Below are 72,089 nucleotides of genomic sequence, written 5' to 3' on the forward strand. Positions count from 1 at the left end.
TACAACCGCTGGGCCTGAAGTAACAGTGGATGAGCAACTGGTTTCATTCAGAGGTACATTTTTATTATCATATCTGTAACGTAAGTGATTTTCACTGTTAATTGTATAATGTATTGCTGTAATATCATTGATTTATGTGATTTGTTTTCTGTGACACTGATACTAATAACTGATAGTAATTTCTTTTGTCAAAAGGTCACTGTCCTTTCCGGCAGTATATGCCAAGCAAGCCAGCAAAGTATGGCATCAAGATATGGGTGGCCTGTGACGCACAGTCCAGCTACACAGGGAAGATGACCAGTGGAGGCCAGGAGAAGAACCATGGGATGTGGGTTGTGCTTGATGTGACAGATGGACTGAGGGGGCAAACTGTCATATCTGATCATTTCTTCACCTCTTATGAACTCAGTCAGCAGCACCTGAAGAGGAAGATCACCATGGTTGGCACAGTTAGAAAGAACAAGCCTGAGCTCCCCCCTGCACTCCTCGCTACAAGGGTGAGAGAGGCTCACTGCACAAAACGGCTGAGATCAGTGAACGTGAGGACAGGAAGCCAGCCATCATCCTACAACCACAGCAAAGGAGGCGTGGACAACCTGGACAAGGTGATTTGAACTTACAGCTGCAGGAGGATGATTGCCCGCTGGCCCCTGGTCATCTTCCATAACATCGTTCATGTGTCCTCATACAATGCCTTTGTGATATGGAACAAGATCAACCCTACCTGGATGCCTGATAAGAGGAACAAGAAGAGGGTGTTCCTGGAGCAGCTGGGAAAGGAACTTGTAACCCCACACATTCAAGGAAGGGACCCCCCCTTCGGCACAGCAGCCTTTGCAGCGCTTGTGAAAGCTGTTCAGGGGGCTGAATCTTGTCCTGATCCTGCAGCAAGGGCAGGCAAGAGGAGGAGATGCCAATTCTGCCCCCCAAAGAAAGACTGTAAAACAAATACTATGTGCTGTACATGTGAGAAATACATCTGCAAAGTCCATGCACACAACACTTGCATTCTGTACTACATGTGCTAATTAGAGTTGATTGATTTATGTTCTTCACATTTTTGTTTTTTATCTATTATCTTATTTTATTCTTATTTATTGTTGATGTTTATACACCTTGTGGTTGGGGGCAATGGTTCATAAAATGGGAGAAGACTAGTATTTTGTAGTTGAATTCCTCATTGTAGAAGAATATATCACTATGTTGCCAAAAAAGTTCAAGACTGTTATTGTTTCCCTTCAATAAAATGCATTCAAAACTACTTTCTGCACATTTCTGCTACTTTCTTAGGCTGTACAAGTTCTATCTCTTACTTAAAAAATGTATGCTTACAACTATGCAGTACCTTTAGCAATAACAATAATAATAATAAACCTTTACTTTAGTAAAGAAAACAATTATTACAGGTGTGTTGTAATATAAATAAGGGGTGTCCACTGATTAAATGCAGTTTTCTGTATTTTGAAGAGGGAAAACCCAGATATTCACAAAGTTTGTGATGAATGACAGGTTGTTCTTCGTGCAAAAAAGATTTGGGGTTTAAAATTCAATTAAGTTGCTTAATTTTAGGGGTTTAGTGAAGGCGGTTCATTTTTTACCCTTAGGACAAGGGGAGTATACAGAATGTTTAGACTACACAAGGGTTAATACGTGATGACATAAGCAGACTTAAGACGTGATGACATAAGCAGACTTAAAACGTGATCACATACCCAGACTTAGAACGTGTTCACATAACCACTTAAAACGTGAGTCAACGTGAGTCAAATTGCTGTAGGTATCTCTTCTCTACTCATCTAAAATGGTACTGTGTTAAAGACACAATTCTCATCTCACAGCCAAAGATGTGTGAGCACCAATGACTGTATGTATGACTGGACAAACCCATTGATCACGTGACACCATTCATTCTTATGTGAAGACTCAATAGCGCCTTGAAGCCAAATGAAGTCTTTTTTAATTTTATTTAACCTTTATTTAACTAGGCAAGTCAATTAAGAACAAATTCTTATTTTAAAATGACGGCCTACTCCGGCCAAACCCTATCCCAAACGACGCTTGGCCAATTGTGCGCCGCTCTATGGGACTCCCGATCCCGACCGGTTTTCGATACAGCCCAGGATCGAACCACGGTCTGTAGTGACGCCTCTAGCACTGAGATGCAGTGCCTTAGACCACTGCGCCACTAGCGAGCCCAAATATGGCGTCTCATGGAGACAGACCGGGCTCCATGATAAAGTGACAAAGGGAGCAGTTGAAAACGGCGAGGGGGCTTACCTTTTAATTATATTGAATTCTGCTTATATCACGCTATACTACAAAACATAAAGTGCCAGTTTGTGGTGGAAAATAGACAACTACGAAAAATAAAGATCAAAACTCTCTAGGTAGATAGTGTGGTGTACAGCTTATCATGAGATACTCTACCTCAGGCGAGCAAAACCTCGAGACTTCCTTAATATTTGATTTCACGCACCAGCTGTTAAATGACAAATAGACACAAATCGCAACCCCTTGTCTTACCAGAGGCAGCTGTTCTATCTTGCCGAAAACCAGCTGACTGTTTATTATCCATGTTGTCGTTCAGCCATGACTCGGTGAAACATAAGTTAACACAGTTCTAATGTCCCGTTGGTAGGATAGTCTTGAACAGAGCTCATCCAGTTTAATCTCCAACGGTTGCACTTTGGCCAATAGGACGGATGGTAGAGGCAGGTTACCAAATCGCCAACGAATGCTCACAAGGCACCCGGGGCCTGCATCCCCTGTGTCGGCGTCTTTTCTTCATGCGAATGACGGGAATTTGGCCTGGTCGGTAATCTGGAGAAAATCCTTTGCGTCCGACTCGTTAAAGAAAAAAATCTTTGTGAAGTTCGAAGTGAGTAATCGCTGCTTTGATATCCAGCAGCTCTTCTCGGTCATAAGAGACTGTGGCAGAAACATTATGTGCAAAATAAGTTACAAACAACAATAAAACACCAATAATAGCAAAATTAGTACGGGGCCCATAAAACGGCGGTAATATGTTGGGAATAACAGCAATTTCACGCAATTGCACAAAACATTAGGAACACCTTCCTAATACAGAGTTTGCACCCCCTCAGAAAAGCCTCAATTCATTGTGAGAAAGGACTCTATAGGCTGCCGAAGGTATTCCACAGGAACGTTATCATTATACTGACGGTACAATGATTTTACACCGTCATTACACTGCCATTACACTGTCATTACGCTATCATTACACTGTCATTACACTATTATTACATCATCATTACACAGTCATTACACCGTCATTACACTATTATTACATCATCATTACACTGTCATTACACTATCATTACACTGTCATTACACCATCATTACACTATCATTACACTATCATTACACTGTCATTACACTATCATTACACTATTATTAAACTATCATTACACTGTCATTACACTATCATTACACTATTATTAAACTATCATTACACTGTCATTACACTGTCATTACACCATCATTACACCATCATTACACTGTCATTACACTGTCATTACACTGTCATTACACTATCATTACACTGTCATTACACTATCATTACACTGTCATTACACTGTCATTACACTGTCATTACACTGTCATTACACTATCATTACACTGTCATTACACTGTCATTACACCATCATTACACCATCATTACACTGACATTACACTGACATTACACTGTCATTACACTGTCATTACACTGTCATTACACTGTCATTACTCTGTCATTACACTATCATTACACTGTCATTACACTGTCATTACACTGTCATTACACCATCATTACACTGACATTACACTGTCATTACACTGTCATTACACTATCATTACACTGACATTACACTGTCATTACACTATCATTACACTGTCATTACACTGTCATTACTCTATAATTACACCGTCATTACACTGCTATTACACTGTCATTACACCATCATTAAACTGTCATTACACTGTCATTACACCGTCATTACACTGTCATTACAACCGTCATTACACTGTCATTACACTGTCATTACACCATCATTACACTGACATTACACTGTCATTACACTGTCATTACACTGACATTACATTGACGTTACACTACCATTACACTGCCATGGCCGTAGGAAATATAAGTGGTGACATAAGATTTAAAGCTAAGTGGACAAGGTGCTGAGGAGGCTGAACACACACACACACCAGTAGAAACAACTAGGGCCATGTTGACAGCAGCTAAAATGGGGAGAGGTCACCAAAAAACTTTGCATTACCATTTTTTTTTATCTCAGTCAATGCAATTCACCTTCCTCTTCATCCCTCCTCCTCTTTCCTCTTCCATCCCTTTCTCCTCCTCCTCCTCCTCCTCCTCCTCCTCCTCCTCCTCCTCCTCCTCCTCCTCCTCCTCCTCCTCCCTCTTCAATCCCTCTTCCTCCTCATCCTCCTCCTCCTCCTCACTTCCATCCCTCTCTCCTTATCCTCCTCCTCCTCCTCCCTCTTCAATCCCTCTTCCTCCTCCTCCTCCTCCTCCTCCTCATCCTCCTCCTCCTCCTCCTCCTCCTCCTCATCCTCCTCCTCTTCTTCCTCCTCCTCCTCACTTCCATCCCTCTCTCCTCATCCTCCTCCTCCTCCCTCTTCAATCCCTCTTCCTCCTCCTCCTCCTCCTCCTCCTCCTCATCCTCCTCCTCACTTCCATCCCTCTTTCTCCTCCTCCACCTCCTCCCTCTTCAATCCCTCTTTCTCTTCCTCCTCCTCATCCTCCTCCTCCTCACTTCCATCCCTCTCTCCTCATCCTCCTCCTCCTCACTTCCATCCCTCTCTCCTCCTCCTCCTCACTTCCATCCCTCTCTCCTCATCCTCCTCCTCCTCACTTCCATCCCTCTCTCCTCATCCTCCTCCTCCTCACTTCCATCCCTCTCTCCTCATCCTCCTCCTCCTCACTTCCATCCCTCTCTCCTCATCCTCCTCCTCCTCACTTCCATCCCTCTCTCCTCATCCTCCTCCTCCTCACTTCCATCCCTCTCTCCTTATCCTCCTCCTCACTTCCATCCCTCTCTCCTCATCCTCCTCCTCCTCACTTCCATCCCTCTCTCCTTATCCTCCTCCTCCTCACTTCCATCCCTCTCTCCTCATCCTCCTCCTCCTTCTCCACCTAAAATGAGGAGAGGTCACCAAAAACATTTTATTACCCTTTTTTATCTCAGTCAATGAAATCCATCTCCCTCTTCCATCCCTCTCTCTTCCTCCTCTCTCTTCCATCCCTTTCTCCTCCTCCTCCCTCTTCCATTCCTCCTCCTCCCTCTTCCATCCCTCTCTCCTCCTTCTTCTCCTCCTCCCCCTCCTTCCTCTTCAATCCCTCTCTTCTTCTCCTCCTCCCCCTCCCTCTTCAATCACTCTCTTCTTCTCCTCCTCCCCCTCCTTCCTCTTCAATCCCTCTCTTCTCCTCCTCCTCCTCTTCTCTCTTCCCCCCTTCGCTTCTCGTCAAAATGACCAGTTCTGATCCCCTGTCCACTGGGTGAGTTGTAACAGTATTAAGATGATAAACCCATGTTCTTACAGCTGCTACATGTCTCTGTATTACTTATCAATCTGTGTCTAGTATGCGTGTGTACGTGTGTACGTGTGTGTGTGTGTGTGTGTGTGTGTGTGCAGTATGCGTGTGTGTTCTTCTGTTTTATCCTAATCTCTTTACAGAGCCATATTCATACCAACAGATTATAAGGCCTCCCAGCCAGCCTACTGCAGTTATGAAAACAGAATAAGGCCTAGATTCAATTCAGAGCGCTGAAGATCCGTGCTGTACCCCGGCAGAAATGTAAAGGGTCATTTATGATGAAGCCGACGTATGCAATTGTGAATTCAGCTTCAGCGAAACACGGACGTTGCCTTTAAATTTAAATCTGCACAGCAGAGCGCATCTTCAGATTGAATCAAGAGATAAAACATTTACAGAACCCTCATCGACCACTAAAGAGATACATTAACAGACATCGTAGAAGAAACAAGGTTATATTTGTATTTTTGTTTGCAAATTATTCATTCTGGAAGAAGGGGGATTTTTGTATAAATACTATAAAATGTATAAATCATTTTTTATAAATACCTCAGTACAGTTTATTGCATGCATTGATGCTTTGGCAATATTTACGAATGGTTCTCACACCAATAAAGTTATTTTGAATTTGACATAGAGGTATCATATAAATAAATAACAATAAACTGTACAATGTAATACATTGTTAAATAAAATAAAGATTATGAGGTATTTTTATTTATTTGTATCATAGAAATATCAACAATAGAGTGGTAACAGAGAATAGTTACAGAAAACCCAAATAAATAATAGGGAAAATAATACTCCAAAAATGGAAAATGATCATGCTACTATTATTAACACCAATACTACAACTATCCCTACTACTACAATTGCCTCTAGGAGCATTTACACCTCTATTATCTCTACTACTACCATTACCACTAGTAGCATTTATACCTCTAATATCCCTACTACTACAATTACCTGTAGTAGCATTTATACCTATTATATCTCTACTACTACCATTACCACTAGTAGTATTTACACCTCTAATATCTCTACTACCATTACCACTAGTAGCATTTATACCTCTAATATCCCTACTACTACAATTACCTCTAGTAGCATTTATACCTCTAATATCTCTACTACTACCATTACCACTAGTAGTATTTACACCTCTAATATCTCTACTACCATTACCACTAGTAGCACTTACACCTCTAATATCTCTACTACTACCACTACCACTAGTAGCATTTATACCTCTAATATCCCTACTACTACAATTACCTCTAGTAGCATTTATACCTCTAATATCTCTACTACTACCATTACCACTAGTAGTATTTACACCTCTAATATCTCTACTACCATTACCACTAGTAGCACATACACCTCTAATATCTCTACTACTACCACTACCACTAGTAGCATTTATACCTCTAATATCTCTACTCCCATTACCACTAGTAGCATTTACACCTCTAATATCTCTACTACTACCACTACCACCAGTAGCATTTATACCTCTAATATCTATACTACCATTACCACTAATAGCATTTATACCTCTAATATCTCTACTACTACCATTACCACTAGTAGCATTTACACCTCTAATATCTCTACCATTACCACTAGTAGCATGTATACCTCTAATATCTCTACTACCATTACCACTAGTAGCATTTATACCTCTAATATCCCTACTACCACTACCACTAGTAGCATTTATACCTCTAATATCCCTACTACTACAATTACCTCTAGTAGCATTTATACCTCTAATATCTCTACTACTACCATTACCACTAGTAGTATTTACACCTCTAATATCTCTACTACCATTACCACTAGTAGCACTTACACCTCTAATATCTCTACTACTACCATTACCACTAGTAGTATTTACACCTCTAATATCTCTACTACCATTACCACTAGTAGCACATACACCTCTAATATCTCTACTACTACCACTACCACTAGTAGCATTTATACCTCTAATATCTCTACTCCCATTACCACTAGTAGCATTTACACCTCTAATATCTCTACTACTACCACTACCACCAGTAGCATTTATACCTCTAATATCTATACTACCATTACCACTAATAGCATTTATACCTCTAATATATCTACTACCATTACCACTAGTAGCATTTATACCTATAATATCTCTACTACCACTACCACTTGTAGCATTTATACCTCTAATATATCTACTACCATTACCACTTGTAGCATTTATACCTCTTATATCTCTACTACTACCATTACCACTAGTAGCATTTATACCTCTAATATATCTACTACCATTACCACTAGTAGCATTTATACCTCTAATATCCCTACTACTACCATTACCACTAGTAGCATTTATACCTCTAATATCTCTACTACTACCATTACCACTAGTAGCATTTATACCTCTAATATCTCTACTATTACCATTACCACTAGTAGCATTTACACCTCTAATATCTCTACCACTGCCATCTCTACTGCTAAGACCGCACTACTAAGACCGCACTCAATTAGCTGTATTCCGCCATAAGCAAACAGGAAAACGTTCACCCAGACGAGGTGCTCCGAGTTGCCGGAGACTTTAATGAAGGGAAACTTAAATCAGTCTTACCAAATTTCTATCAGAATGTTAAATGAGCAACCAGACAGAGAAAAACTCCTGGACCACCTTTACTCCGCACACAGAGACGGATACAAAGCTCTCCTTCGTCCTCCATTTGGCCAATCTGACCATCATTTTATCCTCCTGATTCCTGCTTACAAGCCCCAAATAAATTAAGCAGGAAGCACCAGTGATTCAGTCAATGAAAAAGTGGTCAGATGAAGCAGATGCTAAGCTACAGGACTGTTTTGCTAGCACAGACAGGAATATGTTCTGGGATTCCTCTGATGGCACTGAGGAGTACACCACATCACCACATCAGTTATTGGCTTCATCAATAAGCGCATCGAGGACGTCGTGCCCACAGTGACCGTGCGTACATACCCCAACAAGAAGCCATGGATTACAGGCGACATCCGCACTGAGCTAAAGGCTAGAGCTGCCACTTTCAAGGAGCGGGACTCTAACCCGGAAGCTTAGAAGAAATCAGGCTATGCCCTCTGACGAACCATCAAACAGGCATAGATCGAATCATACTACACCGGCTCTGACGCTCGTCGGATGTGGCAGGGTTTGCAAACCATTACAGACTACAAAGGGAAACGCAGCTGAGAGCTGCCCAGTGACACGAGCCTACCACATGAGCTAAACTACTTCTACGCTCGCTGGTGTTCTATGCTCGCAGATACTCAACTAGTCTCAAGGCCAGTTTTATTGCTTCTTTAAACAGAACAACAGCTGTGCTAAGATAATTGGAAAAAGGTTTCTCTGATCAATTATGCTTTTAAAATTATAAACTTGGATTAGCTAACACAACGTGTCATTGGAACAGGAGTGATGGTTGCTGGTAACGGGCCTCCAAACCTATGTAGATATTCCATTACAAATCAGCTGTTTTCAGCTACAATAGTCATTTAAAACATTAACAATGTCTACACTGTATTTCTGATCAATTTGATGTTATTTTAATGGACTAAAAAACTTTTGAACGGTGGTGTATGTTGAAGAGGTTGGGGCTGAAGCTGCATCCCTGTCTCACCCCCCCCCCCCCCCCCCCCCCCCCCCGGCCCTGAGGAAAGACATTTTAACCGCACAATTTAAGGATTGTGGATGGATTGTATAATGTACTATGTTTTTCCCCCAACTCCACTTTCCATCAATTTGTATAGCAGACCCTCGTGCCAAATAGAGTCAAAAGCTTTTTTGAAATCAACAAAGCATGAGAAGACTGCCTTTGTTTTTGTTTTGTTTTTTGTCAATTAGGGTGGTGCAGAGTTAATACGTGGTCTGTCGTACTGTAATTTGGTAAAAAGCCAATTTGACATTTGCTCAGCACATTGTTTTTGCTGAAGAAATGCACGAGTCTGTGTCACAGCCGTTGAAAGAACTGGACCAAGGTGCAGCGTTGTGAGAGTACATTTTCTCTTTATTAGACAAGACGCCGAACAAAACGATAAACACTACAAAAACATTTACATTACATTTACATTTAAGTCATTTAGCAGACGCTCTTATCCAGAGCGACTTACAAATTGACAACAAACCGTGAAGCTAAGGGCTATGTGCCATAAACAAAGTCAACTTCCCACAAAGACAGTGGGAAAAAGGGCTACCTAAGTATGGTTCTCAATCCAATCAGAGGCAACGATAGACAGCTGTCCCTGATTGAGAACCATACCCGGCCAAAACATAGAAATACAAATAATAGAACATAGAATACCCACCCCAACTCACGCCCTGACCAAACCAAATAGAGACATAAAAAGGATCTCTAAGGTCAGGACTTGACAGTCTGCTGTTAGTGATAATGCAATGCAAATCCCCCAGTAGTTATTAAGGTCAAATGTGTCTCCACTTTTGTGGATTGGGGTAATCAGTCCTTGGTCCAAATATTGGGGAAGATGCCAGAGCTGAGGATGATGTTAAAGAGTTTAAGTATAGCCAATTGGAATTTGTGGTCTGTAAATTTTTTAATTTCATTTAGGATACCTTCAACCGCACAGGCCTTTTTGGGTTGGAGGGTTTGTATTTTGTCCTGTAGTTCATTCAATGTAATTTGAGAATCAAGTGGGTTCTGGTAGTCTTTAATAGTTGATTGTAAGATTAGTATTTGATCATGTATATGTTTTTGCTCTGTGTTCTTTGTCATAGAGCCAAAAAGATGGGAGAAGTGGTTTTTGATTTTATAGAGAAGCTGAGAGGCCAATATACTGTTTAGGTATTCTACTGCCAAGTTTACACCTTCACTACTAAAGTGGAACGTTTTACCCAGGAAATTGTCTAAAAGGGATTGAATTTGTTATTGCCTAATTGTTTTTTGGTAGATTTCCTTGCTATTTTCTTTCCATCTATAGCATTTCTTAATATTATTCAGTTCTTTGGCTTTGATGCCTCATGATTGAGAATAGCTCTGTTCAAGTAGACTGTGATTTTGCTGTGATCTGATAGTGGTGTCAGTGGGCTGACTGTGAACGCTCTAAGAGACTCTGGGTTGAGGTCAGTGATAAAGTAGTCTACAGCACTAGTGCCAAGAGATGAGCTATAGGTGTACCTACCTTAGGAGTCCCCTCGAAGCCTACTATTGACTATATCCGACAGAGCTGCAGGAGTTGTGACTCGTTTCTGTTGGTTATGTTGTCGTAGTTGTGTTTAGGGGGGCATACGTGGGAGAGAATGCTGTCACCTCCAGGAAGGTGTTTGTCCACCTGTGTGCTGAGAGTGTCAGGTTCTTGTTCAGTTCTGGCATTTAGGTCGCCACAGACGAGTACATGTCCCTGGCCCTGGAAATGATTGATCTCCCCATCTAGGATGGAGAAGCTGTCATAGTTAAAGTATGGGGATTCTATTGGGGGGATATAGGTAACACACAGGGACATTTTTCTCTGTTGAGATAATTTCCTTATTAATTTCTAGCCAAATGTGAAATGTTCCTGTTTTTACTAATTTAATAGAGTGAGTTAGGTCTGCTCTATACCAAATTAGCATACCCCCTGAGTCTCTTCCCTGTTTCACACCTGGTAGTTTGGTTGGATGGGACTACCAGCTCTCTGTAACCTAGAGGGCAACCAGTGGGTCTGTCTCCGTTATACCATGTTTCTTGTAGGATGACAATGTCTGTATTTCTAATTTCTTTGATGAAGTCCATGTTCCTGCTCTCTAGGCCAAAGTCAGGTGACCTCAGACCTTGTATATTCCAGGATGAGATAGTAAAAGCTTTGTGTTCCATAGTGTCTAGTGTAGGGTCTGGGCGACGTGTCCGTTGCGCTTTTGCTCTCTCGCTCTCTGTGTGTCGCTCTCTCTCTCTTCATCAGTATCTGTCCTCTGGCTGTTAAACACAGTAACATCAGCAGCATTTAGACCCCCATCACATAGCATCAACCCTAGTGATAGTGTCTAGTGTTGTTTTTGTGGACACAGCAGTTCTGTGCAGATTTATTTTTTCTTCTTCATTTAAGCATCAGGCCTGATTTCACAAAAGTGTGTGTGTGTGTGTGTGTGTGTGTGTGTGTGTGTGTGTGTGTGTGTGTGTGTGTGTGTGTGTGTGTGTGTGTGTGTGTGCGTGCGTGCGTGCGTGCGTGCGTGCGTGCGTGCGTGCGTGCGTGTGTGTCTTTTTAAATATTTAGTCTAATAATGATTTAGTCGAGTTATTGTCAAAATAACGAAAACAGTGAACTATTTTAGTCAACTTAAATGCCCTTTCATTTTAGTCACATTTTAGTCACGTCATATTTCTATTGCCTCATTAACCTATAGTAAACATAAATCCCTTACTTCCATGGCCTTGTCTTACCAACATATTTATCCTGTCGGATAATTCTCTTCCCTGACAGCTAAACTAACAGAAGAACACATTATTCTGCAGCAGATAACAAAATCACACCCCGTGACAGGGCTCCAGACTAACATTTTCCCCTGGTGGCACTAACCTTGTAAATTGGTGGCATTACACCATCATTACACCATCATTACACCATCATCACACCATCATCACCTGCCCATGATTTGGTCGTTTCATCTAACACGTCCCAGCAGTAATGAATGATTCAAGATATTTTGTGCAACCTAATCCAGTGCAGCGCAATTTGTTTTCAATTAAAATAGTGACGGAAATATTTGTCAAATGCCTATTTTTCATTGGCAATTGACAAGATGATAACTGACTAAATAGACCCAGAAAAAATATAACAAAATAAAATGATTTTTAATTTCAGTTGACTAAAATGAGACTAGACTAAAATATCTCTTTAAATAAACTCTGACGAGTAAGTGGACTGGACAATTGTTCTTGGAAAGAATGTGAGCTTTTCATTGTTATTTGTTTTTCCTACTCTCCCGGTGGTACAAGCTCCCTGGAGAAAAAGGGGCGAGAAGACAGCGTTTGCACTCAAGCGAGAAGACAGCGTTTGCACCCACAAGTTGACAGGAATAGTACTAGGGTCGCAATCAAAGTTGTGTCATAAATAGTTGTCACACTCATTATAAAGACCAAGGCGCAGTTTGTTTCCATCCTTTATTTTGGAATAGAAAAACTCAAAGGGAAAAACAATAAAACGAACAAACGAAACATGAAGCTCAAAATAGTGCTAACAGGCCTACCTAAACAAGATCCCACAAAGCACAATGGGGAAATGGCTACCTAAATATGATCCCCAATAAGAGACAACGATAAACAGTTGCCTCTGATTAGGAAACCATATCAGGCCAACATAGACATACAATACACCTAGATAACCCACCCTTAATCACACCCCGACCTAACCAACGTTTGGCAGGCTGACATTTTCTTGTCCCATTGCGCACTAGCAACTCCTGTGGCGGACCGGGCGCATGCATGCTGACACGGTCGCCAGGTATACTGTGTTTCCTCCAACACATTGGTGCAGCTGGCTACCGGGCATTGTGTCAAGAAGCAGTGTGGCTTGGCTGGATTGTGTTTCGGAGGATGTGCGGCTCTCGACCTTTCCTTACGGGAGTTGCAGCGATGTGACAAGACTGTAACTACCAATTGGATACCATGAAATTGTGGAGAAAAAAAGGTTGAAAAAGTTACGTTTTTATTATTATAATTTTTTTTCAATGTCTCGTGTGTCGGATTGAAGTGCCCGGCGGGCCGTACTTTGCCCCTCCCTTGCTCCACACTGTGCCTGTTTCTCTCAGCAGATTCTTCCAAAACAACAACGATGATGCTTTCCACATTGCGTTTAAATTTGAATCCACATGTTTTCTCTATAATAATATTAATCTTTCTCTTTGCAAAACACGAGTTAAGTCTTAGGAACCTGGGATGTGCCTAAAGCTAATCGCTAATGCTAATCGCTAACTAGCTAGTTGGTTAGGTAAATGCCATTTAGCTATATGCACTAGCTAGGGCAAAGCAAACGTTAGGTCTAATACAGGTTGCTACCAGTGGTGGTGTATATCAGCATGTTGTTTGTGCAATGGCATGCAACATTTATACATCTCTTCAAATGCTATTATGGTCCACTAAGAAAATACTAACCAGCACTTTGGTTCCTACCCTGTCATAACTCCTACCTGGCCCATATCACCCTGACAACCTGGTAACTTTACTATTATGCAAACATTTGGTGGCAGAGAAAGTGCGATGTGGAGGAGATATGTTTCAAAGTAAGTATGATTCATATAGACACAATGTAGGCTATATCTCAATCTGTTAAAATGTACGTTTCTGGTACTCCTACATTTTATGTGGTGCACCTAACTTCACTAACTAGGTAGGGGAGAGATAGAGGGAGTTAGGTTGTGTATCTCCAAACCTGCAGAGGGAGAAGAGGGAGTTAATGGGGTGAAGGAATGGTGAGTTAGGGTTAGTGAATGGGGTGAAGGGAGGGTGGGTTAGGGTTAGTGAATGGGGTGAAGGGATGGTGGGTTAGGGTTAGTGAATGGGGTGAAGGGATGGTGGGTTAGGGTTAGTGAATGGGGTGAAGGGATGGTGGGTTAGGGTTAGTGAATGGGGTGAAGGGATGGTGGGTTAGGGTTAGTGAATGGGGTGAAGGGATGGTGGGTTAGGGTTAGTGAATGGGGTGAAGCGACGGTGGGTTAGGGTTAGTGAATGGGGTGGAGGGATGGTGGGTTAGGGTTAGTGAATGGGGTGAAGGGATAGTGGGTTAGGGTTAGTGAATGGGGTGAAGGGATAGTGGGTTGGGGTTAGTGAATGGGGTGAAGGGATGGTGGGTTAGGGTTAGTGAATGGGGTGGAGGGATGGTGGGTTAGGGTTAGTGAATGGGGTGAAGGGTTGGTGGGTTAGGGTTAGTGAATGGGGTGAAGGAATGGTGGGTTAGGGTTAGTGAATGGGATGAAGGAATGGTGGGTTAGGGTTAGTGAATGGGGTGAAGGGACGGTGGGTTAGGGTTGCAGGGAAGGATATGAGACTTTTGAGTTTAAAATCAATCACCCATCAGACACATTGAGACAGACTACATAGGGTACCAGTTATTCTGCACAGACTGAAGCTACCTAAGTCTGGTCTGGAACATCGATGACCGTTGGTGAGCAGGCAAATCGTTGAGGCTGGAGTGGAGGCCTTTTTTCCCCAGCACCCCATTGATGGGCATAGCAGCATAGATCAGCTCCTGGGCCCCTCATCAAAGATAGTGGTCAGTCACAAACAAACACACACACACACACACAGAGCACTGATTACATTATCAACGGTGGATATGATTAGCATGGTGGAACCAACCGGATCGCTGCGTCCAGCTTTCAGTTATCGTGAGAGAAATAGAATGGTAAACGTATCGATCAGGCCGGTTCCACCATCTAGATTAGGAAGGTGAATCGGGACAAAACTCTAAACTCTTCGACCAGGTCAAATGTCACCAACCTGATTCAAGTGTCCTCCCTGTTGCCATTTATAGGAATGCTCACAGCGAGGGCATGTCTGCGTGATGCTGATGGTCCTCTTGCTAGTCTTCTCTATGTTGAATGTTTGTCGTCTGCAAACTGGACATCTCTCGATCAACTGCAGCAGGTAATCCTCCTAAACAATGTATTCCCTCATCTTTTGAGGTGCTGTTGACTGGGAAGATACGTGACAGGGTGATATAATAGACAGTCAAGTGGGAAATTGAATTTTGTTCTGAAGAAAGGAAAAAGCTTTTGGATCGTGCACTTCACAACCAAAAGGACTCTACTACTGATTCTGCTTGGCTGGGTAGTTAACATGCAGTGTCACACAGGGATGCCTTCTGGGTAAAAAAAAATATTTTAAGAAAAACTTGTGGGTTAGTAGTATGGAACTAGTGTAACGGATGTAAAATGGCTAGCTAGTTAGCGGGTACGCGCTAGTAGCATTTCAATCAGTTACGTCACTTGCTCTGAGACTTTAAGTAGGGTTGCCCCTTGCTCTGCAAGGGCCGCGGCTTTTGTGGAGCGATGGTTAACGCTGCTTCGTGGGTGACAGTTGTTGATGTGTGCAGAGGGTCCCTGTTCGCGCCCGTGTCGGGGCGAGGGGACGAAGTAAAGTTATACTGTTACACTAGCTAATAATAGCATGTTTCTTCATCAAGATGGCCAAGCGTTGTGTGGTAGCATGTGAATATGCCTCTATGGCCACAAAAATGAAACACTTGGTAAAAAAAAATAGGATATATTTGTGAGAATGAGTCGGGCGAATTGGGCATCTACTTGCCAATCTGTGGGGCACATTTCATCCTTGAGAATTTCCATGGCTATCAACAATGGAAGGGAGGGCTTCAGCAAAGCGTTGCTTTTCAAAGTGGATTCTGTCCCTACCAACAACGTGGTTATAAAGTATCACAAACAGCCAGCAGAAGCAGCAGAGACAGAGCATGAACAGGGCTTCACCGGGTGAGTTAAAGAGCTAGTTTAATACCTCTATGCATGAACAGGGCTTCACCGGGTAAGTTAAAGAGCTAGTTTAATACCTCTATGCATGAACAGGGCTTCACCGGGTAAGTTAAAGAGCTAGCTTACTACCTCTATGCATGAACAGGGCTTCACCGGATAAGTTAAAGAGCTAGTTTAATACCTCTATGCTTGAACAGGGCTTCACCGGGTAAGTTAAAGAGCTAGTTTACTGCCTCTATGCATGAACAGGGCTTCACCGGGTGAGTTAAAGAGCTAGTTTAATACCTCTATGCATGAACAGGGCTTCACCGGATAAGTTAAAGAGCTAGCTTACTACCTCTATGCATGAACAGGGCTTCACCGGATAAGTTAAAGAGCTAGTTTAATACCTCTATGCATGAACAGGGCTTCACCAGGTAAGTTAAAGAGCTAGTTTACTACCTCTATGCATGAACAGGGCTTCACCGAGTGAGTTAAAGAGCTAGTTTAATACCTCTATGCATGAACAGGGCTTCACCAGGTGAGTTAAAGAGCTAGTTTAATACCTCTATGCATGAACAGGGCTTCACCGGGTGAGTTAAAGAGCTAGTTTAATACCTCTATGCATGAACAGGGCTTCACCGGGTAAGTTAAAGAGCTAGTTTAATACCTCTATGCTTGAACAGGGCTTCACCAGGTAAGTTAAAGAGCTAGTTTACTACCTCTATGCATGAACAGGGCTTCACCGAGTAGGTGAAAGAGCTAGTTTACTACCTCTATGCATGAACAGGGCTTCACCGGATAAGTTAAAGAGCTAGTTTACTACCTCTATGCTTGAACAGGGCTTCACCGGGTAAGTTAAAGAGCTAGTTTACTACCTCTATGCATGAACAGGGCTTCACCAGGTAGGTGAAAGAGCTAGCTTACTACCTCTATGCTTGAACAGGGCTTCACCAGGTAAGTTAAAGAGCTAGTTTACTACCTCTATGCATGAACAGGGCTTCACCGGGTAAGTTAAAGAGCTAGTTTACTACCTCTAGGCATGAACAGGGCTTCACCGGATAAGTTAAAGAGCTAGTTTAATACCTCTATGCTTGAACAGGGCTTCACCGGGTAAGTTAAAGAGCTAGTTTACTACCTCTATGCATGAACAGGGCTTCACCGGGTAGGTGAAAGAGCTAGTTTGCTACCTAGATCCTAACTTTAGCTAGCTATAGAGGTACCGTATTTAGCTCACATCTTCCATCCAAATAACACTGATTAACTCTAAGGTAACCAGCTGTTGGTAGCTAACTGCTGGTGCTATCATACTATAGATTGTACAGTACAAGACTATGGGAAAAGAGCAGTTTTGGTCGTGATGGACTTCAATGTTTCTATATAAAGCCTTGTGGCTGGGACTGAAACTGTGTTTACAGTATGTGAGTGGATGGTGGGATAAGCCACGTATTCGATCGTGGATCTGGTGGCATTTTGGAGAAAAGACCCAGGTTTTCTTCAGAGGGGTAGATTTGGAATTTTGTTCAGGGGGAAAGTAAATGTTTTGATCTTAGGATCAATGTTGTCACAGTTGCTTCTTGTTGAAGATGCATCTGTTAACGTTTGCTTGCTGTAGGTAGTTATCCTCTTCCTCCGTTTCTGAATTAATTTGTGGCTGTTTCTTTCTAGCTGGCAAAATAAGTGAACTAGATTTCATTTGTGTACTGCCATATGTCGTTAACATAGCCAAGTTTGTCAATGGTATGGACTAGTAAATATCCTAAAGCTAGCCAGATAGACAGTGAGAGCCGCAAGCTAAAACCGGGGAGAGATGGAGGAGCGTATTCACTTTCTGTTTCATCTGCTGCTTTCTTGATAATGTTCATTCAAATATGTTTTCCCACATGTAATTGATGAAATTTGTGTCAATATGTTGTGAATATTGTAGAATATTCCTCAGAAACATTTTCCATACTAAAATGTGAAGTACAACTTGGCAACAGTAGGCTCACCGTGTGAGTCAAATTATGATCTTTCAATCGGGCCCTTCGAGCAGTCTCCGTGGTTTTTATACGCAGGGAGCATACATGGTACAATTGTAAACTAACTAACAAAGAATTGTTCAAGTTAGAACCCATGCATATTAGTTAATGAATTAGTAAGAAATTAATAGTTAATTTGTTATTTGTTGATATAAAGCACCTACTACATAAATATCTGATAGGATCCTTTATCTGCTACCTGGACTTTAGGGTCTTGATTTTCTAGAAAGAGGCAGATTTTAGGATCTCACGCAGTGAAGAGAGAAGAGACACACTCCAACACACACACACATATTCTTCCTATCCATCCACATAAATAGCCAAAGACACACACACATTGTATTTTTTATCCAGATTTTTTGGGCAAGGGTGCAGTGACCATTTTAGCTCCGCACTAACATTCTGATGTTGTTTCCAGAGGAAGTGGAAAGGTGTAACAGGAAGTGGAAAGATGTAGCAGTGTGTTCTGCACCCTTGGCCAATCCTGTCAAAACCAGAGGTGAGGACCGATGCGAGGCCAGTGACGTAAGACGCTACTTCAGTGAAAGAAGAATACACATCCAAAAAAGCTTGTCGATTTGTAGTTTGTTCAATTCAGCATTCAAATGTTGAGTGTTTTGTCATTTTAGTCTTAGACTTAAATGTCTTATGATTTCATTCACAGCTATTAAACCGTGAACCACATCTTGTGGTTCATTTACTTTGCCTTGATCTCATTCTACTTTTGTTACTCCACATGGCACTGTTGAACTTAGTTTGAACAATAGACGTCCTATTAAATGACTAGATGGGAAATGTCACAAACCCTCAAAGTTCCAGAACGGGTTTGAAAATGGCAGCCATCTTGGTCAGGGAGAAATCCGAACCAGTCCAATTGGAATAAATGGCAGTAGAGGCATAACACATTTTACTTAAGCTGGAAAAAATAAACGTAAGGCATGTGATATATCAGAAATAATCAACTGGGTGTTTCGAGGCCTGAATGCTGATTGGCCAACAGCCGTTGTATAGCACGGGTATGACAAAAACATTTATTTTTACTGCTCTAATTACGTTGGTAACCAGTTTATAATCGCTTCGTCCATAAGAACAGCTCTTAGCCGTGTTATATTGGCCATATAAATCTCCCCCTCGGACCTTTCCTCAACCTAAAATATTATCACATAGTTAAAAACACAGGTAATACAGAAATTTTTTACATCTTTATAAATAGTCTCACAAATATATGTAAACAGACCAGGAATGTCTGAATGTTTGGTTTCTTGGAAAGCTGTCAGTGACATTATATACACTACCAGTACGCCAACACATATACTACCCATACTTCCCTGGGAGCTGCCCGTCTCTGATTGGTCAGAAAACTCTTCAGAGGGTATGTATACTTCCTGTCAGCTGTCCCGAGAGTATCGCAGCAGAACAGCAGGAAGTGTAAATCTGTGAGTATTATTCTAACACCAACACACAGCGACATGCAACACGTGCTATAAAATAACACACATAACACACACACACACACCTATGTCAGTGAGCAACAAGGTTCGATCCTGTGTCGTCTGTTAGAGATCTTTTATTAACGAGAGATCGTAAGCCCAGGTTTGTAGGACTTAAACAGGTTGAAATACATTCACTTTGCTTTTGTCTGTTTTTCCACTGTTTCGTTACCTGTCACAATGAGTGACTGACATTTTTGGTATTTCCTTGCTCTCGTCTGAATAACTTTGGCTTTATTTTTCATGCGTGTGTGACACACAGACGAGCAATCCTCTCTCTCCCACTGACTCCCACTACGATTACACTACCATCAGGCCAACCATTAGTGTTCGGTCACACACACACACACACACACACCATGTGTGCCATTGATTGAGCTGACTGGATACACACCCGGATAGAGCCAGCTATGAGCGGGGAGGAGAGGGCCTGTGGCAAGGTGACTCTGAGAACACACACAGAGAGAGAGAGAGAGAGAGAGAGAGAGAGAGAGAGAGAGAGAGAGAGAGAGAGAGAGAGAGAGAGAGAGAGAGAGAGAGAGAGAGAGAGAGAGAGAGAGAGAGAGAGAGAGAGAGAGAGAGAGAGAGAGAGAGAGAGAGATGGTCGTGTGTGTGCGTGCGTGCGTACGTGTGGAGATAATATCTGTTAACCCAGGAGTAAATTTGTTCAGTTGCGTGATTTATTTATTCTTTCATATGTGTTAGAAAAGTGAAGTCTTCACCCTGGCAAAAGGAAACTCTCAGCCAAAGCACACTCTCAATTGGCATCGAAGCACTGCCTTCACCCAATCCTGATATGTCCAAATAACTAGTGACCAAAACACACAAAACTTTTTTTTTTAATTAAGAAACGAATGCTGCTCAGATCTCACGCATCAGATCTCACGCATCAGAACTCACGCATCAGAACTCACGCATCAGATCTCACGCATCAGATCTCACGCATCAGATCTCACGCATCAGAACTCACGCATCCGAACTCACGCTTCAGAACTCACGCATCAGAACTCACGCATCAGATCTCACGCATCAGATCTCACGCATCAGATCTCACGCATCAGAACTCACGCATCAGATCTCACACATCAGATCTCACGCATCAGATCTCACGCATCAGAACTCACGCATCCGAACTCACGCTTCAGAACTCACGCATCAGAACTCACGCATCAGAACTCACGCATCAGAACTCACGCATCAGATCTCACGCATAAGGACTCACGCATCAGAACTCACGCATCAGATCTCACGCATCAGATCTCACGCATCAGATCTCACGCATCAGATCTCACACATCAGAACTCACGCATCAGATCTCACGCATCAGATCTCACGCATCAGAACTCACGCATCAGAACTCACGCTTCAGAACTCACGCATCAGATCTCACGCATAAGGACTCACGCATCAGAACTCACGCATCAGATCTCACGCATAAGATCTCACGCATCAGATCTCACGCATCAGATCTCACGCATCAGATCTCACGCATCAGAACTCATGCATCAGATCTCACGCATCAGAACTCACGCATCAGAACTCACGCTTCCGAACTCACGCATCAGAACTCACGCATCAGATCTCACGCATCAGATCTCACGCATCAGATCTCACGCATCGCATCAGATCTCACGCATCAGATCTCACGCATCAGATCTCACGCATCAGATCTCACGCATCAGATCTCCTGGCAGATTCTCTCAGCCTACATGCAGAATCTGCACACGGTGACATCTGAGAACTACTGAAGACAGGCATGAAAGGTGTTCTACCTCTCTCTTCTTCTCTTCTGTCTCTCTCTCTATTTATGTCTCTCTCTCTCTCTCTATTTCTCTCTCTCTCTTTCCCTCTCTCTCTCTATTTATGTCTCTCTCTTTATGTCTCTCTCTTTATTTATGTCTCTCTCTCTCTTTTCCTCTCTCCCTCGCTCTCTCTAGTTGTCTCTCTCTCTCTTTCCCTCTCTCTCTCCCTCGCTCTCTCTATTTGTCTCTCTCTCTCTTTCCCTCTCTCTCTCTCTCTCAGATGTGTCGGGTCCTTAATAGTGTGATCCAACAGCACCTGGCGCACAAACACGCACACACACACACACATACACACACATACACAGGGGAGGGAGTGATTAAAGGACAGAGGGAGAGAGTGAGAACACGATGGCATAATACATCGCTGGAGAAAAAAACAACAGGCCTATGATTGGCAGATCCAGATCGCTTGCCAACTTACTTTTCCTCAACAGTGCAGTCACACTAAATACACACACCAGAAAAAAGAATTACAAATGAGAATGTGTAGACTTTAAACATGTTAAAAACCAGTACCGATATCCATGGATACTGGTGATAGTTGAGGTGGCTACTGTATGCGCCAATAATCAGGGTTAAAAGTGACTGAGCGAGGAGGGAGAGTTAGAGAAAGGGAAAGACAGATATATAGAGAGTGAGTTACTGAGTTACTGAGTTACTGAGAGCGAGAGAGAGAAAGAGAGAGACTTTCACTTTGGTTTATTCTCTACTTCACTTGCTTTGGCAATGTTAACATATGTTTCCCATGCCAATACAGCCCCTTGAATTGATTTGAGAGAGAGAGAGAGAGAGAGAGAGAGAGAGAGAGAGAGAGAGAGAGAGAGAGAGAGAGAGAGAGAGAGAGAGAGAGAGAGAGAGAGAGAGAGAGAGAGAGAGGAACAGAGATACTTTTTTTGTCTTTCTTTAATGATACATCCTCATTCCATTAAAACCTCACCATCACCACCAGCAGCCTTGTGCCTTCACTCCTGTTTGGCTCCTAATGTTTTTCACCTTTATGCAGAGGTTGTAGAGGGCATTACCTCCCACCCCCTCAAACTCCCCCAGGCTCGGAGTGTTAACATCTAACAAGTCCTCCAGACCCCAATGGTGCCCCCTCCCCCTTCGGCCGCTCAAACACCCCCTTTACCGGCTCAGTGCCTCCTGGACCTCCTCCAGGAATCTCTCCAGCAGCCTAAGAGATGTTAGTCCTGTTTGTTGTGCCAGTACTTCCGAGGTTTTCCACCCCTCCGCACACAGCAGCCGCAGGTCACCTAGCCTTAGTGAACCCGCTGCCATCAGTTGCTTCTGCAGGGTGGCCGACTGAACCGATCTCAAAAGGATGGCTTGATTGTGGAAGATAGGCTCCTCCCATACCCACAGCCCAGGCTTCACACCCCCTTCTCGTGTGGGTCTTAGCAGCTGCCAAGCCCTCAGCACCGCAGAGTAAAAATCAGGGAGACCTGCTGTACTCAGCCTCTCCAGCTTCATGAGGAACAGCTGCCGGTCCAACCCTAATCCGCCAGCTCTCCTCAGCAGCGCGCATGCTGGTTCCCTCCAGCCAACATCAGTATGGTACAGCAGTCTCTGCACCGTCTTTAGTCAGAACGCAGCCACCCTGCCCTCCAGTTCCACCAGGCCCTGTACTCCTTCGTGGACGGACATGTACAACACTGACGCCCTCAGCCAGTGACGGCCCGACCAGAACAAATCCACCCGCTTGCATTGCAGGTCTGGGAGCAGACCGGTGAGAGGGTTGAGGACAGCCAGTTTATCTTAAGTTGGACTAACCAATTAGCACATTGACTCTGTACCGGTACCCCCTGTATATAGCCTCCACATTGACTCTGTACCGGTAGCCCCTGTATATAGTCTCCACATTGACTCTGTACCGGTACCCCCTGTATATAGCCTCCACATTGACTCTGTACCGTAACACCCTGTATATAGCCTCCACATTGACTCTGTACCGTAACACCCTGTATATAGCCTCCACATTGACTCTGTACTGGTACCCCCTGTATATAGTCTCCACATTGACTCTGTACCGGTACCCCCTGTATATAGCCTCCACATTGACTCTGTACCGGTACCCCCTGTATATAGCATCCACATTGACTCTGTACCGTAACACCCTGTATATAGCCTCCACATTGACTCTGTACCGTAACACCCTGTATATAGCCTCCACATTGACTCTGTACTGGTACCCCCTGTATATAGTCTCCACATTGACTCTGTACCGGTACCCCCTGTATATAGCCTCCACATTGACTCTGTACCGGTACCCCCTGTATATAGCATCCACATTGACTCTGTACCGTAACACCCTGTATATAGCCTCCACATTGACTCTGTACCGGTACCCCCTGTATATAGCCTCCACATTGACTCTGTACCGTAACACCCTGTATATAGCCTCCACATTGACTCTGTACCGGTACCCCCTGTATATAGCCTCCACATTGATTCTGTACCGTAACACCCTGTATATAGCCTCCACATTGACTCTGTACCGGTACCCCCTGTATATAGCCTCCACATTGACTCTGTACCGTAACACCCTGTATATAGCCTCCACATTGACTCTGTACTGGTACCCCCTGTATATAGTCTCCACATTGACTCTGTACCGTAACACCCTGTATATAGCCTCCACATTGACTCTGTACCGTAACACCCTGTATATAGCCTCCACATTGACTCTGTACCGTAACACCCTGTATATAGCCTTCACATTGACTCTGTACCGGTACCCCCTGTATATAGCCTCCACATTGACTCTGTACCGTAACACCCTGTATATCGCCTTCACATTGACTCTGTACCGGTACCCCCTGTATATAGCCTCCACATTGACTCTGTACCATAACACCCTGTATTTAGCCTCCACATTGACTCTGTCCCGTAACACCCTGTATATAGCCTCCACATTGACTCTGTACCGTAACACCCTGTAGATAACCTCCACATTGTTATTTTGCTGCTGTTCTTTAATGGCTTGTAAGTCAGCATTTTTCTGTAAGGTCTACACCTGTTCTATTCAGCATTTCACTGTAAGGTCTACACCTGTTGTATTCAGCATTTCGCTGTAAGGTCTACACCTGTTGTATTCAGCATATCACTGTCAGGTCTACTACACCTGTTGTATTCAGCATTTCACTGTAAGGTCTACTACACCTGTTGTATTCAGCATGTCACTGTCAGGTCTACTACACCTGTTGTATTCAGCATTTCACTGTAAGGTCTACTACACCTGTTGTATTCAGCATTTCACTGTGAGGTCTACTACACCTGTTGTATTCAGCATTTCACTGTAAGGTCTACACCTGTTGTATTCAGCATTTCACTGTAAGGTCTACACCTGTTGTATTCAGCATTTCACTGTGAGGTTTACACCTGTTGTATTCAGCATTTAACTGTGAGGTCTACACCTGTTGTATTCAGCATTTCACTGTCAGGTCTACACCTGTTGTATTCAGCATTTCACTGTCAGGTCTACACCTGTTGTATTCAGCATTTCACTGTAAGGTTTACACCTGTTGTATTCAGCATTTCACTGTCAGGTCTACTACACCTGTTGTATTCAGCATTTCACTGTCAGGTCTACTACACCTGTTGTATTCAGCATTTCACTGTCAGGTCTACACCTGTTGTATTCAGCATTTCACTGTCAGGTCTACACCTGTTGTATTCAGCATTTCACTGTCAGGTCTACTACACCTGTTGTATTCAGCATGTCACTGTCAGGTCTACACCTGTTGTATTCAGCATTTCACTGTCAGGTCTACTACACCTGTTGTATTCAGCATGTCACTGTCAGGTCTACTACACCTGTTGTATTCGGCGCATGTGACTAATAACGTTTGATTTGATTTTAACAAAACCTAAGCCCACATAGGACCACACAGTTGTGCCCTATACAACTCAGTATAAAACAGTCCACTCCCGCAACACAGAGATCACCCGCCCATCCGACAACCGCAGGCAATTTATAGCCTTGGATGAGAGAGCTGTGTACTGTTGACAGAAAAGCCGAATTTGGACTTTCACCACAACCCACCATTGACTCAGAGACTCAAACTCCTCTCTTCGCTGCCTCTATCTTTCCCAAAAAGTGGGGAAACCTGAGCAAAAAGTGGCATCTTGTAAGAGCTTTACATTAAACTTCCGATAGGATGCCTGCCGGGGTTAAATAGACAGCCGAGCCATGGTTATGTGATGATCCGAAAACCCCAACTTCCTATTGTTCTGATTCCTGGACATGTAAAAACGATCTAGTCGGGCTGCACTCAAAGACCTTCACCCATGAATACTATCTTGTGTTGGGTTGTCTAGTTCTCTGCTAGATCTAACTGCTTAACCTTTAACCTATCGAGGACACACATTCCGCTAGCGGAACCCCCCCCAACATTCCGCTGAAAAGGCAGCGCGCAAAATTCAAAAATATTTTGGGGAAATATGTAACTTTCACACATTAACAAGTAAAATACAGCAAATGTAAGATAAACATCTTGTTAATCTACCCATCGTGTCCGATTTAAAACATGTTTTACAGCGAAAACACAACATATATTTATGTTAGCTCACCACCATATCCAAAAAACACACAGCCATTTTTCCCAGCAAAGATAGTCACACAAAGCAGAAATAGAGATAAAATTAATGACTAACCTTTGATAATCTTCATCAGATGACACTCATAGGACATAATGTTACACAATACATTTATGTTTTGTTTGATAATGTGCATATTTATATGCACAAATCTCGGTTTATATTGGCGCAATGTTCAGAAATGCCTCCAAAATATCCGGAGTAATTACAGAAAGCCACTTCAAATAACAGAAATACTCATCATAAACTTTGATGAAAGATACATGTTTTAAATAGAATTAAAGATACACTTCTTCTTAAATGCTCCCGCTGTGTCAGATTTTTTTTAAACTTTAGTAAAGAGCACACCATGCAATAATCTGAGACGGCGCTCAGATTTAACAAAATTTCTCCGCCATGTTGGAGTCAACAGAAATACAAAATTACATCATAACTATTCCCTTACCTTTGATTATCTTCATCAGAATGCAATGCCAGGAATCCTAGTTCCAAAATAAATCGTTGTTTTGTTCGATAATGTTACTTATGTCGAATTAGCAACTTTAGCTAGCATGTGTAGTACACGTGTCCAAACGCTGGCGCAGATGCAGGCAAACGTCGGACGTAAACATCAAAAAATTATATTCCAGGTCGAATAAACTGGTCAAACTTAGTAGAGAATCAATCTTCAGGATGTTGTTATCATATATATTCAATAACGTTCCAACCGGAGCATTTCTTCATGTCTGTATAAGTAATGGCACACATTGCCATTTGATGACTAGCGCGCATGACCAGGAACTAGCATTCTGCCAGACCACTGACTCAAATAGCTCCCATCCGGCCCCACATCACACTAGAGGCTTCATTCCACGTTCTACTGACTGTTGACAAGTAGTGGAAGATGTAGGAAGTGCAAACAGTAACTAACCCTGAATGAGGCTACTCCCCATTTCTGTCCTTCGTAAAATCCGTTGTAGAGTTCCTGTCTAAGACACCCAAACACACGTGTTAGGCGCATACACATTTATAATGACAAAACCCCTGTTGTTAATTGCTGTTTTTACTAAAAGCAGTCTACACACCTCCATTGAGGAGCACCAGACCCGATGTACAAAGGACTGCCACCCCTGCACTAACATTGGTTCCACGGCTCAGCTGCAGGGCTGATGATGATGACACTGTCCCAAATACAACCACTGGAGCTAACTACAGGAAAACACGAAAAGACCAATCTCTCCTCATATCAACTCTGCTTAACACAATTTCCTCTCTGTCTCTGTCTCTCTGTCCCTTTCTCTCTCTCTCTCTCTCTCTCTCTCTCTTTCTCTCTCTCTCTCTCTCTCTCTCTTTCTCTCTCTTTCTCTCTCTTTCTCTCTCTTTCTCTCTCTCTCTCTCTTCTCTTCCTCTCTCTCTTTCTCTCTCTCAGTCTCAGTCTCTCTCTCTCTCAGTCTCAGTCTCTCTCAGTCTCAGTCTCAGTCTCAGTCTCAGTCTCAGTCTCAGTCTCAGTCTCAGTCTCAGTCTCTCTCTCTCTCTCTCTCTCTCTCTCTCTCTCTCTCTCTCTCTCTCTCTCTCTCTCTCTCTCTCTCTCTCTCTCTCTCTCTCTCTCTCTCTCTGCATGCTGGGAGTGTTTGGTGCATGCTGGGAATTGTATGAGCGAAGGAGTGCGTGTGTTGTGTAGAGTTAGATATTCAGAACTTTCTTTCGGTTTTCTCTTTCTTGGTGGCATTTTTTGTTTTTCTTCTGTGAATCATTAAGGTTATTATTTTTATTTTTGTTGTGGTAGAATTAAGTATTTTGTTACCCTAAGTTTAGGGGAGAATGGTAGCCCGAATGGGGATGCCGTCCCTGTCACTTTGGCACGGCTTTAGGTGTGTTACTGAAGCTACTGTCACGGTGGAGGAGTTTCTGGTTGCCGTAGGAGAGAAGGTAGGCTATGAGAATGTTGCTTATGCGTCACGGATGAATAAAGCGGTGGTGGTCTTTCTTAAAGAAGAGCGCCTTGTGGATCGTATGGTTGAGCATGGCGTACTTCTTAAAGGTGTGTTTATTCAAGTTACGCCGCTTTTTTTCTCCGTCAACAAGGGTAACGATTTCAAATGTACCACCGTTTATTCCAAATGAGCTATTGGAGCGCGAGTTATTGCGCTTTGGGAAGTTTGCAAGTTCAATTAAGGTTGTTCCGTTGGGTTGCAAACACCCGGCGTTGAAACAGGTTATGTCGTTTTGGCGACAGGTGTTTATGTTTTTGGACTCACCGTAGCAGACTTTAGAGTTATATTTTAAAGTCAAGTATGACAATAGACTGTATATGGCTTATGCTAGTACGGGTAGTCAACGGTGTTTTGAGTGTAGGGATGAAGGCAGAGGGAGGGGCGCAGGTGGTCCTCGTAACGCCTGGGCCCACTGATGTAGGGAGAGGTGGGCCGACAGTGGTTGAGCAGCCACAAGCACCTGTTGCTGAGAAACAAGTTATCCGTGTTGAGGGCACGGGTTTGCAACTTGTATTAGATGGAAATGTTATGCAGCAGAAAAATATTGTTGTAGAAGGTAAGGATGGATCTGAAGAGCCAGTTCCTCAGACTGGTGAGGAGGTGCCCAGTACGAGTGCTGGGGTACAGGAGGGGGTTCATGTGGAGCTAGGCTCCCAGGTAGTGGAGGAGATGCCCAGTGCAAGTGCTGGGGTACAGGAGGGGGTTCATGTGGAGCTAATCTCCCAGGTAGTGGAGGAGATGCCCACTATGAGTAATGGGGTACAGGAGGGGGTTCATGTGGAGCTAGACTCCCAGGTAGTGGAGGTGATGCCCACCATGGGTAATGGGGTTCAGGTGGGGCTAGTCTCCCAGGTAGTGGAGGAGATGCCTGGTACGAGTGATGGGGTACAGGAGGGGGTTCATGTGGAGCTAGGCTCCCAGTTAGTGGAGGAGATGCCTGGTACGAGTGATGGGGTGCAAGTGGGGAGTGTTGAAAGGGATGTGGTAGAGGGGAGTCAGGGGTTTGTGGCCTCAGCTGAGGAGGATCAGGAGAAGGATATGGACATCTCTTTTGATATGATAGCAGCTGGTGAGGACTCAATTTACGATCTAGAGGACATACATGGGTTTCTGGATCAGACTTTTGGGAAATCTGTCAAATTGGCAGATTATTTTGATGCTGATAAGTTTGTGAGGTCAGCTGTGATGTTACAGAAGACGGTGGGGTTAGACCAGTTGAGTGAGAAGAAGCGGTTTCGCTTGAGGAAATGTGTTACTGCTGTTGCAGCAGCAAAAGGTGGTGGGAAACGTGGTCAGGTTAATAATAAGAGAACATTTAAATAATGATGATGATGATGCTTCATAGGGTGTCTTTTTTCTCTTTGGTTTCTCTGTGGTTTCTTTTGCTTTTCTTTTCTCTTTTCTATATGGAGGTACTAAGGGTGGGCTCTCTCAATATTAATGGGGGAAGGGACAGGAATAAGAGGGCTTGGGTTTTAGAAGTAATAAAACAGAAAAGGCTTAATGTAGTTTTCCTACAGGAGACACATAGTGATGAGGATAATGAGGTTGACTGGGGTATGTGGTGGGAGGGGCAGCATATACTCAGTCATGGTACTAATTTCAGTGCTGGGGTGGCCATCTTGTTTTCCTCAGGTTTAGGGGTGACTGTGGTATCTACAACAGAGATTGTCAAGGGTCGGGTTTTATTGGTCAAGGTGGATGTTATGTTTTATTTTTTAATGTTTATGCTCCTAATGAGGGTACAGAGTGTATTGTTGGTTTTGATAAAATAAAATAAACCTTAAGACAGTGTGACCAAGAGGGGTGTATGGTTTTAGGGGGGGACTGGAACTGTACAGTGGATTTTACTGTTGATCGCAACGCTGAAGAACCTCACCTGCGGTCAGCCACTTGTCTGTCTGGTCTATTAACTGAGTTTGAGCTTTCTGATGTGTGGAGAGTAAGGAATGCAAAAGTTAGGCAGTACACATGGCTAAAAATTAATGAAGGTCGTGTCAGTGCAGCAAGGTTAGACAGGTTGTATGTATCTGAGCAATACTGTAGCAGGGTTGGAAGGTGTGCCATTACTCCTGTGGGTTTCTCTGATCACCATATTGTTACTGTTGATATTCACTTGTCCTGTCCACGAAGGTCATCACCTTACAGGTATTTTAATGTTAAATTGTTACATGATGTCATGTTTTGTGAAAGGTTTTTGTTGTTTTGGGAAAAATGGAGGGTTACAAAAGGGAATTTTGAGTCCTTGAGACAATGGTGGGAAGTTGGGAAGGCCCAAATACGATTATTTTGTCAACAGTATACTGCTCTGTCTCAAATTGAAGTTAAAGAGACTATCAAGGCCCTTGAACAGGACATCAAATCAATTGAATTGAAGCTGCTCACTCAGAATGACCCTGGACTAGTCATGAACTTACAGGACAAGAGACATGAACTGAGGTCGTTTCTGCATGAAAGAGTGAAGGGTGCCTTGATTAGGTCTCGTTTCCCTTCCCTCAAGGATATGGATGCTCCTAGAGCTTCCCTAGGATGCTGCTAGCGCTTTAAAAAAAAACTTAGAACAGTCGACATTGCAACGTAAACAGATGGTCTGCCTTCGTCTCCCTGATGGGAAGGTGACCACGGATGACAGTGAAATGCGTCAACATGCCGTGGATTTCTACTCTGCCCTCTATAAGGCGGAGGATTGTGACTCTCTGTGTACTGAACAGTTGTTACAAGGTCTTCCTCAATTGGGACCTGAGCAGAGAGTCGCATTGGACTCTGAAATTACACTGCAAGAGCTGTCCACAGCAGTTATGCAGCTCTCAGCAGGCCGAGCCCCTGGCATCGATGGTTTACCATCTGAGTTTTATAAGCACTTTTGGGGGTCTATTGGGGAGGATTTTTATGAAGTGGTGTGTGAATCTTTTCATGAGGGTTCTCTTCCTGTATCCTGTCAACGTGTGGTGCTTTCAGTGTTGCCAAAAAAAAGGGGATTTGACTCATAAAAAATTGTAGACCTGTTGCTTTTCTGTGCGCAGAATACAAAATTGTTTCTAAATGTCTCTCAAACAGGTTGTAAGAGTATCTGGGGCTGTTGGTCCACAAGGACCAGTCCTACTGTGTACCTGATCGCTCCATTGTTGATAACTTGTTTCTGATAAGAGATATTTTAGACATTTGTAAACTGTCTGATGTAAATGTGGGTTTACTTTCTTCCGATCAGGACAAGGCTTTTGATCGTGTGGACCACCAGTACTTGTTTAACCTTTTCTCAATAGGGGGTGCTGTTTTTACTTTGTAAAAATTTCGTTCCCAAATTAAACTGCCTCGTACTCGTACTCCGGGATTGTAGAAGAAGTTAAAAGAAGAAGAAGAAGTAGAAGTTAAAACAATGAAAGCCTTTGGGTTTGGGGATGTTTTTTTTGTCATGGATGAATTTACTGTATGCTGGGGCCTCGTGTATTCTGAAGGTGGGGGGTGGTTTGAGTTGCCCCATCCCTGTCCAAAGGGACATCAGGCAGGGATGCCCAATTTCAGGGAAGTTATATAGTCTGGCGATTGAACCAATGCTTTGTTTTTTAAGAGCGAAGCTTACTGGTTTCTCTGTGCCAGGTGTAATGAAGGGTCCCACGATAGCACTGTCTGCGTATGCAGATGACGTGACAGTTTTTATTACAGGGGGTGAAGATGTTAAAACTTTTAGGGATAGGGGGCAGCATTTTCACTTTTGGATGAATTGGTGCCCAAATTAAACGGCCTCCTACTCTGTCCCAGATGATAATATATGCATAATATTATTACTATTGGATAGAAAACACTCTGACGTTTCTAAAACTGTTTGAATTATGTCTGTGAGTATAACAGAACTCATATGGCAGGCAAACTTCAAACAGGAAGTGAAATTTCTGAAAAGGGTTGATGTGAAAGTCATCGCCTATTCATATCCCTGTAATTTATGGATCTGTTTGCACTTCATACGCCTTCCACTAGATGTCAACAGTCAGTAGAACGTGGAATGAAGCCCCTAGTGGGATGTGGGGCCGGATGGGAGCTATTTGAGTCAGTGGTCTGGCAGAATGCTAGTTCCTGGTCATGCGCGCTAGTCATCAAATGGCAATGTGTGCCATTACTTATACAGACATGAAGAAATGCTCCGGTTGGAACGTTATTGGATATATATGATAACAACATCCTGAAGATTGATTCTCTACTAAGTTTGACCAGTTTATTCGACTTGTAATATAACTTTTTGAAGTTTTTGTCCGACGTTTGCGTTCACTTGCGCCAGTGTTTGGACACGTGTACTACACATGCTAGCTAAAGTTGCTAATTCGACATAAGTAATGGACATTATCGAACAAAACAACGATTTATTTTGGAACTAGGATTCCTGGCGCTGCATTCTGATGAAAGATCATCAAAGGTAAGGGAATATTTATGATGTAATTTCGTATTTCTGTTGACTCCAACATGGCGTATAAATGTTGTTTCTATCTGAGTGCCGTCTCAGATTATTGCATCATGTGCTTTTTACTAAAGTTTTTTTTAAATATGACACAGCGGTTGCATTAAGAACCAGTGTCAGAGCTACTAGGAGTACTGGGTGGATGGAGTCAAACGCAGAGAGCAAGGTTAAGGAACGTGGATTTATTTCCAATGCACAGGGAAAAATCATACCCTAAAACATACGGGCGCATGAGAAAAAGTCCAATAACACCGGACTAAACTGTTCCGAGGAAAATACAAAATCCACTACACGATCCAACACCAACATAACAGAAAGTAAGCCCGCACAACAGCCAGCGGGCTACCTAACCTTATATAGCCTACCCACCAAACTAAACTCAAAACAGGTGCACCCAATCAGCCCAAATTAACAGAAACCAAAAGGAAAGAATCGATGGCAGCTAGTAGGCCGGTGACGACGACCGCCGAGCCCCGCCCGAACAGGAAGAGGCACCATCCTCGGCGGGATTCGTGACAGTACCCCCCCTCTGACGCGCGGCTCCCGCAGCGCGCCGACCCCGGCCTCGAGGACGACCCGGAGGGCGAGGCGCAGGACAATCCGGGTGGCGACGGTGGAAATCAGCCAAGAGGGAAGGATCTAAAATATCTTTCCCCGGTACCCAGCACCTCTCCTCCGGACCGTACCCCTCCCAGTCAACGAGGTACTGCAGGCCCCTCACCCGGCGTCTCGAGTCCAGAATAGCTCGTACAGCGTACGCCGGGAACCCCTCGATATCCAGAGGGGGCGGAGGGACCTCCGGCACCTCACCTTCCTGAAGGGGACCAGCTACCACCGGCCTGAGGAGAGACACATGAAACGAGGGGTTAATACGATAGTAAGAAGGGAGTTGTAATCTATAACACACCTCGTTTATCCTCCTCAGGACTTTAAATGGCCCCACACACTGCGGCCCCAGCTTCCGGCAGGGCAGGCGGAGGGGCAGGTTTCGGGTCGAGAGCCAGACCCTGTCCCCTGGTGCGAACACAGGGGCCTCACTGCGGTGGCGGTCAGCGCTCTTCTTCTGTCGCTCACTGGCCTGCCTGAGAGAGGCCTGGACTGCCCGCCAGGTCTCTCTAGAGCGCTGGACCCACTCCTCCACCGCAGGAGCTTCGGTCTGGCTCTGATGCCACGGAGCCAAGACCAGCTGGTACCCCAATACGCACTCAAATGGCGACATGTTAGTTGAGGAGTGGCGGAGTGAATTCTGGGCCAACTCTGCCCACGGAACGTACCTTGCCCATTCTCCAGGCCGGTCCTGGCAATACGACCTCAGAAACCTACCCACTTCCTGGTTCACTCTTTCCACCTGCCCATTACTTTCAGGGTGATACCCAGAGGTAAGGCTGACCGAGACCCCCAGACGCTCCATAAACGCCCTCCATACCCGAGACGTGAACTGGGGACCTCGATCAGATACGATGTCCTCCGGCACCCCGTAGTGCCGGAAGACGTGGGTAAAGAGAGCCTCCGCAGTCTGTAGGGCCGTAGGGAGACCAGGCAATGGAAGGAGACGACAGGACTTAGAAAACCGATCCACAACGACCAAAACGGTAGTGTTCCCCTGAGAGGGGGGAATATCAGTCAGGAAATCTACCGATAAATGAGACCATGGCCGTTGTGGAACCGGGAGGGGTTGTAACTTCCCTCTCGGCAGGTGCCTAGGAGCCTTACTCTGTGCGCATACCGAGCAGGAAGAGACATAGAGTCTCACGTCCTTAGCCAAAGTGGGCCACCAGTATTTCCTCCTAAGATCCCGCACTGTTCTCTCAATCCCCGGATGACCCGAAGAAGGTAGTGTATGAGCCCACCGAATCAAACGATCACGAACACCAAGCGGTACGTACCTAAGGCCAGTTGGACACTGGGATGGCACAGGTTCTACCCTTAACGCCCGCTCGATGTCCGCGTCCACCTCCCATACCACCGGGGCCACCAGACACGAGGCTGGAAGGATGGGAGTCGGATCGATGGACCGGTCATCCGTGTCATAAAGACGTGACAGCGCGTCGGCCTTGGTGTTAAGGGAACCTGGTCGGTAAGAGATCTTAAATCTAAAACGAGTAAAGAACATGGCCCACCTAGCTTGACGTGGACTCAGTCTCTTCGCCTCTCGGATATACTCCAGATTTCGGTGGTCAGTCCAGATGAGAAAAGGGTATTTGGCCCCCTCAAGCCAGTGTCTCCACACCTTCAGGGCCTTTACCATAGCTAGTAACTCCCGGTCCCCCACATCATAGTTCCGCTCCGCCGGCTCCAGCTTCTTTGAAAAGAAAGCACAGGGACGGAGCTTCGGTGGCGCGCCCGAGCGCTGGGATAGCACGGCTCCAACACCAGCCTCGGACGCATCCACCTCCACTATGAACGCTAACGAAGGGTCCGGATGCGCCAACACGGGAGCCTCAGTAAACCTTGCCTTCAACTGGTTGAAGGCTCCATCTGCCTCAGCCGACCACCGTAAACGCACCGGCCCCCCCTTTAGCAGTGAGGTAATGGGTGCCGCCACTTGACCAAAACCCCGGATAAACCTCCGGTAGTAATTGGCAAACCCTAAAAACCGCTGAACCTCCTTTACCGTGGTTGGAGTCGGCCAATTACGCACGGCGTTTACGCGGTCACACTCCATCCTCACCCCCGAGGTGGAAATGCGATAACCCAGGAAGGAAACGGCTGGTTTGGAGAACACACATTTCTCAGCCTTGACGTATAGGTCATGCTCCAGCAGTCGCCCAAGCACCCTGCGCACCAGGGAGACATGCGCGGCGCGTGTGGCAGAATAGATCAAGATGTCATCAATATATACTACCACACCCTGCCCCTGCAAGTCTCTGAGAATCTCATCTACAAAGGATTGGAAAACGGCTGGAGCATTCTTCAACCCATACGGCATGACGAGGTACTCATAGTGGCCTGATGTGGTACTAAACGCTGTTTTCCACTCGTCTCCTCCCCGAATACGCACCAGATTATACGCGCTCCTGAGGTCCAGTTTTGTGAAAAAACGCGCTCCGTGGAATGATTCCATCGCCGTAGCGATCAGAGGTAGTGGATAACTAAATCCCACTGTGATTGAATTTAGACCTCGATAATCAATGCACGGACGCAGTCCTCCCTCCTTTTTTCTCACAAAAAAGAAACTCGAGGAGGCGGGTGACATGGAGGGCCGAATGAACCCCTGTCCCAGAGCTTCCGTGACATATGTCTCCATAGCCAACGTCTCCTCCTGTGACAAAGGGTACACGTGACTCCTGGGAAGTGCAGCGTTCTCCTGGAGGTTTATCACGCAATCCCACCGTCGATGAGGTGGTAATTTAGTCGCTTCCTTCTTACTAAAAGCGATAGCCAAATCGGCATATTCTGGGGGAATGCGCACAGTGGAAACCTGGTCTGGACTCTCCACCGATGTGGCACCGATGGAAACTCCCACACACCTACCTGAACACTCATCTGACCACCCCTGAAGAGCTCCCTGTCGCCAGGAAATGAGGGGATTGTGAATGGCTAGCCAGGGAATCCCCAACACCACTGGAAACCCAGGTGAATCAATAAGGTAAAAACTGATCTGCTCCCTATGATCCCCCTGGGTTACCATGTCCAGCGGAATCGTGGCCTCCCTGACCAGTCCTGACCCTAACGGTCGGCTATCTAGGGAGTGCACGGGAAAAGGTGGGTCTATCTGCACCAACGGAATACCCAACCTACGGGCGAGTCCGCGATCCATAAAACTCCCAGCTGCGCCTGAGTCGACTAGCGCCTTATGCTGAAGAGAGGGAAAAAACGCAGGGAAAAAAATAACCAAAAACATATGACCAACAGGGAGCTCTGGGTGAGTCTTGTGCCTACTCACCTGAGGTGGCCGAGGAGTATTCCGCCTGCCATCCCGACTCCCAGATGGACTCCTCCAGCACCGGTCCGAAGTGTGTCCTCTCCGGCCACAGTAGGTGCAAGAGGAGCCACCTCCTCCGGTCCCCCTAGATGCAGCTCCTCCCAACTCCATCGCAGTTGGAGCGGGAGAGCTGGGAGGTGGAATGGACAGGACCCCCTCTGAACGCCCGCGGGCAGCTAGCAGGTTATCCAGTCGAATCGACATGTCGATCAGTTCATCTAGAGATAGTGTGGTGTCCCGACAAGCTAGCTCCCGACGGACGTCCTCCCGAAGGCTACAACGGTAATGGTCTATTAAGGCCCTGTCATTCCACCCCGCACCAGCAGCCAAGGTCCGGAACTCTAAAGCGAACTCCTGGGCGCTCCTCGTCTCCTGTCTCAGGTGGAACAGACGCTCACTCGCCGCTCGGCCCTCTGGTGGGTGGTCGAACACAGCCCGAAACCGGCGGGTGAACTCTGCATAATGGTCCCGAGCTGAGTCTGGGCTGTTCCATACCGCGTTGGCCCAGTCCAGGGCTCTCCCCGACAAACAGGAGACAAGGAGGCTTACACTCTCTTCCTCCGAGGGAGTCGGACGCACGGTAGCCAGGTATAGCTCAAGCTGGAGCAAAAATCCCTGGCAACCAGCCGCTGCTCCATCGTACTCCCTCGGGGGGGTGAGACGCAATGAGCTGGTCCCAGCCGATGACCCTGTGGGAGTGGGTTGTGTCGTCTGCAGGGGAGCTGTAGGGGGCGTCGGGAGACCACTCCTCTCCCATCGTTCCATCCTCTCCATCATCTGGTCCATCGCTGATCCGATACGCTGAAGTACAGCTGTATGATGCTGGACACGCTCCTCCATAGTTGGGAGAGGGGTGGTCGTGGCTCCTGCTGACTCCATAGGTTGGTGCGGGCTTCTGTCAGAGCTACTAGGAGTACTGGGTGGATGGAGTCAAACGCAGAGAGCAAGGTTAAGGAACGTGGATTTATTTCCAATGCACAGGGAAAAATCATAGCCTACCCACCAAACTAAACTCAAAACAGGTGCACCCAATCAGCCCAAATTAACAGAAACCAAAAGGAAAGAATCGATGGCAGCTAGTAGGCCGGTGACGACGACCGCCGAGCCCCGCCCGAACAGGAAGAGGCACCATCCTCGGCGGGATTCGTGACAACCAGTGTATCTTTAATTATATGTAAAACATGTATCTTTCATCAAAGTTTATGATGAGTATTTCTGTTATTTGACATAGCTCTCTGTAATTACTTCGGATATTTTGGAGGCATTTCTGATGTCAAATGAGTGTCATCTGATGAAGATGTTCAAAGGTTAGTCATTAATTTTATCTCTATTTCTGGGTTTTGTGAAAGCTATCTTTGCTGGGAAAAATGGCTGTGTGTTTTTTGGATATGGTGGTGAGCTAACATAAATATATGTTGTGTTTTCGCTGTAAAACATTTAAAAAATCGGACATGTTGGCTGGATTCACAAGATGTTTATCTTTCATTTGCTGTATTGGACTTGTTAATGTGTGAAAGTTAAATATTTTTAAAAATATTTTTGAATTTTGCACGCTGCCTTTTCAGCGGAATGTTGGGGGGGGGGGGGGTTCCGCTGGCGGAACACGTGTCCTAGAAAGGATATGGATGTCTCAAACGCTTTAAAGGTGTATGAGGGGGCCTCCTCAGCTAGCGTCAATTGGGAAAAGAGTGAATCGCTGTGGGCAGGTCAACTTCAGACGGGGTCCCCTCCACGGTTACCAGGGGGGCTTCAGACGGGGTCCCCTCCACGGTTACCAGGGGGGCTTCAGACGGGGTCCCCTCCACGGTTACCAGGGGGGCTTCAGTGGGGCTGATATGGGATGAAGACTTTCGGGGTTTTCTAGGCTCTGATGTCTTTCAGAAAAAGAACTGGGAGGGTGTAGTGGAGAAAGTGTGTGCCAGACTGTCAAGATGGAAATGGGTGCTGCCCCAGCTGTCTTATAGGGGAAAGGTACTGGTAGCTAATAATCTTGCTGCCTCTACCATGTGGCACAGACTAATGATTTTGCAGCCACCAAAGGATCTGATACAAGAGCTTCAGAGGACCCTTGTCAATTTCTTCTGGTCTGGACAACACTGGATTAAAGCTGCAGCCCTGTACCTGCCACTGCACGAGGGTGGGCAAGGCCTGGTGGACATTTCCTCTAGGATCATGGCTTTCCGGCTTCAACCAGCCTAGAGTCTGTTGTACAGACACTGTTCTAGCTGGGTCGACACAGCCGACACATTGATGAGGAGAGCGGGCTGTTTGGGCTTAGACAAGCACCTTTTCCTCTTAAAGCTAGAGGGGGGTGATTTGTCTGGCTTGACTCCATGTTATGAGTCTGTTATGCAGGCTTGGATAGTTCTTGTCACGTCCCGTAAGGCCGGCACGCCACCAGGGATGTGGCTTTTTGAAGAGCCTGTTTTTTACAACACTGCCATCCAGTCCCGTGCTCTGGGTTCAGCCAGCCTACGTTCATGCCTGTTAGGTGTGGGGTGTACCAAGCTGGGTCATCTGATGCAGAACAGGAACAGATCGTTGGAGGAGCTGGGAGAAGGAGCGGGGATCCGATCATCTAGCCTACCGAGGAAGGTCGTCGCTGAGGTCTGTGACTCCTTGCCAGTTCTTCATCTGCAATATGTGACTGACATTTCCACTTCCAACTCTGTCTTTCTCTCTCTCTCGCTTTCTCTTTCTCTCACTCTCTCTCTCACTCTCTCTCTCACTCTCCCTTTCACTCTCACTCCCTTCCTCTTATCTCTTCTCTCTCTCGTTTCTCTCCATCTGTAGCCGTGCTTCCAAGAGCAGCAGGCAGTTCGACTCAAACTTTGGAGGTCTGTCCATGTCCTGAGGATGTCGGGAAATGTCTTCAAAACCTACCACTAGGTGCAACAGTGAGCACTATTACCATCAATTAAGCTTGAGTTTTACCAGGGTGTAATCCCATGATTCCAGATCCGAAGTTTGTGTCTTCAATCACACTTGTTTTTTCTTATTTTCCTTTCACCCTATCCTTAACCCTTAACCCTTAACCATTCTGAATGGAAGCCTAAACTTAACCTTTAACTTAACCATTCTGAATGAAAGCCTAAATTTGACCCTATCCATAATTTGACGTTTGGAGAAATGGAACGATGCTGCGCAAGAGGAGCAACCCAGGGTGTCAAAAACAGTTCAAAATTTGACATTTGGAGAGAAGTGCAAAAACGTCTAATGCTGCAGTGAGACTGTGAGAGCTTGTTGAGACCATCCAGGATCCTGAATCACTTTGTCAAGGACAACTAATGGAACTAGAAACACACACACACACACACACAGACACACACACACGCGTAGCGAAGGTGCAGACCAGTCCGCAGGCGATCACATCAGAATGCAGGTAGGAGATTTGACATTCCTAGAGGCTCTGTACATGTCCCTAGTCAGAGAGAGAAAAAACAAAATCACAGCCACACACACACACACACACACACACACACACACACACACACACACACACACACACACACACACACACACACACACACAGGCCGGTGTCTATCTGATGGGCAACTCTAATGCTGATCTGATTTAACTGTGACAAAAGGCAGCTTTTAAACGCTCACTTTGTGTGTGTGTGTGTGTGTGTGTGTGTGTGTGTGTGTGTGTGTGTGTGTGTGTGTGTGTGTGTGTGTGTGTGTGTGTGTGTGTGTGTGTGTGTGTGTGTGTGTGTGTGTGTGTGTGTGTGTGTGTGTGTGTGTGTGTGTGTGTGTGTGTGTGTGTTTGATAATGATGTAGGTAGTCAGAGATGATCACAGTTGGACCTCAAGGTTAAAGGAGCAGAGGGAGAGACAGACAAAAGACTGGATGAATTAATTAACTACAGGGAGAGAGAGAGAGAGGGGGGGGAGATACCAGGAGGGAGGGAGGGAGGGAGGGAGGGAGGGAGGGAGGGATCAGAGGGGGGGACCAGGAGGGAGGGAGAGAGGGAGGGAGGGAGGGACTTGGGGGAGGGACAGACCAGGATACCAGGAGGGAGGGAGGGAGGGAGGGAGGGAGGGAGGGAGGGAGGGAGGGAGGGAGGGAGGGAGGAATGGAAACGAGGGAGAGAGAAGGGGACACTATAATATGTTTCAGAAGGGAGGGAGAGAGAGACAGAGCTCCAGATCCTCTGACAGTAGTGAGTGAGAGTGGTACCTGATGAAGAGTTAGTTACGGTAAGGCTAACAGCCCAGCTAGCCTACACGGGTTAAAAGAGCTAGCATCTTTTAGCTCTGAGATCCTTGTTGTAAATGTCAACTAGGTGCTCAAGAGAGATCGCGAGAGATTGGAGGTTTACTTAACTAGCGGGATTGACACGCACACACACACACACACACACACACACACACACACACACACACACACACACACACACACACACACACAAGGACACACACACACACACACACAAGGACACACACACACACACGGACACACACACACGGACACACACACGGACACACACACACACGGACACACACACACAGACACACACACACGGACACACACACACAGGGACACACACAGGGACACACTTTGACATGAATGAAAGTCCATTGCCTCTGTAATTATCAGGCTGTATAATAATAATGAGTAATTTATTGCCCCCTCCGGTCCGGGGCAACTCCAACTCTAAATAGCAGCTGAAGAAAATAAACAACTTATTTCATAGGAATACGGCCTCTGAAACATTGAGTGAGAAACATATTCTAGTGTCAAACATGTACTACCAAGTGTAAATAGGATCATTTTGGTCATAAAGTCATTGTTGTTCAAATTGAAGTTTTGTAAAGTGTGTTACTTTAGGGTTGGGTATAGATTTGTATTTGTTACAGTACTTGATGCCCACTTGATGCCCAATCTCCCAGAGACCACACGTTGTGGTCCACCCCCCAGCTGCCATGTGGAGTTTATAGTCGGTGTTGTCAATTCTGCACATGTGACCTGTTTCAGGAAGCTGGGACACATCTCAATATCTCACAGGAGGGACAATTGAACGTTTAAAAAAATATATATGTATATATATATGTTTAAATGACTTCTTGGATGTGAACTATCATGTGCCTTAATAACAAACGTGCACGTCATCTGTAAATACAAAATTAATTAATTAATTAAAATGACGAGCCTAATTGGTTTAGCCATGGAAAAAGCCAGGAACCTTTCCCCTTAGCCATGATTGGCGGAAATAATGGTGGGGCTGATATGTATGAGATGAGTTCTGATTGGTCTGCCACGTCGCACGCTTCTGTCTATAACACGAGCTGCTCAGGATGTATAGGGAATCTTTGCTAACGCGGCCAATTTATCGTTTATCGTTTAGCAGCGGAGAACTGCAAAAGCGTTGCTACTGCTCTCAACAATGTTACCGCGCTGAATTTAGCAGATGCTATCGACAAAGATCAGTGGGGGGAAAAAGTTGTGATGGACTACTTAGTCAGTGCGAACCATTACAAGTTAAAGCGTACAGTTAGCAAACTAGCTAATGTTAGCTTGCTGGCTCGCTAGCTAACGTTACATGTATGATCTGTGCAGTAATATTATTAGTATCTCAGAAAGCCATTTACATTGCTAGTTATAGCCTAATGTTAGCTAGCTAGCTACAATTGAACCCAGTTGGTTAGCTTTAGCAACCTGCAGATTCATACTATAGCGTTTCATGCATGATGGCTTGCTATGACAATCCGTTTGTTTTGCTAGCTAGTACGATATGGGTTGAGAATAATATTGTTTAGCTAGCTGTCACGTTCCTGACCTATTTATGTTAGTTGTTTTGTGTGTTAGTTGGTCAGGACTTGAGGTTGGGTGGGCATTCTATGTTATCTGTTTCTATGTTGGTTTTGGTTTGCCTGGTATGGCTCTTGATTAGAGGCAGGTGGTTTGCGTTTGCCTCTAATTAAGAGTCATATTTAGGTAGGGCATTCTCACTGTTTGTTTGTGGGTGATTGTCTCCTGTGTCCGTATGTCTGTTCGTACCACATGGGACTGTAGCGTTTGTTTGTTTCGTTTCGATGTCGTCTGTTTTCCTGTACGTAAGTTTATGTTTAGTTATGTAAGTTTATGTTCAGGTTTCGTTCGACGTCGTTTTCTTGTTTTGTTATTTTGTAGTTTGGAAAGTGTTTTGTTTCGTTTCGTGTTGCCATCTTATTCTTAATAAAGATGGCTTATTTCCCACAAGCTGCGTTTTGGTCTTCAGATCCCTCTCTCCTCACCTCATCCGAGGATGAGGAGAGCGTCACCCGTTACAGAATCACCCACCACGCTAAGACCAAGCGGCAAGGGAAAAAGAAACGGAGTAAGGGACAGGAGAGAAAGGAGCAATGGACATGGGACGATGTTTTGGATGGAAAAGGTGTCTACACATGGGAGGAGATCCTAGCTGGTAGAGATCGCCTCCCATGGGAACAGCTGGAGGCACTGAGGAGAGCGGAGGCTACCGGAGAGAGGAACCGGAGCTATGAGGGAACGCGTCTGGCACGGAAGCCGAAAAAGCCCGTAAGTAATTCCCAAAAATTTCTTGGGGGGGGGCTAGGAGGTAGTGGGCCAAGGGCAGGTAGGAGACCTGCGCCCACTTCCCAGGCTTACCGTGGAGAGCGGGAGTACGGGCAGGCGCCGTGTTACGCAGTAGAGCGCACGGTGTCTCCTGTACAAGTGCATAGCCCAGTGCGGGTTATTCCACCTCCCCGCACTGGTAGGGCTAGATTGAGTATTGAGCCAGGTGTCATGAGGCCGGCTCAACGCGTCTGGTCTCCAGTGCGTCTCCTCGGGCCGGCATACATGGCACCTGCCTTACGCATGGTTTCCCCGGTTCGCCTACATAGCCCGGTGCGGGTTATTCCACCTCCCCGCACTGGTCGGGCAACCGGGAGCATTCAACCAGGTAAGGTTGGGCAAGCTCAATGCTCAAGAGTGCCAGTACGCCTCCACGGTCCGGTATTTCCGGCACCACCTCCCCGCCCCAGCCTAGTACCTACAGTGTATACACTACGCACTAGGCTACCAGTGCGTATCCTGAGCCCTGTTCCTCCTCCACGCACTCTCCCTGTAGTGCGTGTATCTAGCCCGGTGCCTCCAGTTCCGGGCCCACGCACTAAGCTACCAGTGCGTCTCCAGAGCCCTGTACAAACTGTATCTTCTCCCCCTACTAATCCTGATGTGCTTGTCCTCAGCCCGGCGTCACCAGTGCCGGTACCACGCATCAGGGATAGAGTAGGCTTTGAGAATACAGTGTGCCCTGTCCCTGCTCCCCGCACTAGTAGGAAGGTGCTTGTCATTAGCACGGTGCCTCCAGTTCCGGCACCACGCACCAGGTCTACAGTGCATCGTATCCGGCCAGAGCCATCCGTCTCCCCAGCGCCATCTGAGCCATCCGTCTCCCCAGCGCCATCTGAGCCATCCGTCTCCCCAGCGCCATCTGAGCCATCCGTCTCCCCAGCGCCATCTGAGCCATCCGTCTCCCCAGCGCCATCTGAGCCATCCGTCTGCCAGGAGCCTGCAAAGCCGCCCGTCTGCCATGAGCCTGCAAAGCCGCCCGTCTGCCATGAGCCTACAGAGCCGTCAGCCAGACAGGAGCCGCTAGAGCCGTCAGCCAGACAGGAGCCGCTAGAGCCGTCAGCCAGACAGGATCTGCCAGAGCCGCCAACCAGACAGGATCTGCCAGAGTCGCCAACCAGACAGGATCTGCCAGAGCCGCCAACCAGACAGGATCTGCCAGAGCCGCCAACCAGACAGGATCTGCCAGAGCCGCCAACCAGACAGGATCTGCCAGAGCCGCCAGCGAGCCATGAGCAGCCAGAGCCGTCAGAGCGCCATGAGCAGCCAGAGCCGTCAGAGCGCCATGAGCAGCCAGAGCCGTCAGAGCGCCATGAGCGTCGAGAGCCGTCAGCCTGCCATGAGCGTCGAGAGCCGTCAGCCTGCCATGAGCGTCGAGAGCCGTCAGCCTGCCATGAGCGTCGAGAGCCGTCAGCCTGCCATGAGCGTCGAGAGCCGTCAGCCTGCCATGAGCGTCGAGAGTCGTCAGCTAGCCATGAGCGTCGAGATTCGTCAGTCAGCCATGAGCTGACCTTCAGCCTGAAAAGGCTAGATACCCAGAACTGCCCATCAGTCCAGAGCTGTCTCTCTGTCCGGAGCTGCCTTTCAGTCCGGAGTTGCCCCTCTATCCTGATCTCCCTCTCTATCTTTATCTACTTCTATATTCTTATCTATCCCTCTGTCTTGATTTATCTCTCTGTCCCGGTGTTGTCCTTATTAGATATGTTGTTAAGGGGATTTTGTGGGGGTCAAAAGAGGGTGGACATTCTTGGAGGGAGGAAGTTAGGATGGATTATGGTGGGGTGGGAACCGCGCCCGGAGCCTGAGCCACCACCGTGGTTAGATGCCCACCCAGACCCTCCCCTAGACTTTGTGCTGGTGCGTCCGGAGTTCGCACCTTGTGGGGGGGGTACTGTCACGTTCCTGACCTATTTATGTTAGTTGTTTTGTGTGTTAGTTGGTCAGGACGTGAGGTTGGGTGGGCATTCTATGTTATCTGTTTCTATGTTGGTTTTGGTTTGCCTGGTATGGCTCTTGATTAGAGGCAGGTGGTTTGCGTTTGCCTCTAATTAAGAGTCATATTTAGGTAGGGCATTCTCACTGTTTGTTTGTGGGTGATTGTCTCCTGTGTCCGTATGTCTGTTCGTACCACATGGGACTGTAGCGTTTGTTTGTTTCGTTTCGATGTCGTCTGTTTTCCTGTACGTAAGTTTATGTTTAGTTATGTAAGTTTATGTTCAGGTTTCGTTCGACGTCGTTTTCTTGTTTTGTTATTTTGTAGTTTGGAAAGTGTTTTGTTTCGTTTCGTGTTGCCATCTTATTCTTAATAAAGATGGCTTATTTCCCACAAGCTGCGTTTTGGTCTTCAGATCCCTCTCTCCTCACCTCATCCGAGGATGAGGAGAGCGTCACCCGTTACACTAGCTACATGTCTATACAAAAGTCTCCACTTCGCCAGATGATTACATGACCCATCAAGTTAGCCAGGTGTGTCTGGGGGTGATTACGGCCACCTATTGTACTTCATGAACATGTCTAGACAATAGTGACCCGTCCACTCTAACCCTTCATCCTTCCACCCCTCAATCTTCTGACCTCTACTCCTCCATCCTCTGACCTCTACTCCTCCATCCTCTGACCTCTACTCCTCCATCCTCTGACCTCTACTCCTCCATCCTCTGACCTCTACCCCTCCATCCTCTCACCTCTACTCCTCCATCCTCTGACCTCTACCCTCCATCCTCTGACCTCTACTCCTCCATCCTCTGATCTCTACCCCTCCATCCTCCCACCTCTACCCCTCCATCCTCTGACCTCTACTCCTCCATCCTCCCACCTCTACCCCTCCATCCTCTGACCTCTACTCCTCCATCCTCTGACCTCTACCCCTCCATCCTCTGACCTCTACTCCTCCATCCTCTGACCTCTACCCCTCCATCCTCTGACCTCTACCCCTCCATCCTCTGACCTCTACTCCTCCACCCTCTGATCTCTACGCTCCATCCTCTGATCTCTACGCTCCATCCTCTGACCTCTACTCCTCCATCCTCTGTCCTCTACTCCTCCATCCTCTGACCTCTACTCCTCCATCCTCTGACCTCTACCTCTTATTCTTTGGTCTCTGCATTCAGTCGAGGTCTTCTCCTGACTTTGTGTGTGTGTGTGTGTGTGTGTGTGTGTGTGTGTGTGTGTGTGTGTGTGTGTGTGTGTGTGTGTGTGTGTGTGTGTGTGTGTGTGTGTGTGTGTGTGTGTGTGTGTGTGTGAACCTATTACGTCCCTGTGAGGATGACAAACTCTCAACTCCCATCCCCTCCCCATGTATTTGTATATTTCTTTGAATTACCGTCGCACCATTGTTCTCTGTGCGTACACGGTTATAGCGGTAACGGTGACCTTCGTTAGATTGCCTTTTTTACATCCTGGTTCCTACACGATGCATTAAACTGGGGGAACACGGGGCAATACAGCCACTACCAACGCACATACACACAAACAGGAGAGGGAGAAGGTCTCGGACCAGAAGGTAGAGTCTTGAATGAAATCTAAAAGGCTGTGTCGTTTGTTCGTTTTCTCATCAGTCCTAATAAGATATTTAAAAGCAGCTCAAATTGCTCTTTTTTTCCTTTGATGGATTTTTTAAAAATGTTAAACACAGTAATTACTCTTCCTCTTTCTTTATTAAGGAAACATTCAGGCTTTTCATGTTCTCTACACATCCTACTTTCTGTCTGGGAGAGGACCAAGCTCCTTTTGTGTGCTTGCGAGTGCGTGTGCGGGAGTGTGTTTGCGTGCGCATGGGTGGGTGAGCGTGTGTGTGTGTGTGTGTGTGTGTGTGTGTGTGTGTGTGTGTGTGTGTGTGTGTGTGTGTGTGTGTGTGTGTGTGTGTGTGTGTGTGTGTGGTTTTCCAGAAAAATAATGAATTTAGCTCGCTGCAAACCAGGGATTTGGAGAAAGTTCCCGTAATACTGCAACTCTAAGTGCCCGTTTGTTGGTAAGGGGAGTTTAGTGTGTGGGGTAATGTCAAGTATGCCAATGTCAAGTATGCCAATGTCAAGGAGGCCAATGTCGAGGATGCCAATGTCAAGGATGCCAATGTCAAGGACGCCAATGTCAAGGATGCCAATGTCAAGGATGCCAATGTCAAGGATGCCAATGTCAAGGACGCCAATGTCAAGGACACCAATGTCAAGGAGGCCAATGTCAAGGACACCAATGTCAAGGATGCCATTGTCAAGGACGCCAATGTCAAGGATGCCAATGTCAAGGACGCCAATGTCAAGTATGCCAATGTCAAGGACGCCAATGTCAAGGTTGCCAATGTCAAGGACGCCAATGTCAAGGACGCCAATGTCAAGTATGCCAATGTCAAGTATGCCAATGTCAAGTATGCCTATGTCAAGTATGCTAGTGTCAAGTATGCCAATGTCAAGGACGCCAATGTCAAGGACGCCAATGTCAAGGATGCCAATGTCAAGGATGCCAATGTCAAGGACGCCAATGTCAAGGACGCCAATGTCAAGGACACCAATGTCAAGGATGCCAATGTCAAGGATGCCAATGTCAAGGACGCCAATGTCAAGGATGCCAATGTCAAGTATGCCAATGTCAAGGACGCCAATGTCAAGGATGCCAATGTCAGGGACACCAATGTCAAGGACGCCAATGTCAAGTATGCCAATGTCAAGTATGCCAATGTCAAGTATGCCTAATTCAAGTATGCTAGTGTCAAGTATGCCGATGTCAAGGACGCCAATGTCAAGTATGCCAATGTCAAGGACGCCAATGTCAAGGATGCCAATGTCAAGGACACCAATGTCAAGGATGCCAATGTCAAGGACGCCAATGTCAAGGACACCAATGTCAAGGATGCCAATGTCAAGGACACCAATGTCAAGGATGCCAATGTCAAGGACGCCAATGTCAAGGATGCCAATGTCAAGGACACCAATGTCAAGGATGCCAATGTCAAGGACACCAATGTCAAGGACACCAATGTCAAGGACGCCAATGTCAAGGATGCCAATGTCAAGGACACCAATGTCAAGGATGCCAATGTCAAGGACGCCAATGTCAAGGACACCAATGTCAAGGATGCCAATGTCAAGGACACCAATGTCAAGGACGCCAATGTCAAGGATGCCAATGTCAAGGACGCCAATGTCAAGGATGCCAATGTCAGGGACACCAATGTCAAGGACGCCAATGTCAAGTATGCCAATGTCAAGTATGCCAATGTCAAGTATGCCTAATTCAAGTATGCTAGTGTCAAGTATGCCGATGTCAAGGACGCCAATGTCAAGTATGCCAATGTCAAGGACGCCAATGTCAAGGATGCCAATGTCAAGGACACCAATGTCAAGGATGCCAATGTCAAGGACGCCAATGTCAAGGACACCAATGTCAAGGATGCCAATGTCAAGGACACCAATGTCAAGGACACCAATGTCAAGGACGCCAATGTCAAGGATGCCAATGTCAAGGACACCAATGTCAAGGATGCCAATGTCAAGGACGCCAATGTCAAGGACACCAATGTCAAGGATGCCAATGTCAAGGACACCAATGTCAAGGACGCCAATGTCAAGGATGCCAATGTCAAGGACACGAATGTCAAGGATGCCAACGTCAAGGATGCCATTGTCAAGGACACGAATGTCAAGGACGCCAATGTCAAGGACACGAATGTCAAGGATGCCAATGTCAAGGATGCCATTGTCAAGGACACGAATGTCAAGGATGCCATTGTCAAGGACACGAATGTCAAGGACGCCAATGTCAAGGACACGAATGTCAAGGATGCCAATGTCAAGGATGCCATTGTCAAGGACACGAATGTCAAGGATGCCATTGTCAAGGACACGAATGTCAAGGATGCCAATGTCAAGGACGCCAATGTCAAGGACGCCAATGTCAAGGACACCAATGTCAAGGAACGCCAATGTCAAGGACGCCAATGTCAAGGACGCCAATGTCAAGGACGCCAATGTCAAGGACGCCAATGTCAAGGACGCCAATGTCAAGGACGCCAATGTCAAGGACGCCAATGTCAAGGACGCCAATGTCAAGGACGCCAATGTCAAGGACGCCAATGTCAAGGACGCCAATGTCAAGGACGCCAATGTCAAGGACGCCAATGTCAAGGACACCAATGTCAAGGATGCCAATGTATCAAGCCCCATGGCTCCCGCAGAACATTTCCATATCGTAAAATTCTATGATAACAAAGATGTTGTCTTGATTTAAGGTTTAAGGGTTAATGTTAAGGTTAATTTCAGGGTTAATATTAATGTCAGGGTTAATGTTACTGTCAGGGTTAATATCAGGGTTAATATCAGGGTTAATGTCAGGGTTAATGTTAATGTCAGGGTTAATATCAGGGTTAATATCAGGGTTAATGTTAATGTCAGGGTTAATATCAGGGTTAATGTCAGGGTTAATATCAGGGTTAATATCAGGGTTAATGTTAATGTCAGGGTTAATATCAGGGTTAATATCAGGGTTAATGTCAGGGTTAATGTTAATGTCAGGGTTAATATCAGGGTTAATATCAGGGTTAATATCAGGGTTAATATCAGGGTTAATATCAGGGTTAATGTCAGGGTTAATGTCAGGGTTAATGTCAGGGTTAATGTCAGGGTTAATGTCAGGGTTAATGTCAGGGTTAATGTCAGGGTTAATATCAGGGTTAATGTCAGGGTTAATGTCAGGGTTAATGTCAGGGTTAATGTCAGGGTTGATGTCAGGGTTGATGTCAGGGTTAATGTCAGGGTTAATGTCAGGGTTAATGTCAGGGTTAATGTCAGGGTTAATGTCAGGGTTAATGTCAGGGTTAATGTCAGGGTTAATGTTAATGTCAGGGTTAATGTTAATATCATGGTTAATATCAGGGTTAATATCAGGGTTAATATCAGGGTTAATATCAGGGTTAATATCAGGGTTAATATCAGGGTTGATATCAGGGTTAATATCAGGGTTAATATCAGGGTTAATGTCAGGGTTAATATCAGGGTTAATGTCAGGGTTAATATCAGGGTTAATATCAGGGTTAATATCAGGGTTAATGTTAATATCAGGGTTAATGTCAGGGTTAATATCAGGGTTAATATCAGGGTTAATGTCAGGGTTAATGTCAGGGTTAATATCAGGGTTAATGTCAGGGTTAATGTTAATATCATGGTTAATATCAGGGTTAATATCAGGGTTAATGTCAGGGTTAATGTTAATTTCAGGGTTAATGTCAGGGTTAATATCAGGGTTAATTACAGGGTTAATGTCAGGGTTAATGTTAATTTCAGGGTTAATGTCAGGGTTAATATCAGGGTTAATAACAGGGTTAATGTCAGGGTTAATATCAGGGTTAATATCAGGGTTAATATCAGGGTTAATATCAGGGTTAATATCAGGGTTAATATCAGGGTTAATGTTAATGTCAGGGTTAATGTTAATGTCAGGGTTAATATCAGGGTTAATGTTAATGTCAGGGTTAATGTTAATATCAGGGTTAATATCAGGGTTAATATCAGGGTTAATATCAGGGTTAATATCAGGGTTAATGTCAGGGTTAATATCAGGGTTAATATCAGGGTTAATATCAGGGTTAATATCAGGGTTAAGGTCAGGGTTAATGTTTATATCAGGGTTAATGTCAGGGTTAATATCAGGGTTAATATTAGGGTTAATATCAGGGTTAATGTCAGGGTTAATATCAGGGTTAATGTCAGGGTTAATATCAGGGTTAATATCAGGGTTAATGTCAGGGTTAATGTCAGGATTAATGTTAATGTCAGGGTTAATATCAGGGTTAATATCAGGGTTAATATCAGGGTTAATGTCAGGATTAATGTTAATGTCAGGGTTAATATCAGGGTTAATATCAGGGTTAATATCAGGGTTAATTACAGGATTAATGTTAATGTCAGGGTTAATATCAGGGTTAATGTCAGGGTTAATATCAGGGTTAATGTCAGGGTTAATATCAGGGTTAATGTCAGGGTTAATATCAGGGTTAATGTCAGGGTTAATATCAGGGTTAATGTCAGGGTTAATATCAGGGTTAATGTTAATGTCAGGGTTAATGTCAGGGTTAATGTCAGGATTAATGTTAATGTCAGGGTTAATATCAGGGTTAATGTCAGGGTTAATATCAGGTTTAATATCAGGGTTAATATCAGGGTTAATGTCAGGGTTAATGTTAATGTCAGGGTTAATATCAGGGTTAATGTTAATGTCAGGGTTAATGTCAGGGTTAATGTTAATGTCAGGGTTAATATCAGGGTTAATATCAGGGTTAATGTCAGGGTTAATATCAGGGTTAATATCAGGGTTAATGTCAGGGTTAATGTCAGGGTTAATATCAGGGTTAATGTCAGGGTTAATATCAGGGTTAATATCAGGGTTAATGTCAGGGTTAATATCAGGGTTAATATCAGGGTTAATGTTAATGTCAGGGTTAATGTCAGGGTTAATGTCAGGGTTAATATCAGGGTTAATATCAGGGTTAATGTCAGGGTTAATATCAGGGTTAATATCAGGGTTAATGTCAGGGTTAATGTCAGGGTTAATGTCAGGGTTAATATCAGGGTTAATGTTAATGTCAGGGTTAATGTCAGGGTTAATATCAGGGTTAATATCAGGGTTAATATCAGGGTTAATGTCAGGGTTAATATCAGGGTTAATATCAGGGTTAATATCAGGGTTAATATCAGGGTTAATGTTAATATCAGGGTTAATGTCAGGGTTAATGTCAGGGTTAATGTCAGGGTTAATATCAGGGTTAATATCAGGGTTAATATCAGGGTTAATGTTAATGTCAGGGTTAATATCAGGGTTAATATCAGGGTTAATATCAGGGTTAATATCAGGGTTAATGTTAATATCAGGGTTAATGTCAGGGTTAATGTCAGGGTTAATGTCAGGGTTAATATCAGGGTTAATATCAGGGTTAATATCAGGGTTAATGTTAATGTCAGGGTTAATATCAGGGTTAATGTCAGGGTTAATATCAGGGTTAATATCAGGGTTAATATCAGGGTTAATGTCAGGGTTAATGTTAATATCAGGGTTAATATCAGGGTTAATGTCAGGGTTAATATCAGGGTTAATGTTAATATCAGGGTTAATATCAGGGTTAATATCAGGGTTAATATCAGGGTTAATATCAGGGTTAATATCAGGGTTAATATCAGGGTTAATGTCAGGGTTAATATCAGGGTTAATGTCAGGGTTAATATCAGGGTTAATATCAGGGTTAATGTTAATGTCAGGGTTAATGTCAGGGTTAATATCAGGGTTAATATCAGGGTTAATGTCAGGGTTAATGTCAGGGTTAATGTCAGGGTTAATATCAGGGTTAATGTCAGGGTTAATGTCAGGGTTAATATCAGGGTTAATATCAGGGTTAATGTCAGGGTTAATGTCAGGGTTAATATCAGGGTTAATGTCAGGGTTAATATCAGGGTTAATATTAGGGTTAATGTCAGGGTTAATATCAGGGTTAATATCAGGGTTAATATTAGGGTTAATGTCAGGGTTAATATCAGGGTTAATATCAGGGTTAATATCAGGGTTAATGTTAATATCAGGGTTAATGTTAATATCAGTGTTGATGTCAGGGTTAATGTTAATATCAGGGTTAATGTTAATATCAGGGTTAATATCAGGGTTAATGTTAATGTCAGGGTTAATGTCAGGGTTAATATCAGGGTTAATGTTAATGTCAGGGTTAATATCAGGGTTAATGTTAATGTCAGGGTTAATGTCAGGGTTAATGTCAGGGTTAATGTCAGGGTTAATGTCAGGGTTAATGTCAGGGTTAATATCAGGGTTAATATCAGGGTTAATGTCAGGGTTAATGTCAGGGTTAATGTTAATGTCAGGGTTAATATCAGGGTTAATGTCAGGGTTAATGTCAGGGTTAATGTCAGGGTTAATATCAGGGTTAATATCAGGGTTAATGTCAGGGTTAATGTCAGGGTTAATGTTAATGTCAGGGTTAATATCAGGGTTAATGTCAGGGTTAATATCAGGGTTAATATCAGGGTTAATGTCAGGGTTAATGTTAATATCAGGGTTAATATCAGGGTTAATATCAGGGTTAATGTCAGGGTTAATATCAGGGTTAAAATCAGGGTTAATGTCAGGGTTAATATCAGGGTTAATATCAGGGTTAATGTCAGGGTTAATGTCAGGGTTAATGTCAGGGTTAATGTCAGGGTTAATGTTAATATCAGGGTTAATGTTAATGTCAGGGTTAATATCAGGGTTAATATCAGGGTTAATGTCAGGGTTAATATCAGGGTTAATGTCAGGGTTAATGTCAGGGTTAATGTTAATATCAGGGTTAATATCAGGGTTAATGTTAATATCATGGTTAATATCAGGGTTAATGTCAGGGTTAATGTCAGGGTTAATATCAGGGTTAATATCAGGGTTAATATCAGGGTTAATGTCAGGGTTAATGTCAGGGTTAATATCAGGGTTAATATCAGGGTTAATGTTAATGTCAGGGTTAATGTCAGGGTTAATATCAGGGTTAATATCAGGGTTAATGTCAGGGTTAATATCAGGGTTAATGTTAATGTCAGGGTTAATGTCAGGGTTAATATCAGGGTTAATATCAGGGTTAATATCAGGGTTAATGTCAGGATTAATGTTAATGTCAGGGTTAATATCAGGGTTAATGTCAGGGTTAATATCAGGGTTAATGTCAGGGTTAATGTCAGGGTTAATATCAGGGTTAATGTCAGGGTTAATGTCAGGGTTAATGTCAGGGTTAATGTCAGGGTTAATGTCAGGGTTAATGTCAGGGTTAATATCAGGGTTAATGTCAGGGTTAATATCAGGGTTAATATCAGGGTTAATATCAGGGTTAATGTCAGGGTTAATGTCAGGGTTAATGTCAGGGTTAATATCAGGGTTAATGTCAGGGTTTATTTCAGGGTTAATATCAGGGTTAATATCAGGGTTAATGTCAGGGTTAATGTTAATGTCAGGGTTAATATCAGGGTTAAATATCAGGGTTAATGTCAGGGTTAATGTTAATATCAGGGTTAATTTCAGGGTTAATATCAGGGTTAATGTCAGGGTTAATGTCAGGGTTAATGTCAGGGTTAATATCAGGGTTAATATCAGGGTTAATGTCAGGGTTAATGTCAGGGTTAATATCAGGGTTAATATCAGGGTTAATATCAGGGTTAATATCAGGGTTAATATCAGGGTTAATATCAGGGTTAATGTTAATGTCAGGGTTAATGTCAGGGTTAATATCAGGGTTAATGTCAGGGTTAATGTCAGGGTTAATATCAGGGTTAATATCAGGGTTAATATCAGGGTTAATATCAGGGTTAATGTCAGGGTTAATATCAGGGTTAATATCAGGGTTAATATCAGGGTTAAGGTCAGGGTTAATGTTTATATCAGGGTTAATGTCAGGGTTAATATCAGGGTTAATGTCAGGGTTAATGTCAGGGTTAATATCAGGGTTAATGTCAGGGTTAATGTCAGGGTTAATATCAGGGTTAATGTCAGGGTTGATGTCAGGGTTAATGTTAATGTCAGGGTTGATGTCAGGGTTAATGTCAGGGTTAATATCAGGGTTAATGTCAGGGTTGATGTCAGGGTTAATATCAGGGTTAATGTCAGGGTTAATGTTAATGTCAGGGTTAATATCAGGGTTAATATCAGGGTTAATATCAGGGTTAATGTTAATGTCAGGGTTAATGTCAGGGTTAATATCAGGGTTAATATCAGGGTTAATATCAGGGTTAATATCAGGGTTAATATCAGGGTTAATGTTAATGTCAGGGTTAATGTCAGGGTTAATATCAGGGTTAATGTTAATGTCAGGGTTAATATCAGGGTTAATATCAGGGTTAATGTCAGGGTTAATGTTAATATCAGGGTTAATATCAGGGTTAATATCAGGGTTAATGTCAGGGTTAATGTCAGGGTTAATATCAGGGTTAATGTCAGGGTTAATATCAGGGTTAATATCAGGGTTAATATCAGGGTTAATGTCAGGGTTGATATAAGGGTTAATGTTAATATCAGGGTTAATATCAGGGTTGATGTCAGGGTTAATATCAGGGTTAATGTTAATATCAGGGTTAATGTCAGGGTTGATGTCAGGGTTAATATCAGGGTTAATATCAGGGTTAATATCAGGGTTAATATCAGGGTTAATGTCAGGGTTAATATCAGGGTTAATATCAGGGTTAATATCAGGGTTAATGTTAATATCAGGGTTAATGTCAGGGTTAATATCAGGGTTAATGTCAGGGTTAATATCAGGGTTAATATCAGGGTTAATGTTAATATCAGGGTTAATGTCAGGGTTAATATCAGGGTTAATATCAGGGTTAATGTTAATATCAGGGTTAATATCAGGGTTAATATCAGGGTTAATATCAGGGTTAATATCAGGGTTAATGTTAATATCAGGGTTAATGTCAGGGTTAATATCAGGGTTAATGTCAGGGTTAATATCAGGGTTAATATCAGGGTTAATGTTAATATCAGGGTTAATGTCAGGGTTAATATCAGGGTTAATGTTAATATCAGGGTTAATATCAGGGTTAATATCAGGGTTAATATCAGGGTTAATATCAGGGTTAATATCAGGGTTAATGTTAATATCAGGGTTAATATCAGGGTTAATATCAGGGTTAATATCAGGGTTAATATCAGGGTTAATATCAGGGTTAATATCAGGGTTAATGTCAGGGTTAATATCAGGGTTAATATCAGGGTTAATATCAGGGTTAATATCAGGGTTAATGTCAGGGTTAATATCAGGGTTAATATCAGGGTTAATATCAGGGTTAATATCAGGGTTAATATCAGGGTTAATGTTAATGTCAGGGTTAATATCAGGGTTAATATCAGGGTTAATGTCAGGGTTAATATCAGGGTTAATATCAGGGTTAATGTCAGGGTTAATGTCAGGGTTAATATCAGGGTTAATATCAGGGTTAATGTCAGGGTTAATGTCAGGGTTAATATCAGGGTTAATATCAGGGTTAATGTCAGGGTTAATATCAGGGTTAATATTAGGGTTAATGTCAGGGTTAATATCAGGGTTAATATCAGGGTTAATATTAGGGTTAATGTCAGGGTTAATATCAGGGTTAATATCAGGGTTAATATCAGGGTTAATGTCAGGGTTAATGTTAATATCAGGGTTAATGTTAATATCAGGGTTGATGTCAGGGTTAATGTTAATATCAGGGTTAATATCAGGGTTAATGTTATTGTCAGGGTTAATGTCAGGGTTAATATCAGGGTTAATGTTAATGTCAGGGTTAATATCAGGGTTAATGTCAGGGTTAATGTTAGGGTTAATGTCAGGGTTAATATCAGGGTTAATGTTAATGTCAGGGTTAATATCAGGGTTAATGTCAGGGTTAATATCAGGGTTAATGTCAGGGTTAATATCAGGGTTAATGTCAGGGTTAATGTTAATGTCAGGGTTAATATCAGGGTTAATGTCAGGGTTAATGTCAGGGTTAATGTTAATGTCAGGGTTAATATCAGGGTTAATGTCAGGGTTAATATCAGGGTTAATATCAGGGTTAATGTCAGGGTTAATGTTAATGTCAGGGTTAATGTTAATGTCAGGGTTAATATCAGGGTTAATGTCAGGGTTAATGTCAGGGTTAATGTTAATATCAGGGTTAATATCAGGGTTAATATCAGGGTTAATGTCAGGGTTAATATCAGGGTTAAAATCAGGGTTAATGTCAGGGTTAATATCAGGGTTAATATCAGGGTTAATGTCAGGGTTAATGTCAGGGTTAATGTCAGGGTTAATGTTAATATCAGGGTTAATGTTAATGTCAGGGTTAATATCAGGGTTAATATCAGGGTTAATGTCAGGGTTAATGTCAGGGTTAATATCAGGGTTAATATCAGGGTTAATGTCAGGGTTAATGTCAGGGTTAATGTCAGGGTTAATATCAGGGTTAATATCAGGGTTAATATCAGGGTTAATATCAGGGTTAATGTCAGGGTTAATGTTAATATCAGGGTTAATATCAGGGTTAATGTTAATGTCAGGGTTAATATCAGGTTTAATATCAGGGTTAATGTCAGGGTTAATATCAGGGTTAATATCAGGGTTAATATCAGGGTTAATATCATGGTTAATGTCAGGGTTAATGTCAGGGTTAATGTCAGGGTTAATATCAGGGTTAATGTCAGGGTTAATGTCAGGGTTAATATCAGGGTTTATTTCAGGGTTAATATCAGGGTTAATATCAGGGTTAATGTCAGGGTTAATGTTAATGTCAGGGTTAATATCAGGGTTAATATCAGGGTTAATGTCAGGGTTAATGTTAATATCAGGGTTTATTTCAGGGTTAATATCAGGGTTAATATCAGGGTTAATGTCAGGGTTAATATTAGGGTTAATGTCAGGGTTAATATCAGGGTTAATATCAGGGTTAATATCAGGGTTAATGTCAGGGTTAATGTTAATATCAGGGTTAATGTTAATATCAGGGTTGATGTCAGGGTTAATGTTAATATCAGGGTTAATATCAGGGTTAATGTTATTGTCAGGGTTAATGTCAGGGTTAATATCAGGGTTAATGTTAATGTCAGGGTTAATATCAGGGTTAATGTCAGGGTTAATGTCAGGGTTAATGTCAGGGTTAATATCAGGGTTAATGTTAATGTCAGGGTTAATATCAGGGTTAATGTCAGGGTTAATATCAGGGTTAATGTCAGGGTTAATATCAGGGTTAATGTCAGGGTTAATGTTAATGTCAGGGTTAATATCAGGGTTAATGTCAGGGTTAATGTCAGGGTTAATGTTAATGTCAGGGTTAATATCAGGGTTAATGTCAGGGTTAATATCAGGGTTAATATCAGGGTTAATGTCAGGGTTAATGTTAATGTCAGGGTTAATGTTAATGTCAGGGTTAATATCAGGGTTAATGTCAGGGTTAATGTCAGGGTTAATGTTAATATCAGGGTTAATATCAGGGTTAATATCAGGGTTAATGTCAGGGTTAATATCAGGGTTAAAATCAGGGTTAATGTCAGGGTTAATATCAGGGTTAATATCAGGGTTAATGTCAGGGTTAATGTCAGGGTTAATGTCAGGGTTAATGTTAATATCAGGGTTAATGTTAATGTCAGGGTTAATATCAGGGTTAATATCAGGGTTAATGTCAGGGTTAATGTCAGGGTTAATATCAGGGTTAATATCAGGGTTAATGTCAGGGTTAATGTCAGGGTTAATGTCAGGGTTAATATCAGGGTTAATATCAGGGTTAATATCAGGGTTAATATCAGGGTTAATGTCAGGGTTAATGTTAATATCAGGGTTAATATCAGGGTTAATGTTAATGTCAGGGTTAATATCAGGTTTAATATCAGGGTTAATGTCAGGGTTAATATCAGGGTTAATATCAGGGTTAATATCAGGGTTAATATCATGGTTAATGTCAGGGTTAATGTCAGGGTTAATGTCAGGGTTAATATCAGGGTTAATGTCAGGGTTAATGTCAGGGTTAATATCAGGGTTTATTTCAGGGTTAATATCAGGGTTAATATCAGGGTTAATGTCAGGGTTAATGTTAATGTCAGGGTTAATATCAGGGTTAATATCAGGGTTAATGTCAGGGTTAATGTTAATATCAGGGTTTATTTCAGGGTTAATATCAGGGTTAATATCAGGGTTAATGTCAGGGTTAATGTCAGGGTTAATATCAGGGTTAATATCAGGGTTTATTTCAGGGTTAATATCAGGGTTAATATCAGGGTTAATGTCAGGGTTAATGTTAATGTCAGGGTTAATGTCAGGGTTAATATCAGGGTTAATGTCAGGGTTAATGTCAGGGTTAATATCAGGGTTAATATCAGGGTTAATATCAGGGTTAATATCAGGGTTAATGTCAGGGTTAATGTCAGGGTTAATATTAGGGTTAATGTCAGGGTTAATATCAGGGTTAATGTCAGGGTTAATGTTAATATCAGGGTTAATATCAGGGTTAATATCAGGGTTAAGGTCAGTGTTAATGTTTATATCAGGGTTAATGTCAGGGTTAATATCAGGGTTAATGTCAGGGTTAATGTCAGGGTTAATATCAGGGTTAATGTTAATATTAGGGTTAATATCAGGGTTAATATCAGGGTTAATGTCAGGGTTAATATCAGGGTTAATATCAGGGTTAATGTTAATATCAGGGTTAATGTCAGGGTTGATTTCAGGGTTAATATCAGGGTTAATGTCAGGGTTAATGTCAGGGTTGATGTCAGGGTTAATGTCAGGGTTAATGTCAGGGTTAATGTCAGGGTTAATGTCAGGGTTAATATCAGGGTTAATATTAGGGTTAATATCAGGGTTAATGTCAGGGTTAATATCAGGGTTAATATCAGGGTTAATGTCAGGGTTAATGTTAATATCAGGGTTAATATCAGGGTTAATATCAGGGTTGATGTCAGGGTTAATGTCAGGGTTAATATCAGGGTTAATATCAGGGTTAATATTAGGGTTAATATCAGGGTTAATGTCAGGGTTAATATCAGGGTTAATATCAGGGTTAATATCAGGGTTAATGTCAGGGTTAATATCAGGGTTAATGTCAGGGTTGATGTCAGGGTTAATATCAGGGTTAATGTCAGGGTTAATATCAGGGTTAATATCAGGGTTAATGTCAGGGTTGATGTCAGGGTTAATGTTAATATCAGGGTTGATGTCAGGGTTAATGTTAATATCAGGGTTAATATCAGGGTTAATGTTAATGTCAGGGTTAATATCAGGGTTAATGTTAATATCAGGGTTAATATCAGGGTTAATGTCAGGGTTAATGTCAGGGTTAATGTTAATATCAGGGTTAATATCAGGGTTAATATCAGGGTTAATGTCAGGGTTAATATCAGGGTTAATGTCAGGGTTAATATCAGGGTTAATATCAGGGTTAATATCAGGGTTAATATCAGGGTTAATGTCAGGGTTAATGTCAGGGTTAATATCAGGGTTAATATCAGGGTTAATGTCAGGGTTAATATCAGGGTTAATGTTAATATCAGGGTTAATATCAGGGTTAATGTTAATGTCAGGGTTAATATCAGGGTAATGTCAGGGTTAATATCAGGGTTAATGTTAATATCAGGGTTAATATCAGGGTTAATGTTAATATCAGGGTTAATATCAGGGTTAATATCAGGGTTAATGTTAATGTCAGGGTTAATGTCAGGGTTAATGTCAGGGTTAATGTTAATGTCAGGGTTAATGTTAATGTCAGGGTTAATGTCAGGGTTAATGTCAGGGTTAATATCAGGGTTAATGTTAATGTCAGGGTTAATATCAGGGTTAATGTTAATATCAGGGTTAATATCAGGGTTAATGTTAATATCAGGGTTAATGTCAGGGTTAATGTCAGGGTTAATGTCAGGGTTAATATCAGGGTTAATGTTAATGTCAGGGTTAATGTCAGGGTTAATGTTAATGTCAGGGTTAATGTAAGGGTTAATATCAGGGTTAATATCAGGGTTAATGTCAGGGTTAATGTCAGGGTTAATATCCGGGTTAATGTCAGGGTTAATGTCAGGGTTAATGTCAGGATTAATGTCAGGGTTAATATCAGGGTTAATGTTAATATCAGGGTTAATGTCAGGGTTAATGTTAATATCAGGGTTAATGTCAGGGTTAATGTCAGGGTTAATGTCAGGGTTAATGTTAATATCAGGGTTAATATCAGGGTTAATATCAGGGTTAATATCAGGGTTAATGTCAGGGTTAATATCAGGGTTAATGTCAGGGTTAATGTCAGGGTTAATATCAGGGTTAATATCAGGGTTAATGTTAATGTCAGGGTTAATGTCAGGGTTAATATCAGGGTTAATATCAGGGTTACTGTCAGGGTTAATATCAGGGTTAATATCAGGGTTAATATCAGGGTTGATGTCAGGGTTAATGTCAGGGTTAATATCAGGGTTAATGTTAATGTCAGGGTTAATGTCAGGGTTAATATCAGGGTTAATGTTAATGTCAGGGTTAATGTTAATGTCAGGGTTAATGTCAGGGTTAATATCAGGGTTAATGTCAGGGTTAATATCAGGGTTAATGTTAATGTCAGGGTTAATGTTAATGTCAGGGTTAATATCAGGGTTAATATCAGGGTTAATATCAGGGTTAATATCAGGGTTAATGTCAGGGTTAATGTCAGGGTTAATATCAGGGTTAATATCAGGGTTAATGTCAGGGTTAATGTCAGGGTTAATATCAGGGTTAATGTTAATGTCAGGGTTAATGTCAGGGTTAATGTCAGGGTTAATATCAGGGTTAATATCAGGGTTAATATCAGGGTTAATATCAGGGTTAATGTCAGGGTTAATGTCAGGGTTAATATCAGGTTTTAATATCAGGGTTATAATCAGGGTTAATATCAGGGTTAATATCAGGGTTAATGTCAGGGTTAATATCAGGGTTAATATCAGGGTTAATGTCAGGGTTAATGTCAGGGTTAATATCAGGGTTAATATCAGGGTTAATATCAGGGTTAATATCAGGGTTAATATCAGGGCTAATGTCAGGGTTAATATCAGGGTTAATGTCAGGGTTAATATCAGGGTTAATGTCAGGGTTAATGTTAATATCAGGGTTAATATCAGGGTTAATATCAGGGTTAATGTCAGGGTTAATGTTAATATCAGGGTTAATATCAGGGTTAATATCAGGGTTAATATCAGGGTTAATGTCAGGGTTAATGTCAGGGTTAATATCAGGGTTAATATCAGGGTTAATGTCAGGGTTAATATCAGGGTTAATATCAGGGTTAATGTCAGGGTTAATGTTAATATCAGGGTTAATGTTAATATCAGGGTTAATATCAGGGTTGATGTCAGGGTTAATGTCAGGGTTAATGTCAGGGTTAATGTCAGGGTTAATATCAGGGTTAATGTTAATATCAGGGTTAATATCAGGGTTAATGTTAATGTCAGGGTTAATATCAGGGTAATGTCAGGGTTAATATCAGGGTTAATGTTAATATCAGGGTTAATATCAGGGTTAATGTTAATATCAGGGTTAATATCAGGGTTAATATCAGGGTTAATGTTAATGTCAGGGTTAATGTCAGGGTTAATGTCAGGGTTAATGTTAATGTCAGGGTTAATGTTAATGTCAGGGTTAATGTCAGGGTTAATGTCAGGGTTAATATCAGGGTTAATGTTAATGTCAGGGTTAATATCAGGGTTAATGTTAATATCAGGGTTAATATCAGGGTTAATGTTAATATCAGGGTTAATGTCAGGGTTAATGTCAGGGTTAATGTCAGGGTTAATATCAGGGTTAATGTTAATGTCAGGGTTAATGTCAGGGTTAATGTCAGGGTTAATGTTAATGTCAGGGTTAATGTAAGGGTTAATATCAGGGTTAATATCAGGGTTAATGTCAGGGTTAATGTCAGGGTTAATATCAGGGTTAATGTCAGGGTTAATGTCAGGGTTAATGTCAGGATTAATGTCAGGGTTAATATCAGGGTTAATGTTAATATCAGGGTTAATGTCAGGGTTAATGTTAATATCAGGGTTAATGTCAGGGTTAATGTCAGGGTTAATGTCAGGGTTAATGTTAATATCAGGGTTAATATCAGGGTTAATATCAGGGTTAATATCAGGGTTAATGTCAGGGTTAATATCAGGGTTAATGTCAGGGTTAATGTCAGGGTTAATATCAGGGTTAATATCAGGGTTAATGTTAATGTCAGGGTTAATGTCAGGGTTAATATCAGGGTTAATATCAGGGTTACTGTCAGGGTTAATATCAGGGTTAATATCAGGGTTAATATCAGGGTTGATGTCAGGGTTAATGTCAGGGTTAATATCAGGGTTAATGTTAATGTCAGGGTTAATGTCAGGGTTAATATCAGGGTTAATGTTAATGTCAGGGTTAATGTTAATGTCAGGGTTAATGTCAGGGTTAATATCAGGGTTAATGTCAGGGTTAATATCAGGGTTAATGTTAATGTCAGGGTTAATGTTAATGTCAGGGTTAATATCAGGGTTAATATCAGGGTTAATATCAGGGTTAATATCAGGGTTAATGTCAGGGTTAATGTCAGGGTTAATATCAGGGTTAATATCAGGGTTAATGTCAGGGTTAATGTCAGGGTTAATATCAGGGTTAATGTTAATGTCAGGGTTAATGTCAGGGTTAATGTCAGGGTTAATATCAGGGTTAATATCAGGGTTAATATCAGGGTTAATATCAGGGTTAATGTCAGGGTTAATGTCAGGGTTAATATCAGGTTTTAATATCAGGGTTATAATCAGGGTTAATATCAGGGTTAATATCAGGGTTAATGTCAGGGTTAATATCAGGGTTAATATCAGGGTTAATGTCAGGGTTAATGTCAGGGTTAATATCAGGGTTAATATCAGGGTTAATATCAGGGTTAATATCAGGGTTAATATCAGGGCTAATGTCAGGGTTAATATCAGGGTTAATGTCAGGGTTAATATCAGGGTTAATGTCAGGGTTAATGTTAATATCAGGGTTAATATCAGGGTTAATATCAGGGTTAATGTCAGGGTTAATGTTAATATCAGGGTTAATATCAGGGTTAATATCAGGGTTAATATCAGGGTTAATGTCAGGGTTAATGTCAGGGTTAATATCAGGGTTAATATCAGGGTTAATGTCAGGGTTAATATCAGGGTTAATATCAGGGTTAATGTCAGGGTTAATGTTAATATCAGGGTTAATGTTAATATCAGGGTTAATATCAGGGTTGATGTCAGGGTTAATGTCAGGGTTAATGTCAGGGTTAATGTCAGGGTTAATATCAGGGTTAATGTTAATATCAGGGTTAATATCAGGGTTAATGTTAATGTCAGGGTTAATATCAGGGTAATGTCAGGGTTAATATCAGGGTTAATGTTAATATCAGGGTTAATATCAGGGTTAATGTTAATATCAGGGTTAATATCAGGGTTAATATCAGGGTTAATGTTAATGTCAGGGTTAATGTCAGGGTTAATGTCAGGGTTAATGTTAATGTCAGGGTTAATGTTAATGTCAGGGTTAATGTCAGGGTTAATGTCAGGGTTAATATCAGGGTTAATGTTAATGTCAGGGTTAATATCAGGGTTAATGTTAATATCAGGGTTAATATCAGGGTTAATGTTAATATCAGGGTTAATGTCAGGGTTAATGTCAGGGTTAATGTCAGGGTTAATATCAGGGTTAATGTTAATGTCAGGGTTAATGTCAGGGTTAATGTCAGGGTTAATGTTAATGTCAGGGTTAATGTAAGGGTTAATATCAGGGTTAATATCAGGGTTAATGTCAGGGTTAATGTCAGGGTTAATATCAGGGTTAATGTCAGGGTTAATGTCAGGGTTAATGTCAGGATTAATGTCAGGGTTAATATCAGGGTTAATGTTAATATCAGGGTTAATGTCAGGGTTAATGTTAATATCAGGGTTAATGTCAGGGTTAATGTCAGGGTTAATGTCAGGGTTAATGTTAATATCAGGGTTAATATCAGGGTTAATATCAGGGTTAATATCAGGGTTAATGTCAGGGTTAATATCAGGGTTAATGTCAGGGTTAATGTCAGGGTTAATATCAGGGTTAATATCAGGGTTAATGTTAATGTCAGGGTTAATGTCAGGGTTAATATCAGGGTTAATATCAGGGTTACTGTCAGGGTTAATATCAGGGTTAATATCAGGGTTAATATCAGGGTTGATGTCAGGGTTAATGTCAGGGTTAATATCAGGGTTAATGTTAATGTCAGGGTTAATGTCAGGGTTAATATCAGGGTTAATGTTAATGTCAGGGTTAATGTTAATGTCAGGGTTAATGTCAGGGTTAATATCAGGGTTAATGTCAGGGTTAATATCAGGGTTAATGTTAATGTCAGGGTTAATGTTAATGTCAGGGTTAATATCAGGGTTAATATCAGGGTTAATATCAGGGTTAATATCAGGGTTAATGTCAGGGTTAATGTCAGGGTTAATATCAGGGTTAATATCAGGGTTAATGTCAGGGTTAATGTCAGGGTTAATATCAGGGTTAATGTTAATGTCAGGGTTAATGTCAGGGTTAATGTCAGGGTTAATATCAGGGTTAATATCAGGGTTAATATCAGGGTTAATATCAGGGTTAATGTCAGGGTTAATGTCAGGGTTAATATCAGGTTTTAATATCAGGGTTATAATCAGGGTTAATATCAGGGTTAATATCAGGGTTAATGTCAGGGTTAATATCAGGGTTAATATCAGGGTTAATGTCAGGGTTAATGTCAGGGTTAATATCAGGGTTAATATCAGGGTTAATATCAGGGTTAATATCAGGGTTAATATCAGGGCTAATGTCAGGGTTAATATCAGGGTTAATGTCAGGGTTAATATCAGGGTTAATGTCAGGGTTAATGTTAATATCAGGGTTAATATCAGGGTTAATATCAGGGTTAATGTCAGGGTTAATGTTAATATCAGGGTTAATATCAGGGTTAATATCAGGGTTAATATCAGGGTTAATGTCAGGGTTAATGTCAGGGTTAATATCAGGGTTAATATCAGGGTTAATGTCAGGGTTAATATCAGGGTTAATATCAGGGTTAATGTCAGGGTTAATGTTAATATCAGGGTTAATGTTAATATCAGGGTTAATATCAGGGTTAATATCAGGGTTGATGTCAGGGTTAATGTCAGGGTTAATGTCAGGGTTAATGTCAGGGTTAATATCAGGGTTAATATCAGGGTTAATGTCAGGGTTAATATCAGGGTTAATATCAGGGTTAATGTCAGGGTTAATATCAGGGTTAATGTCAGGGTTAATATCAGGGTTAATATCAGGGTTAATATCAGGGTTAATGTCAGGGTTAATATCAGGGTTAATATCAGGGTTAATGTCAGGGTTAATATCAGGGTTAATATCAGGGTTAATGTCAGGGTTAATGTTAATATCAGGGTTAATGTTAATATCAGGGTTAATATCAGGGTTAATATCAGGGTTGATGTCAGGGTTAATGTCAGGGTTAATGTCAGGGTTAATATCAGGGTTAATATCAGGGTTAATATCAGGGTTAATATTAATGTCAGGGTTAATATCAGGGTTAATGTTAATATCAGGGTTAATATCAGGGTTAATGTCAGGGTTAATGTCAGGGTTAATATCAGGGTTAATATCAGGGTTAATATCAGGGTTAATATCAGGGTTAATATCAGGGTTAATGTCAGGGTTAATATCAGGGTTAATGTTAATGTCAGGGTTAATATCAGGGTTAATGTCAGGGTTAATATCAGGGTTAATATCAGGGTTAATGTCAGGGTTAATGTCAGGGTTAATGTCAGGGTTAATATCAGGGTTAATATCAGGGTTAATATCAGGGTTAATGTCAGGGTTAATGTTAATATCAGGGTTAAAATCAGGGTTAATATCAGGTTTAATATCAGGGTTAATATCAGGGTTAATATCAGGGTTAATATTAATGTCAGGGTTAATGTTAATGTCAGGGTTTATATCAGGGTTAATGTCAGGGTTAATATCAGGGTTAATATCAGGGTTAATATCAGGGTTAATGTCAGGGTTAATATCAGGGTTAATATCAGGGTTAATGTTAATATCAGGGTTAATATCAGGCTTAATGTCACGGTTAATATCAGGGTTAATATCAGGGTTAATGTCAGGGTTAATGTTAATATCAGGGTTAATGTTAATATCAGGGTTAATATCAGGGTTAATATCAGGGTTGATGTCAGGGTTAATGTCAGGGTTAATGTCAGGGTTAATGTCAGGGTTAATATCAGGGTTAATATCAGGGTTAATGTCAGGGTTAATATCAGGGTTAATATCAGGGTTAATGTCAGGGTTAATATCAGGGTTAATGTCAGGGTTAATATCAGGGTTAATATCAGGGTTAATATCAGGGATAATGTCAGGGTTAATATCAGGGTTAATATCAGGGTTAATGTCAGGGTTAATATTAGGGTTAATATCAGGGTTAATGTCAGGGTTAATGTTAATATCAGGGTTAATGTTAATATCAGGGTTAATATCAGGGTAAATATCAGGGTTGATGTCAGGGTTAATATCAGGGTTAATGTCAGGGTTAATATCAGGGTTAATATCAGGGTTAATATCAGGGTTAATATTAATGTCAGGGTTAATATCAGGGTTAATGTTAATATCAGGGTTAATATCAGGGTTAATGTCAGGGTTAATGTCAGGGTTAATATCAGGGTTAATATCAGGGTTAATATCAGGGTTAATATCAGGGTTAACATCAGGGTTAATGTCAGGGTTAATATCAGGGTTAATGTTAATGTCAGGGTTAATATCAGGGTTAATGTCAGGGTTAATATCAGGGTTAATATCAGGGTTAATGTCAGGGTTAATGTCAGGGTTAATGTCAGGGTTAATATCAGGGTTAATATCAGGGTTAATATCAGGGTTAATGTCAGGGTTAATGTTAATATCAGGGTTAATATCAGGGTTAATATCAGGTTTAATATCAGGGTTAATATCAGGGTTAATATCAGGGTTAATATTAATGTCAGGGTTAATGTTAATGTCAGGGTTTATATCAGGGTTAATGTCAGGGTTAATATCAGGGTTAATATCAGGGTTAATATCAGGGTTAATGTCAGGGTTAATATCAGGGTTAATATCAGGGTTAATGTTAATATCAGGGTTAATATCAGGGTTAATATCAGGGTTAATGTTAATATCAGGGTTAATATCAGGGTTAATGTTAATATCAGGGTTAATATCAGGGTTAATGTCAGGGTTAATATCAGGGTTAATGTCTGGGTTAATATCAGGGTTAATGTCAGGGTTAATGTCAGGGTTAATGTTAATATCAGGGTTAATATCAGGGTTAATATCAGGGTTAATGTTAATATCAGGGTTAATATCAGGGTTAATGTCAGGGTTAATGTTAATATCAGGGTTAATATCAGGGTTAATATCAGGGTTAATGTCAGGGTTAATGTTAATATCAGGGTTAATATCAGGGTTAATATCAGGGTTAATATCAGGGTTAATATCAGGGTTAATGTCAGGGTTAATATCAGGGTTAATGTCAGGGTTAATGTTAATATCAGGGTTAATATCAGGGTTAATGTCAGGGTTAATATCAGGGTTAATGTCAGGGTTAATGTTAAAATCAGGGTTGATGTCAGGGTTAATATCAGGGTTAATATCAGGGTTAATATCAGGTTTAATATCAGGGTTAATATCAGGGTTAATATCAGGGTTAATATTAATGTCAGGGTTAATGTCATTGTTAATGTTAATGTCAGGGTTTATATCAGGGTTAATATCAGGGTTAATGTCAGGGTTAATGTTAATATCAGGGTTAATATCAGGGTTAATATCAGGGTTAATGTCAGGGTTAATATCAGGGTTAATGTCAGGGTTAATATCAGGGTTAATATCAGGGTTAATATCAGGGTTAATGTCAGGGTTAATGTTTATATCAGGGTTAATGTCAGGGTTAATGTCAGGGTTAATGTTAATATCGGGGTTAATATCAGGGTTAATATCAGGGTTAATATCAGGGTTAATATCAGGGTTAATGTCAGGGTTAATGTTAATATCAGGGTTAATATCAGGGTTAATATCAGGGTTAATATCAGGGTTAATGTCAGGGTTAATGTTAATATCAGGGTTAATATCAGGGCTAATATCAGGGTTAATATCAGGGTTAATATCAGGGTTAATGTTAATATCAGGGTTAATATCAGGGTTAATATCAGGGTTAATATCAGGGTTAATATCAGGGTTAATGTCAGGGTTAATGTCAGGGTTAATATCAGGGTTAATGTCAGGGTTAATGTTAATGTCAGGGTTAATATCAGGGTTAATGTCAGGGTTAATATCAGGGTTAATGTCAGGGTTAATATCAGGGTTAATATCAGGGTTAATGTCAGGGTTAAAGTTAATATCAGGGTTAATATCAGGGTTAATATCAGGGTTAATGTTAATATCAGGGTTAATATCAGGGTTAATATCAGGGTTAATGTTAATGTCAGGGTTAATATCAGGGTTAATGTCAGGGTTACTGTCAGGGTTAAGGTTAATGTCAAGATTATAAATTGTAGAACTAGGCTGGGCTTCAGACTTTTTAACTTGGCTAGATGATGACAACACTTGGAACAGGAAGTTCAGGATGTGGCCAGATCGCATCTCCTTTACAACATCACCCACAAGCTAGACAACACTTAGTAGCACTTTAACAGACCTCTTTATCCACACCGATGGACACTGCTATTTCGCTCTCTCTCTCTCTTTCTCTCTCTCTCTTGCTCTCTCTCTCTGTCTCTCTCTTTCTCTCACTCTCTCTCTCTCTCGCTCTCTCACTCTCTCTCTCTCTCGCTCTCTATCTCTCTCTCTCTGTCTCACTCTCTCTCTCTCTCTGTCTCACTCTCTCTCTCTCTCTCTTCTCTCTCTCTCTCTCTCTCTCTCTCTCTCTCTCTCTCTCTCTCTCTCTCTCTCTCTCTCTCTCTCTCTCTCTCTCTCTGTCTCACTCTCTCTCTCTCTCTCTCTTCTCTCTCTCTCTCTCTCTCTCTCTCTCTCTGTATCTATATACAGTATATATATATCGCAGTGCAGCAATGTCAATCCTCCTCCAGGACATCTAAGTCCTTTAATTCTCTTTTCAGATTTGAACCAGCAACCCTTTGGTTTCTGGCCCAGTTTCCTGATCTGCTAGGCTGGCCCAGTTTCCTGCTCCGCTAGGCTGGCCCAGTGACTGGCCCAGTTTCCTGCTCTGCTAGGCTGGCCCAGTGACTGGCCCAGTTTCCTGCTCCGCTAGGCTGGCCCAGCGACTGGCCCAGTTTCCTGCTCTGCTAGGCTGGCCCAGCGACTGGCCCAGTTTCCTGCTCCGCTAGGCTGGCCCAGCGACTGGCCCAGTTTCCTGCTCCGCTAGGCTGGCCCAGCGACTGGCCCAGTTTCCTGCTCTGCTAGGCTGGCCCAGCGACTGGCCCAGTTTCCTGATCTGCTAGGCTGGCCCAGTTTCCTGCTCTGCTAGGCTGGCCCAGCGACTGGCCCAGTTTCCTGCTCTGCTAGGCTGGCCCAGCGACTGGCCCAGTTTCCTGCTCCGCTAGGCTGGCCCAGCGACTGGCCCAGTTTCCTGCTCTGCTAGGCTGGCCCAGCGACTGGCCCAGTTTCCTGCTCCGCTAGGCTGGCCCAGCGACTGGCCCAGTTTCCTGCTCCGCTAGGCTGGCCCAGCGACTGGCCCAGTTTCCTGCTCTGCTAGGCTGGCCCAGCGACTGGCCCAGTTTCCTGCTCTGCTAGGCTGGCCCAGCGACTGGCCCAGTTTCCTGCTCCGCTAGGCTGGCCCAGTTTCCTGCTCTGCTAGGCTGGCCCAGTTTCCTGCTCTGCTAGGCTGGCCCAGCGACTGGCCCAGTTTCCTGCTCTGCTAGGCTGGCCCAGCGACTGGCCCAGCGACTGGCCCAGCGACTGGCCCTCAGTGTGGAGACTTGGCACAGAATGGCAACACAAATCCTTCTCAAGGAACAGATGCTTGCTTTCTCCTGCCATATGCCAATGGGCGTGTCTGTGTGGCGTGGATATTAAAGCCTTGACCCTACCAAGCCACAGAGGAAGAAGATTTAGGGAAAAGCTTTTACTTTCTAATGAACAAGGGAAGAGGGGAGGAGGGAGAGATTGGGAAGGCATAGTGGGATCCTATGTGTGAGGGGTGACGGGGGGAGGGAGGTTATGTGTGTATTAGAGAGAGAGAGGAGGGGGAGGGAGGGAGGGAGGGAGGGAGGGAGGGAGGGAGGGAGGGAGGGAGGGAGGGAGGGAGGGAGGGAGGACAGTGAGCTCCTTCTCAGTAAAATATGAACAGATGGCTTTGAGATGAGGAATGAGAGATCCTGTCGTGAGAAAGGGAGAAAGAACGTGGATGCTTCCAGTCGACCTCCGTCTTTCAGTTCAGCCAATCGAATAGTTTCAACAAACCTTACATTTAGACATTCTCTGTAAAAGTAGAAGCAGAAGCACAGATTGGTTATCATCAATTGCACTTGTTCCAGCCCCCTCGCTACGCTTTATATCAATGAGGAGGGTAGGTCCTCCCACTATTAAAATCAACATATTACATTACAATGTGTCTGTTTAAGATATCTGTTTTCTTGTGTGAGTTGTGTCTCAATCCGGAAAGTGGCGGAGCTACGACGCTGTTTATCAGACCGTGAGACATCCCCGTAAATCTTCTCACGAAAACGTCTGTTGTATCCCAACTGTTTGACCTACATAACGAATACTACGTAAAGATGAGACTCTCCGTTTTGTTCTACAACCCCCAGGTGTGTCTGGGGACTCGTCTGACGGTAACCCGGTACCGGTTTAAAAACATTAATGAAGGTAAGGAAGTAGTTTTGTGCCCCACAAAAAAAGGGTGAAGTATGCATCCAAAATTATCCAAATAATTCTTGAGCTTTTCTTATGTCTCCTAGATCTAGGACAGACAGTTCAAAACCTTTGAATCCCGACCATAATCTACCTCAACTAGGGGTTAGGGCGGTGGTGTTACTGTCATGTAAAGATTGGGGCATGTCCAGTCTAAACCTGCTTCGAAAACATATTCATAATACACTCACTGTTGTTTCAACCTTATTTCTTCAACCTAACATTCACCCCTTTCTTTTCTCTGCCCCTCTTTCCAAATTCCCCTCTCTTCCTGTGCCCCTCTCTTCCTGTTCCCCTCTTTCCTGTTCCCCTCTTTCCTGTGCCACTCTCTTCCTGTGTCCCTCTCTTCCTGTGTCCCTCTCTTCCTGTTCTCCTCTATTCCTGTTCCCATCTTTCCTGTTCCCCTCTCTTCCTGTTCCCCTTTCTTCCTGTGCCCCTCTCTTCCTGTTCCCCTCTCTTCCTGTGCTCCTCTCTTCCTGTTCCCCTCTCTTCCTGTTCCCTTCTCTTCCTGTTCCCTTCTCTTCCTGTTCCCCTCCTGTTCCCCTCTCTTCCTGTTCCCCTCTCTTCCTGTTCCCCTCTCTTCCTGTTCCCCTCTCTTCCTGTTCCCCGCTCATCCTGTTCCCCGCTCTTCCTGTTCCCCTCTCTTCCTGTTCCCCGCTCTTCCTGTTCCCCTCTCTTCCTGTTCCCCTCTCTTCCTGTTCCCCTCTCTTCCTGTTCCCCTCTCTTCCTGTTCCCCTCTCTTCCTGTTCCCCGCTCATCCTGTTCCCCGCTCTTCCTGTTCCCCTCTCTTCCTGTTCCCCTCTCTTCCTGTTCCCCTCGCTTCCTGTTCCCCTCTCTTCCTGTTCCCCTCTCTTCCTGTTCACCTCTCTTCCTGTTCCCCTCTCTTCCTGTTCCCCTCTCTTCCTGTTCCCCT

This window comes from Salvelinus fontinalis, chromosome 15 (assembly GCF_029448725.1).
Source record: "Salvelinus fontinalis isolate EN_2023a chromosome 15, ASM2944872v1, whole genome shotgun sequence".
Taxonomy (NCBI): domain Eukaryota; kingdom Metazoa; phylum Chordata; class Actinopteri; order Salmoniformes; family Salmonidae; genus Salvelinus; species Salvelinus fontinalis.